Below are 53,552 nucleotides of genomic sequence, written 5' to 3' on the forward strand. Positions count from 1 at the left end.
CGGCGGCACGGAGCAACCCACCGCCTCTCAGCTCTTCTAATCGATCCAGGTTTGTTGTAGAAAGAGGACTTTTATACAAGGAAACTCTTTCTGGTGGACACCAGGAAGACTGGCATCCTCAGAGACAGTTGGTAGTTCCAACTAAATACCGGGCCAAGCTCTTGAGCTTAGCCCATGATCACCCTAGTGGCCATGCTGGGGTGAACAGGACCAAAGACCGTTTGGGGGGGTCATTCCACTGGGAGGGAATGGGCAAGGATGTTTCTACCTATGTCCAGTCTTGTGAGGTGTGCCAAAGAGTGGGAAAGCCCCAAGACCAGGTCAAAGCCCCTCTCCAGCCACTCCCCATCATTGAAGTTCCATTTCAGCAAGTAGCTGTGGATATTCTGGGTCCTTTTCCGAAAAAGACACCCAGAGGAAAGCAGTACATACTGACTTTCATGGATTTTGCCACCCGATGGCCGGAAGCAGTAGCTCTAAGCAACACCAGGGCTAACAGTGTGTGCCAGGCACTAGCAGACATTTTTGCCAGGGTAGGTTGGCCCTCCGACATCCTCACAGATGCAGGGACTAATTTCCTGGCAGGAACTATGAAAAACCTTTGGGAAGCTCATGGGGTAAATCACTTGGTTGCCACTCCTTACCACCATCAAACAAATGGCATGGTGGAGAAGTTTAATGGAACTTTGGGGGCCATGATACGTAAATTCGTAAATGAGCACTCCAATGATTGGGACCTAGTGTTGCAGCAGTTGCTCTTTGCCTACAGAGCTGTACCACACCCCAGTTTAGGGTTTTCCCCATTTGAACTTGTATATGGCCGTGAGGTTAAGGGGCCATTGCAGTTGGTGAAGCAGCAATGGGAGGGATTTACACCTTCACCAGGAACTAACATTCTGGACTTTGTAACCAACCTACAAAACACCCTCTGAACCTCTTTAGCCCTTGCTAAAGAAAACTTACAGGATGCTCAGAAAGAGCAAAAAGCCTGGTATGATAAACATGCCAGAGAGCGTTCCTTCAAAGTAGGGGACCAGGTCATGGTCTTAAAGGCGCTCCAGGCCCATAAAATGGAAGCATCGTGGGAAGGGCCGTTCACGGTCCAGGAGCGCCTGGGAGCTGTTAATTATCTCATAGCATTCCCCACCTCCAACCGAAAGCCTAAGGTGTACCATATTAATTCTCTAAAGCCCTTTTATTCCAGAGAATTAAAGGTTTGTCAGTTTACAGCCCAGGGAGGAGACGACGCTGAGTGGCCTGAAGGTGTCTACTACGAAGGGAAATGTGCTGGTGGTATGGAAGAGGTGAACCTCTCCATGACCCTTGGGCGTATGCAGCGACAGCAGATCCAGGAGCTGTGCACTAGCTACGCGCCAACGTTCTCAGCCACCCCAGGACTGACTGAACGGGCATATCACTCCATTGACACAGGTAATGCTCGCCCAATTAGAGTCCAACCTTACCGGGTGTCTCCTCAAGCTAGAACTGCTATAGAACGGGAGATCTGGGATATGTTACAGATGGGTGTAATCCGCCCCTCTGAAAGTGCATGGGCATCTCCAGTGGTTCTAGTTCCCAAACCAGATGGGGAAATACGTTTTTGCGTGGACTACCGTAAGCTAAATGCTGTAACTCGCCCAGACAACTATCCAATGCCACGCACAGATGAACTATTAGAGAAACTGGGACGGGCCCAGTTCATCTCTACCTTGGACTTAACCAAGGGGTACTGGCAGGTACCGCTAGATGAATCTGCCAAGGAAAGGTCAGCCTTCACCACACATCTCGGGCTGTATGAATTTAATGTACTCCCTTTCGGGCTGCGAAATGCACCCGCCACCTTCCAAAGACTTGTAGATGGTCTCCTAGCGGGATTAGGAGAATATGCAGTCGCCTACCTTGACGATGTGGCCATATTTTCGGATTCCTGGGCAGACCACCTGGAACATCTACAAAAAGTCCTTGAGCGCATAAGGGAGGCAGGACTAACTGTTAAGGCTAAGAAGTGTCAAATAGGCCTAAACAGAGTGACTTACCTTGGACACCAGGTGGGTCAAGGAACTATCAGCCCCCTACAGGCCAAAGTGGATGCTATCCAAAGGTGGCCTGTCCCAAAGTCAAAGAAACAGGTTCAATCCTTCTTAGGCTTGGCCGGTTATTACAGACGATTTGTACCGCACTACAGCCAAATCGCCGCCCCACTGACAGACCTAACCAAAAAGAAACAGCCAAATGCTGTTCAGTGGACCGAAAAGTGTCAGAAGGCCTTTAACAAGCTAAAAGCGACCCTCATGTCTGACCCTGTACTAAGGGCCCCAGACTTTGACAAACCGTTCCTAGTAACCACAGATGCGTCCGAGCGTGGTGTGGGAGCAGTTTTAATGCAGAAAGGACCTGATCAAGAATTCCACCCTGTAGTGTTCCTCAGCAAAAAACTGTCTGAGAGGGAAAGCAACTGGTCAATCACTGAAAAAGAATGTTACGCCATTGTCTACGCTCTGGAAAAGCTACGCCCATATGTTTGGGGACGGCGTTTCCACCTGCAAACCGACCATGCTGCACTGAAGTGGCTTCACACCGTCAAAGAAAATAACAAAAAACTTCTTCGGTGGAGTTTAGCTCTCCAAGATTTTGATTTCGACATCCAACACATCTCAGGAGCTTCTAACAAAGTGGCTGATGCACTCTCACGTGAAAGTTTCCCAGACTCAACTGGTTAAAATCGTCCTTGAGATGTGGAAAATATTGTTAGTCTTTATGTACTTGGTAGCATATTTAGAGATGCATGTGTCTTATTAACTCTGTTTTCCTAGAGCTCCAGGAAGAAATCCCAGCCAGTGTTTCACCCTAGCTGAGATTTGGGGGGCGTGTCATAAATAGAAAGGGAAGGGTAAACCCCTTTAAAATCCCTCCTGGCCAGAGGAAATCTCCTCTCACCTGTAAAGGGTTAAGAAGCTAAAGGTAACCTCGCTGGCACCTGACCAAAATGACCAATGAGGAGACAAGATACTTTCAAAAGCTGGAAGGAGGGAGAGAAACAAAGGGTTTGTGTGTCTGTCTACATTTTGTCTTTGCCGGGGATAGACCAGGAATGAAGCCTTAGAACTTTTAGTAAGTAATCTAGCTAGGTATGTGTTAGATTATGATTTCTTTAAATGGCTGAGAAAAGAATTGTGCTGAATAGAATAACTATTTCTGTCTGTGTATCTTTTTTGTAACTTAAGGTTTTTGCCTAGAGGGGTTCTCTATGTTTTGAATCTAATTACCCTGTAAGGTATTTACCATCCTGATTTTACAGGGGGGATTTCTTATTTCTAATGCTATTTTTATTAAAAGTCTTCTTGTAAGAAAACTGAATGCTTTTTCATTGTTCTCAGATCCAGGGGTTTGGGTCTGTGGTCACCTATGCAAATTGGTGAGGCTTTTTATCCAACATTTCCCAGGAAAGGGAGGGTGCAAGTGTTGGGAGGATTGTTCATTGTTCTTAAGATCCAAGGGTCTGGGTCTGTAGTCACCTAGGCAAATTGGTGAGGCTTTTTACCAAACCTTGTCCAGGAAGTAGGGTGCAAGGTTTTTGGGAAGTATTTTGGGGGGAAAGACGTGTCCAAACAGCTCTTCCCCAGTAACCAGTATTTGTTTGGTGGTGGTAGCGGCCAATCCAAGGACAAAAGGGTGGAATATTTTGTACCTTGGGGAAGTTTTGACCTAAGCTGATAAAGATAAGCTTAGGAGGTTTTTCATGCAGGTCCCCACATCTGTACCCTAGAGTTCAGAGTGGGGGAGGAACCTTGACAAAGTACATCAGTATTGAAATAGGTAGCTGTAAGTTTTCTTAGACAACTATAAGAGTAATAAGTATAATTCTTCTTTGAGTGATTGCACATGTGCATTCCACTCTTGGTGTGCACGCGTCCTATGCACAGTCTCTGGAATTTTTTTCTGTGTTACCTATCGGGGTGGCTTGTGCACCCTCCGTTGCCGCATGCTTTTGGCATTGGTATAAAGGGCCCCGCTGACCCCGAGTCCCTTCAGTTCCTTCTCACCACCCATGATGGTTGCACATATCTATTCCACGACCTGCCCTCCTATCCTTCTGCACCAGAGTTTCCGGAAAGAAAGAACTGACACCAATGGCACACGGCAGCAGAGGGTGCTTGAGCTGCCCCGACAATACCACACCAAGAGTGGAACGGATGTGTGCAACACGCCTTGAAGAACCACAGTTATGAAAGGTTAATAACCTTTTTTTTCAGTGGGTAGTTCATTATAAATACATTATTTGGTGAATGTTACCATTTCTTTCTTTTTAAGGAAACGGAAACAATACACATGATTTATGCACGTATCCAACACAGTGTGAATTTTTAAAGGAAAATATTCACAATCTGAAATTCCACATGATTGACAGAACCAGAATTTTTCATTGAAGGAATCAGGGCCTTTAATGCTTTGTTATCCAATCAGTACAGCAGTAGTAAAATAAGATTGTGTAATATTTTATTAATTTTCACTTAATTATTCCTTTATGTTGAGATAAAAGGAATTGCTCAATTTTTGTAACTTAAATATTTTATTCTAAATTTGACAATATACTAGGAATATTAAACACACACATAAATTCATATTGGTGTTCTTAATATTCCAATATATGTCTTTTTAAACTCAGCTATTTAAATCAAGAATTACACATGAAGTATGTTCTGTGGAAGAAATGCATTCAAACATACTTTTACAGCTGGCGATTTAGTACAAGTGCAAAGGATAGCAAGCCTGTGTTTTCACTGTTGTGTATAAGAAATAATAAAGGCATGGCTACTGATGGTTAAAGTATAAATGTAAAGAAGATGAGTGTAATTTAGAAATAAATGACAAAGGAAAATGTCACTCAGCTGTTTAAAACTGAACTAGTAAGGAATATACTATAGGGAAAAACCCAACACAGGCTGAATGTGGATAGGTCTTTTCCATGTAAAATCTCTGAATCCATGAAAGATTTAATTGATAGCTGTGTTGCATCGAAAAATTGCAAAATACTTTTGTTTTTTATTGTCAAAAGATTAAAATAATTGATGTTTGTAAAGCGTATTGAGATCCTCAAATGGAAGGCACTCTGGAAATGTATTATTTTATATTACCAAACATGTATCACACTGACCTGCATTATTTTTTAAACTATATTTCAGCCTTTTTATACTCCTTAAACCCTAGGTTTTATTTAAAAGCACATGTGACTTTCATATGAAGTAGACAGTAGTCTTGTCTGAAGCACAAGCTGTTTTGATGCTTTAAAGATGGAACTGCCTTGTCTGTAGAGGGAGTGAAGTCACAAATTTCTGAATCCCCAGCACCCATATAGCTGCATAGAAATCTACTCCTATATCTATTAAACAAAGGTTTACAGCCTTTCAAACTGTAATTGTAGGTATTATTTCCTGCATTTGTGCATGTTGGTGTACAATGATAATTATTGCCTTCAGTGACAAAACCACAGTGTGTAGCTATTATTCCAGAAGCAAATCCCTAAAGTCAGAAATGATCTTTTGAAATACAATAACCAGAGCTAATCCTTTAAAGAAATTTTCCCTCTAAAGTCTCCATCTTAGCATGCATATGGTACAGTATTATAATGTACTAAAAAAACTGATGTACCTAACACAAGTTCTGCTTATATGAAGGCAGGATCAAGCCAAGAACAGTATTAGTCAACAAAACCATATTAATTTAAAAGGGTGAGACAGAGTGATGGGAGGCCAAAAATCAGGTGATCAGTTTTCTGATCAAATGGTATGAATTGCCACTGAATAAACATTCAAAAGAATAACAGTTTACCTGTGGAAAACAAGTAAAAAAGCCGCTTGATGACTCAACCCTTTTCATTTGTAGAAGCCAAAGTATTTTCAAAAATGTAAGGAATTTGCACTTCCAATGTACTGAATAACCATAATAAATAGTAAAAATGATCCACCAATAAGAGGGGACAAGATCTGTGCAAAGCTCTCCAGGTGATGGTAAAAAAGATGCACTTAATCACAGCTTTGCAGATAAACAGGCTAACCCATTCCTTCCATATATATAAAATATTGCTTAAATCAGCCTTCGTAACAGATGATTGGAGGGTACCTAATGTAATACCAATTTTTAAAAAGGCTCCAGAGGCAAGCCTGGCAATTGCAGGCTGATAAGTCTAACTTCATTACCAGGAGAGTTGGTTGTAACGATAGTAAAGAATAGAATTATCTGACACACAGACGAACACGATTTGTTGAGAAAGAATCAACACAGTTTTTGTAAAGGGAAATCATGTCTCACCAATCTATTAGAATTCTTTGAGGGAGACAACAAGCATGTGGACAAGGATGATTCAATGGATTTAGTGTAGTTGGACTTTCAGAAAGCCTTTGTCAAGGTCCCTCACCAAAGGCTCTTAAGCAAACTAAGCTGTCATGGGACAATAGGGAAGGTCCTCTCATGAACCAGTAATTGGTTAAAAGATAAGAAATAAAGGGTAAGAATAAATGGTCAGTTTTCCCAATGAAGAGAGGTAAATAGCAGGGTCCCCCAAAGATCTGTACTGGGGCCTGTTCTGTTCAACATATTCATAAATGATCTGGTGAACAGTCAGGTGGCAAAATTTGAAGATGATACAAAATTATTCAAAATAGTTAAATCCAAATCTGATTGCAATGAGTTACAAAGGGATCTCACTAAGCTGGCTGACTGGTCAACAAAATGGCAGATGAAATTCAATGTTGGTAAGTGCAAACTAATGCACATTGGGGAAAAAAATCCCAACTATACATACAATATGATGGGGTCTAAATTAGCTGTTACCACTCAAGAAAGAGACGTTGGTGTCATTGTGGTTAGTTCTCTGAAAACATCTCCTCAATATGCAGCAGCAGTCAAAAAAATTAGGAACCATTAGGAAAGGCATTATCATAATACCACTATATAAATACATGGTACACCCATACTTTGAATACTCTATGCAGTTCTGGTCACCCCATCTCAAAAAAGATGTATTAGAATTGGAAAAAGTACAGAGAAGGACACCAAAATGATTAGCGTTATGCAATAGCTTCTATACAAAGAGAGATTATAAAAACTGGGACTGTTGATTTTAGAAAAAAGATGGCTAAGTGGGGATACGATAGAGATGTATAAAATCATTAAATATTTGGAGAAAGTGAATAGTGAAGTGTTATTTACCCCTTCATATAGCACAAGAACTAGGGGTCAGCCAATGAAAGCACAAGGGAGCAGATTTAAAACAAACAAAAGGAAATACTTCTTCACACCGTGTACATTCAACCAGTGGAAGTTATTGCCATGGGTGTTGTAAAGACCACAAGTATAACTGGGTTCAAAAAAGAATTAGCCATTCATGGATCTATCCTCCATGAAACTTATCTATTAGCCAATATGGTCAGAGATGCAACCCCATGCTCTGTGTGTCCTTTAACCTCAAACTGCCAGACACTGGGACTGGACAACATGGGATGGATCACTCGAAATTGCTCTGCTCTGTACATTCCCTCTGAAGCATCCAGTACTGGCTACTGTCAGAAGACAGAATACTGGGCTAGATGGACCATTGGTTTACTCCAGTATGACCATTCTTATGCTCTTCTATCAATGCTCTAATGGTTCTGTCGCATTCTACTTGCGTTTTTCATTCTGTGCCCATTACCAAGGTGTCTGATCACCTTTGGATGTCTTACATTTCCCTATCTTCAAAAAAAGGCCAGATTTCTCAGCTACTGCAACCCCTGCAACCTCAAAGACCTGAGCTTTTTGGTCAAATAGAAAGAAAGGATTTCCCCCTCCTTCAGGGGAAAAATGATGTGGGACAAAGAGGAGGGAGGCATCAGTTGATTTAGAACCTGGCGAAAGGGCTCAGGTAAACCATTGACTGTCTGCACTCTCACTCCCAGATCAGCAGCTCTCACCCATGGCATCAGAGTAGGCTGGGGTTTTGTGATCTGTTGTGGGCAATGCACTAATCATCCATTTGGAACTGAAGGGAATTTTTCCCTTTCTGCCAGATTGACCAGGGCGTGATGGGATTTTTCACTGTTTCCCCCAGCAGCTCCAGGATCCAATGGGGTAGATCACGAGGTTAGGACCAATTAAAACATTGATCAGAAGAATTACACACAGCAAAATAACACAAAACACATCCAACTTCAGTTTCAAGTTTCATTTTGTTTCATTATTGATTCTTAGATTTGTATTTGCCAAAAGTTACTTATCTCTCTCTGAGCTTTAACCTACCAAAGTTAAATACAGGCCATAGAAAAGACAAGGGAAGTGAACAACATGTTTTCAAGGAAAAAATAAAGATCATGTGAAGAACATGCCCACTGTTCATAAATAACTTATGGAAGCCAGCCTCTGATGTTCAACTTCTCAGTTGCATTTCTGCTTTTTCAAGCATAGAAGAAACAAGGAATAACTTCAAGGAAATGAAACTACATGTTTGCAAGTATCTATGTGATTATAGTTATTATATCTGATCCAAGAAACGTGAGTTTTTATTTAAAAACTGAAATTCTCAAAGAGACACTTCAGGTAATTACAAGCTAGAATGTAAATAGCTTCTACATGAGAAGTGGGTAGAGGGTTAAAAAAAACTCCGCACCAACATCTTTGTGCTCTGGAGCAAGGCCTAGTTATAACTTCAGCTTCCCAAATGAAAGGATTATGAACCTGATCCACTCCCCCTGGAAGTCAATGAAAAAACTCACATTGACTTCAGCTGGTTTTGTATCAGACTTTGTGGCGACCAATCCAGCAAAGTACTTAAGCACAAGCATAACTTTATGTACATAAGTTCTCCCATTGACTCTGACTTCGGATTCAACAAGAAGACTATTCATGTTCTTACACACAAGTTTTAGTGCTTCATTGGATTAGGGTCTCAGTTTGGCTAGCACTGACAGTAGTGGTAGTCAGTTTAAAGAAGGGTCTGTGAGGGCAGGCCTTGGCTGTGTCTCCCACTACATTGTCCAGCTGAGCTGGGACAGCATGGAGGAGAGTCCATGCTGCACCTTTTAAAAGAATGCAGCAAGAAATGTTTTAGCCAGCATCCCCAGTGGTATTTTGCCTTGATCACTGAATCTTTACACCCCTTTTAACATGGGCCCCAGTTTATATTCCACAGTCTTGTCCCAATGTATACGTTGTTGGAAAATTTCAGATTAATCTTGGTGGAATGTCTAGAACCTTCACAATTTTCTTTTGTGCTTCATATATTAATACATTTCCTTAATAAAATAATAGAGTATTTTTCTACAAGAGAAATGTTGATTACAACAAACTCATTTCACGTATGTAAGTAGAAGAGACAAGAGGAGTGGCTAATGAATACAGAAAATATTGTGTTTTATTGTGATATATCTTTGCCTGGTTTAACATAATAATCTGCCACTTCACCCAGCTTGACATACATATAGAAGAAATGCTATGCACTGTAGCCATGCTGCAAACCAAATTAATATGTTCACTCAGTTGATGACTGTCAGTGTTCTGTTATACTAAGAGCTCACTGCTGTTCCTAATGAAGCCAGTGGAAGTTTTGCCATTGACTATCGTTGGAGCAATATTCAACTCTAAAATGTTCTTTTGAGGTGGATTGGATGACTTGTTGGATTAATAAATTGATACAGAGCAATTTACCTCTAGGTCATTGTTTGAGTCTCTTCTAATTTAATGATTCCTTGGTTATACAGACTTCTGTTGTCAGCTACACTGCACATTGTGGCTGTATGGTTAGAACTCAAGACCTTCTGTCCACCCTTTAAGGCCTTAAAACGCGTGCAAAGCAAGAGTATTATTAGAGCTTATATTCAGTGTGTATCAGTGACTCAAGAATGGCATGATCACACAGAGAGCTCAGCAGATCTGAAATTCCATCCCTATGGAACACTAGCTGGTCTATTATGACATGTCAGTATTAAACAAAAGTCATAATCATCTGATGGCAATTGTGGCCTATGTGCAGTGGTGCTCGGACAGTTTGTATAGTGGGAGTGCAGAGAGCCGTTGAACCAAACTGTAAACCCAGTATATGATGAAAAACCACTTCAAGCCAGGGGGTGCAGCAGCACCCCTGGGATCCCTGGTTCCAGCGCCTATGCCTATGTGAGATGGGTTGATGATTTCAGATAGGTGGAATGGTATGGGGAAGCTTACATTACTATTAACTTTGCAGTGCCTGCTCCTAAGTGTCATTGACAGTCTATGGGACAGAGGGTCCTAAGGTCCAGATCTTCAAATGTAGGGGCCCAACGCTCAGTAAAGTTAATGGGAGTTAAGCATTTTTGAGGATCTGGGCATAGCTCACTTAAATTTTCAAAAATGCTTTGCTCTATACACATTTACAAATTTCTCACCTTTTAAAGTTTAATGGAGGCAACTAAACAGTTCTTTCAGATTCTATTTAAATAATCAAGGAGTTGGGGGGGAAAAACCTAATAATCTAATGTAATAATCAAAGGGTGAAATAACTCAGTGTGTTTGAGCGTAATTAAGCTTGTGAAGCTGTGAATTATTTCACTGATTCATACATGCTAAAACCTTTTACTTAGACTGATATTTATTAATAATAAGGGCTGGTGATGGTGCTTGTTAGCAATAGGTTTCAAGATGTGGCAACATGTCCCACAACTAGGATATGTGAAACATCACCCCTCAACACTTTTGTGGATAGTTACATTATATGAGTGGCTTCATAATAAACTAGTTGGGGTTGATCAATAGTCCAGGGAAACTAATTAAGCAACCTGGAGAACTGAAAAGCTGTTTATATCTGCTCTATATTTGAGAAATTATGTACATTAGCATCCACTTGTAAAAAGAGTTTAAAAAGTCTAGACTTTGGTTTAGTATTGTTTGAGCTGAAAGTGGAAAATCCTCAGATATTACATAAGGTTATGTGATTGTTTTATGTAGCAACTTTGGGAAATTTGCAGTAAAAACTAAGGTTTGTGGCTGAATGTAATTTTAAAAACTAATATGTAGTCATGAACCTGCACTAACAATGGACTAAATACATCCCTTGACCTGAGAACAGAACTCCCCTTGGCAGCAGTAAGGATCAAGAAGCATATGGCCTTTAAAAGTAGAAAGTTAAAAATGCAGTATTTCTACAATGAATTATATTTGTGACTATGAAAACTCTTACTCATAAAGTAAGAGTTTATTTGCTGGTTTTTTTCATTAATAAGACAGTGCTAAATCTGTTTCTGAATTATCTGAAATGTTTGCAGCTAATTTTAAAAGTTTGAAATGGAAATTGACATCAAGGTTCTGAGCATACCCAGGGATTTAGTTATTCTCCATTAACTTGAAGGTTTGGGCCCAGAACAGATAAGGCTAGTCTCATAAGTGTTGCACGATCCAGCCTTTATACTATGTTTATGTCACTCTCCTTTTATTAACAGCCATTTTCATAGCTTGAGAAAGAAAACATTAGGTGAAGGAAAAATTGTTTCATCTTTTGAACTTATGGAAAGATCACATGCAGATTGCTCTCAGTGAATGTTTCAACTTAAACAATGTTATTCAGGTTAAGTGATTTCAGGGCCTGATTTTGCAAGATGTTTTATGTTTTGCCAGATACGAAGAGCAGACTGCACACACTTGCTGATGAATATTTTATTTTATATTAAGGGGAATGAAGAATGAAAGTGAACTCTCCACGAGAAAGCACAGTGTGTGTCCATAATAGACCGTATGTGAACTTGGGGAGGGGGAAAAGAGGGCAGAGACAGCAAACTCCTAGAAATTTCTAGTGAAGTACTCAGTAATAAAATCATAACATTTACATAGGCATCCAGAGGTGGATGCATTTCAGTAGAGAATATGTGATCCCAATCTGTATAAAGGGTCAAATCCTCAGTGCTCAATGATGCTGGGCCAGATCTTCAGCTGGTATAAATCAGCCCCAAGTCAACAGAGTACTTCAGCTAAAAGGTAATAAGAGTAAGAGCAAGATATTGTTATACTCTTTTAATTGTCTCTCATTTCCTTGACAATGCTCTGGATTGTCACTGATTTCTGTTTAAAGAATTGCACAATATACTGAAGCGCTCAACTCTTATTAGAGACCTCAGTTTCGTGTGTTGTTTGGTACTTTGACTAATTTCAGTATTTTTAGTATTTGAAATAGACTACTTGGCAAAATTCCATTTGTGGTGGGATGAAAACCTCATGGTACCTATCAAGAGTGTGTGGAAGAGAGAGAAACATGGAGCTGAACTTTGCCTTACACTGTAGCTCAGGAGTCTCGATATCTGTAATGCTTTCATTCAGGCCGTACTTACTGAAAATGTAAAATCTCAGGGAGCCTAGAGAAAAGCTTTACTTTTAAGATACAGGTTAATATTGCTGCAGCCGGGTTTTTTCCTGGAACATGAAGCTGGTCTTAGTACAGCTTTTTTCAAAATCCCTTCTCTTTTTAAACACTTTTTTTCTGCATGCTGACTAGCAGAATCAGCCCCCTATTACCAGAAGCAGCGGAGGGGAAATTTAGGATGTGAGATGCCTCACCCTCCAGCCCTGTTGCCTAATGGAGGGATCAACAGCCTGTGAGTTGCTGAGTCAGCTTAGGAGCACCAAAAAATTCAGAGGCCCTTGCTGGTTAGACTACTTTGTGCCAAAGAATGACCCTGCTGTTTTAAGTAGTTAAATTGTATGAAATTCTTTGGATGTGGCTTCTCTGCTCACCTCAATCTTACCACCTCTATCTGACACAACACGGATATCATCATCTCACTGTTGTACACTGCACAGATTCAGGAATGGTGTTTTTTATTTATTTAGCAGGCAATGTTTATTTATTTAGTTAGTTAGCAGGCAATGTTATTAGGACAGTAGAGTATAATCTAATACTCCTACTCTTGTTTATTAATGAATGACACAGTAATTGATGAATTTACCATATGCTCAGAGGCAAGGATAAGTTTGGACTACTTGCTGACTAGAAAACTGCTGAGTCATGTACTTAGGCTCTTAATGAAAACCGTGTTTGACCTGGCAAAGTGCAAAAAAACTATTCACTCTAATTACTAATAGCTGGAAACTGAATGCTATTTAAAGACTGCTGAACTGTTGCTGATTAAAAAGGATTTCCTTCTCCCTCCTTCCCTCCTTCCCCGAACTTTACTACTTTCAAGATGGAAAGTGGACAATATGGAGAGCTGGCAGGGTTAGATTTATTCCCTTTTATGTGATCTTGTTGATTTTTAATGGTAAAAGTAAGAAAATACTCAGAATATTTTCAGTACTTGATTTAATGGCAAATCCTGCTTGCCTTTTCATATGTGCAGACCCAATGACTGCAGTACATGGCTCCATGTCTGTGGTAACTTTGGCCCAAACTCATCCCTGGTATAATGTCATTGTTCTCGATGCACACTGTGATATTTTTAAGTCCTGAAAAATATGGGTATTATTTGGGTGAGACGGATGGGAAAGCAGTCTCCTTAAGTCTTGACAATAGGTCTGCCTGATGCCATGCAGAAGGGGGAAAGATTTTAAAAAGTTGAGCTAACACATTCACAGCTAGAATTAAACAGTTTTCAATTTGGCAACATTCCCAACTATTCTGAGATCCAAAAGGCTGGAGAAGAGAGACCCAGAACTGTTACCTGAGATTCTTGGGTTACTCTTGGCACCTAATTACCTCCTGTATTCTTCTTCCACCCTCCACACCTTTGTGTTCTACTGAGGATGGAGACTGAAGTTCTGTATTTATCAGTAGAGCAGATGAAAGCTTGGCAAAGTCCATAAAAAGTAGACATGGCACAACATGTTCAGGTACAACGTGTTCCATTCTGTACACCCTCTCTGCTACATGCTCGTCTTATTTTCTAAACTAATTCTGCAGTCCCTCTGCCTGCAGAGCTCTCATTGACTTCCTCCCATTGCACAGAAGAGCTGAAATGTACATTAAAAACCTTCTCTCTGGGGATATACACCATTGCCTTGATCCTGCACATTGCAGCTCCATTACTGGTAGTGTTGTGTCCTAAAAAGAGACAGAAAAACACAGGGAGGAAAACCTGGGGGGGTGAGAATGGCTGATGCTGGGTCCCCTGCTTGACCAAGGAGGGAATATTACTTTGGACTCAACTACCTCCCTACCCGCTCAGCACTGGTCAAACACTACTGAGGGGATATGGTCATGCTGTCTTTAGGGATTAAGAAGCTTAGAGGGGAGTAGGTATGATGGGAAGGAGTTCCCTGGGGAAGCCTGTAAAGCTCCAGAGGCCTTTGAAAGGGTCAGTGAACCCTAACAGGCCTGAGAAAACCTGTAAAGCCAGAGAGACCTAGCAGAGCGGACAACAAGCCATCTAGATGACAAGAGATGATGATCTCTTTCTGGATCCAGAACCAGGGTCCTGAAGTGAGGACCTCACCAACTGTTTGTTGTAATTGCACTTTTCCTGAAATCTTATTAAAGGGGACATGCTATTTGGTCAGTTTGTGCTGACTTCTCCTTGGCTGGATCTGTTAAAGTGATATTATTGTGCCCAGTCAGGGAAAAGTAAGGTGGGGCTCACCTGAAATACCACACCTGGCCACAAATGGGTGGGCAGAGATGACCCACACCTTTACAACTTTCTTAAGCACTTTACATTACTTGGGGGTAGGAAGGGTACCTGCAGTGAGAACCATTTGTAGGTGTCCGGCATCACTGTTGTATGAATTTTACATATAGTTTCACATACAGTCAGTGTCACTTTTCTTCCAGGTAAAATCTATTTTTGAAAGTTAGATTCATCAAAGCACAAGTTGAAAAGTGTGGCCAGCCTGGCTCCTTCTGCCCCAGAGGATGGGGGTTCATTCTGTGAGAGAGCAGAGAGTAATACTAGTAAACTTTTTCACCAGTGAAGGGCAGCTTGAAATTATAATTAGAGTCTGATGTGGAATTTGCTTAAGCGATGTGCTGAATCAGCATATTCCCCAGCTGTATTGGCCTCTTACCCAGCCAGTGTTGTCCACTGTTTGGGTAGCACTTGCCTCCTGTAGGCCTTCAAGGTAGAGGAAGTTGCAGCTGCTTTGTACCACTCTAAATCCCTATCTCCATCCTTTTTCCATTGTGGAATTGCACTTACTAGAGTTCTGCACTTGGGTTTACCCCCAGCTCCTTGACCCCATTCAGGTGGACACTTTAGCACTTCTTCCCACAACCTGGCTTTTATATACTCCCCAGGTTCCGTATTTAGCTCTTTGTCCCAAAACTCCTTAGTGGATTTTTCCTCTTAGCCCTCTTCTTTCAGGTTATTCCCCCAACTTCTCCCATTACTGATTCCTGGATTCCCTGATCTTGCTGTCCAACCCCAGACAGACTCTTGGTTTTTCAGTGCCTCACTGCTGTATTAGGTGTCCTCAGACCACGAAGCCCAGATCCCATGATTCTGGCTTTTAATTCACCCCTAAGGAATGCCACTTGTACACTACCATAGTTCAGCTTGGCACTGCATCATTACACAAGTTTCTATGCTTTCCTCATTCTACTGTGAGCCCAGATGTGTCCTCCCATGTCATTTCTTCATACTCGTCCAGTGACAGAGGACACATCAGGATACAGTGGTGTTCGCTACAGATAAGACACAACGTGGCGTTCTGTTTACTTGAATAGATATTCCTTTAAAATTTTTGCCAAGACACAAGCACAGACTTCATAGATTGAGAAGTTAAAGGAAGCTATCCAAACAGTTACCATGCATGTAGCTTTTTAGTTGTCAGGTTATTTATTTAGCTGATTTACAGTGATGAGGGCAGGATAAGAACCTGAACAGAATATATATGTGCTGTAGCCTGAATATAAACTTTCATTTAGGGAGTATTTACTGTGACTGTAGCTACCAGGCAGTTTGCTTTTCAGCTTCATAATCTTAGCATCAGCTTTTTAAAAATGCACATTTTTTTATAAATGACAGACTTGCCAGCTGTGTTCATCTTCCTCATACCATTTTTGTGGTGATAAACAACAGGGCCGGCTCTACCTTGTTGGCCACCCCAAGCAGTGAAGCAAAAAAAAAAAAAAAAAAAAAAGCCAAAGAAGAAAAAATAAACCAAAGTGGTGCCGCCGAAGGGCCGCCGAGGGAGGAGTGCCACCCCAAGAATGGCCACAGTGCCGCCCCTTCTGATTTGACACCCCAGGCACCAGCTTCCTCAGCTGGTGCCTAGAACCAGCCCTGATAACCAAGCTTGTTGTAATAATCAGTTAGCTGGATCTTGTAAAATGAGAATTGCTGAGTCACTTCTAGCTACAGCCAATAATACATTGTAGCACTTCCTGACTTGCATAACAACTTTTTCCTCTTTTAACAATGTCCTTCAAACACTTAAGCAAAGCTGGTCATGTGCAAGTGTATTGTGGAAACCAAAGCCAGTTCTATAATACAGTGTAGCCAAATGAATTGTTCACATCTGTTTTATTTTTTAAAAGTACATGACATACAAACTTTTCTTTGTATTCTTGTGCATTCTTGGCAACATTTAAAAAAATTAAATATATACTCAGCCATTATTATAGCAGCCAGGATAACATAGGATTGTCCTTTTTTAAACTCTTTTACCAAGAGGATTAGAAATGTAAAAGCTGTTTAATGAATTTATGTCTCACACTGAAGACAAAAGACCAAAAAGGTCACCAAGAAATCTGTTTCTTTAGTGTATATAGCATCTACATCAATGATTTCTAAAAATAGTTGCTTTTCATGCTTTTCAAAGTTCATTGTATTAGAATTTTTATAATGAAAGGGATGCACACAGGGTCAATAATCGCCTCCACATTAAAGCCACATACACACAACTCCAGGAAACTGAAAGTTTCAGCTCATGCGGTTGACATGGGATCATTTTGTTGGGGTGGGTGGGTGGAGGAAATAGTTCACGTTTGCACCCGAAGGATTAGTCCACCAAACCCACTGATGTCATCCATAAAGGGCTAGTGAATTTCCATGGGGGAGCAATGCCTCCTCCCAACTCCCTGGGGCTATGGCAACAATGCTCCTTCTAGACACAAGCAGCTGCCCCCCCATTCCCACATATTGGAGAACACAATGGGAATCACCATAAAATAAAGCTGACAAAGGATTAAAATGGACAATGCATAAAAATCTCACACGGGATAGGAGATGTTTAGGAAACTTACAAATAAGGAGCACTTTTTGTCAGAGGTTGGAGTGGCTAATCCTTAATGGCATCATCCATCCTGACTACATAGAAGCTACCTTCATGAGTTTGGGGCTCTGTTGGCCTGGAGGATTCTGGTTGGGAGAAAGCTGGTATCTATTGCAATATCTTCCCTCAGACCTAGGGGATTTACAATTAGCATAATCTTCTACTGCTTCCCCCCTCTGTGGCTCTGAAACATAACCTCTGTGGTTGAATGGGGAAACATCAACTGGACATTAGACACCATGAGAGAAAGGGATGCAGAATCAGTGTAAAGTACAGCACACATATGTTTTTGTTGACCACCCAGATGTTGGCCTTTGTCTCTTCTGCCTACTCCTTCTTGTTCTATTTGTCCTCGCTGGAGTAGCCACTGCCTGACAGACACAGCCTGGACAATTAGGGACCCTTCCATTTGTTTCTACAATTAAACTCCATCTTCTTGTTTGGGCTGGCTGCTCTTTCTTGTAGATCCAAAGGGCAGACATCACTGGCCAAATTCTTCCACTGATTTCACAATACTTATATCCAGGATGACTGTAGCCCCACAAGCTCACAAAACATCACATCCAAGGAAAGAAATCCAGCACAAGAACAATATCCCTTTCTTTTCTTTTGGCTGGACCTGAGCCTGGTAACACTGAGTCGAAGGACAGAACTAAAGGTTATCAAATGTTTTATCTGGAGCTATTCTGTAGAAATATAGAGGACTTCAGGGTCCAGTGCTGTGAGGTTGGTGCTATTCACCAGTGTACTCTCACTAATACAAACATTTGAGGTTTTGGAAAAGAAAAAGGAAAAACCTTTACCACTGCATAAATAGACATATGATTCTATTGTCAGGCTCCTACCCCAAGCCCCATGGGCATGTGAATTTCAAGTCTGCCTTTGTTCTGCTTTCAAGTGTCAGTACTGTAGCTACGATCAGATATAAGACCGATACAGCATCACTTTGCCTTTGCCTTAACAAAAGGGATTTCTTGGAAAAACATGGGACTTGCACTTGTACTTACAGTAATATATAAACTGTAAAGCTAAATTCATATTTCATATTTGTCAGCTATGCCTTAATAAAATGGCCAGTTCTTCTTGTGAACAGACACTTTACCTCGCACAGTCATGTGTAAGCATTTTTTTCAACAAAGGGCAAGAGGAGGGTAAATGACAACTGTGGCATTCCCCAGGGTACAATCTGAGGGACAGCTGTGTCCCCTCAGTTCTCACCTGGGGTGCCTTTTACACTGCTTCACTGTGAGAGTAACCACGCCTCGGCCTGCTTACACACAGCCTCCAGCATGTAAATCACTCCCAGCTATATGCATGAGTGCTCTAGCCAGCCACTCATGAATTACATTGCAGGGTAATACTAGCAGACTCCCAGTCCCAGACTTTCCCCCCAGAAATGTCTGTCTTGTACTGCCCAGCGCCCTCCTGGACAACAAGATCTTATATGAAGTCTGTCATTTCATTAATAGAAAATGATATGCACAGATCTTATCTCAAATGGAGTTTTCCAAACACTTCAATCCAAACACACACTGGTTTAGATAAAACAATAAAACAAGTTTATTAAGAGAAAGATAGATTTTAAGTGATTACAAGTAATGAAGCATAAAAATCAGAATTGGTTACAAAGAAATAAAAGGTTAACCACAAACTAACACCTAACTTAACAAGCTAAGTGATTTCAAAGCAAAAGTTTCTCTCACCACACGCTCTGTAATCCTTTCAGCCAGCATCTCTTACCAGTCCAATGATGCTTTTTTTGTCCTTCAACTGTTGTCGGTGCCGTGAGTAGACATGAAGGAAAAGATGATTTGGGGCCTCTGTTCCTCATTTTGATCCTTTTCCTATTCTTTGAGAATCCTTTCCAGCTGGGGTTCAGGAGACAGAAAGTCTTGGGAGACGGGAACCTCCAGCTGATTTTTGCCAAGAAGTTTGCCAAGAAGTTGCCAAATTTCTCGCTCACATCCTTTTTCCTATCAAAGAATGGCTGCTTAACCAGATGATAGTCCATTTGATTTTGTTGATACTTGGCTGAGGCATGAGTTTGCCTTTTGTCTCATGAGTTTGCCTTTTGTCTAAGGAACTGGTTTGTGCCTGCTTTTTTTTTTTAAACTTTGAACATGTCTCAGTAATGTTATACAGTAAAATTTTATAACTTTGCATACAATGTTGCCACACATATTTTACCAGGACAATAATTATCAGCAAATTATGAGTTTTCAAAGGATCCCTCACAAGGCATACTTGTATAAAAAATCCATTATAGTTTTTCAAAAAGGGTGAGCTTAAGGATACAGACTGTCACAGCAACTCATCCTGGGTTTTTGTTCATGTAGTTAAGGGGATACTTTACGTTCTTTGGGGTAGGGGCTGTCTCTTATTATGTGTATAAATAGCACTTAACACAATATGGTTCTCATTTCAGTTGGGGCTTCCAGGTATTACTGGAAATAATTGATAATAAAAATGCTATAACTAGTCCAGCACAGAGTTCCATAAACTCTGTATGTACAAAATAACTGCTGTTTTTGCACAAGGTCATTTATAGCTTATAAATTATCATATTAATGCCTTGCACGGAGTGAAGAGAAAAGTTATGGTTTAAAAAAATAGCTTCATGACACAGATGCATTTGTTAGATATTTCAAATGGGCAAGAAAGCTTGTTGCAAAACTTCTAGAGGGTCTGTGTACAAAAGAACTACATATCTCTTCCCCTGAAAGGAGCCCTTAGGCATTACTGGGTACATGTCACCTCAGGACGGGATGCAGAGATAAAGTTTGTAGACACCTTAAATGACTGCTGCTTGGAGCAGCTGGTCCTGAAACCCACCAGAAGCGAGGCAATTCTTGATTTAGTCCTAAGTGGAGCACAGGATCTGGTCCAAGAGGTGAATATAGCTGGACTGCTTGGTAATAGTGACCATAATATAATTAAATTTCATATCCCTGTGGCAGGAAAAACACCACAGCAGCCCAACATTGTAGCATTTAATTTCAGAAAGGGGAACTACACAAAATGAGGAGGTTAGTTAAACAGAAATTAAAGGGTACAGTGCCAAATGTGAAATCCCTGCAAACTGTGTGGAAACTTTTTAAGACACCATGATAGAGGCTCAACTTAAGTGTATACCCCAAATTAAAAAACATAGTAAGAGAACCGAAAAGGAGCCACCGTGGCTAAACAACAAAGTAAAAGAAGCAGTAAGAGGCAAAAAGGCATCCTTTAAAAAGTGGAAGTTAAATCCTAGTGAGGAAAAAAGTAAGGAGCGTAAACACTGGCAAATGAAGTGTAAAAATACGATTAGGAAGGACAAAAAAGAATTTGAGGAACAGTTAGCCAAAGAGTCAAAAGTAATAGCGTTTTTTTAAGTACCTCTGAAGCAGGAAGCCTGCTAAACAACCAGTGGGGCCACTAGATGATCCAGGTGCTAAAGGAGCACTCAAGGACGATAAGGCCATTGCAGAGAAACTAAATGAATTCTTTGCATCGGTCTTCACGGCTGAGGATGTGAGGGAGATTCCCAAACCTGAGCTGAAGGGTTCATGTTTAGTTATTCTACCTGGAAACAGTCAGAGCACACTCTGGCTGTTTTGTAGAGGCAATGCACACATTACTTCTATCCAAGGACAAGAACTAGATATGAACCATGAAAAGTTGATTATAAGACGGTGATCGTGGGAAGCTTTCTTAGCCTGGGCTCAAGGTCTGAGAACCAGGATTGTAGTAGATAAAAGTTAGTAAGTAAGAATATTAATCAACGTCATGCATTCCTTTGTTGTATCTTTTTGCAGTAGAAGTATGTAATGCATAAGGGGGAGGAATATAATAAAAGGAGAAGGTTGAAAGCTGGGGGGGCAGCAGCCCATTTTCAGCTGACCAGCCTGCTTGCTTGGATAAAGCTGTGTTCTGTCTCATCATTAAACCGCCACACTGAGCCGTTCTTTTTAGGTGACAGATCTGAGGAACTGTCCCAGATTGAGGTATCATTAGAGGAGGTACTGACTTCAGTACTGGGCAAACTGGTTGAAACTATAATAAAGAACAATATTGTCAGACATGTTGATGAACATAATTTGTTGAGGAAGAGTCAACATGGTTTTAGTAAAGGGAAATCATGCCTCACCAATATACTAGAATTCTTTGAGGGGGTCAACAAGCATATGGACCAAGGGATCCAGTGGATATAGTGTACTTAGATTTTCAGAAAGCCTTTCACAAGGTCCTTCACCAAAGGCTCTTACGCAAAGTAAGCTTCCACAGGATAAGAGGGAAGGTGCTCTCATGGACTGGTAACTGGTTAAAAGATAGGAAACAAAGGGTAGGTATAAATGATCAGTTTTCAGAATGCAGAGAGGTAAATAGTGGTGTCCCCCAGGGGTCTGTTCTGGGACCAGTCCTGTTCAACATATTCATAAATGATCTGGAAAAAGGGGTAAACAGTGAGGTGGCAAAATTTTCAGATGTTACAAAATTACTAAAGATCGTTAAGACCCAGGCAGACTGTGAAGAGCTACAAAAGGATCTCTCAAAACTTGGTGACTGGGCAACAAAATTAAAAAACATAGTAAGAGGCAGAGGAAAATTAATGTTGATAAATACAAAGTAATGCACATTGGAAAGCATAATCCCAACTATACATATAAAATGATGGGGTCTAAATTAGCTGTTACCACTCAAGAAAGAGATTTTGGAGACATTGTGGATAGTTCTCTGAAAACATCCACTCAATGTGCAGCGGCAGTCAAAAAAGCGAACAGAACGCTGGGAATAATTAAGAAAGGGATAGATAATAGGACAGAAAATATCATGTTGCCTCTATATAAATTCTTGGTACGCCCACATCGTGAATAGTGTGTGCAGATGTGGTCGCCCCATCTCAAAAAAGATATATTGGAATTGGAAAAGGTTCAGAAAAGGGAAACAAAAATAATTAGGGGTATGGAACAGCTTCTTTATGGGGAGAGATTAATAAGACTGGGACTTTTCAGCTTGGAAAAGAGACGGCTAAAGGGAGATATGATTGAGGTCTATAAAATCATGACTGGAGTAGAGAAAGTAGATAAGGAAGTGTTGTTTACTACTGTTCATAACACAAGAACTAGGGGTCACCAAATGAAATTAATAGGCAGCAGGTTTAAAACAAATAAAAGGAAGTATTTCTTCACACAACGCACAGTCAACCTGTGGAACTCCTTGCTGGAGGATGTTGTGAAGGCCAAGACCGTAACAGGGTTCAAAAAAGAACTAGATAGATTCGTGGAAGATAGGTCCATCAATAGCTATTAGGCAGGATGGGAAGGAATGGTGTCCCTAGCCTCTGTATGCCAGAAGCTGGGAACGGGCGACAGGGGATGGATTACTTGATGATTACCTGTTCTGTTCATTCCCTCTGGGGTACCTGGCACTGGCCACTGTCAGAAGACAGGATACTGGGCTAGATGGACCTCTGACCCAGTAGGGCCATTCTTATGTTCTTATGTATGTCTAAGTTCGAGTCCTAGGCATATGCTACTCCAAGCATGATTTTTTTTAATGGGTTTCCACTCAGAGATCCTCCTGGTTGTCCTAATAACGAATATGGGATGTTTCCCATTCCTCACAGAACTAGCATTTGGTTCCATCCTCTCAACCCGCTGATGCCCAGATTTGTGGTGCATCCTAAGATTTCCACAGGGCTTCTGCCAAGCTCCGTTAATTTAGCTCCCTCCCCAAATCAACCTGAAATTAGGTGCCATGTGGACCATGTTGCTAGCTCCTCCAACGCTCTAGCAGTGGAGGTTTACATCTGGTAATGCAGAGTTACTGCTGACTTGACCCCTATTTTTTTTTGGTCACACTATATATTTTTTTTATATTAATATATAAAACAAAACATGCATACACAGTGAATTAAAAACAATTTTCTCAGTATGGATTTGCTCAGTTTTCTCCCTTTGAATCTTTAGTCAAAGTTATACCATAACAATGATTTCTGTATTTTAGTGTTTTGTTTTTTTCCCCACTTTACCCCTCAGTGGATAACTGGAGTGCAGGGCATTCTGTACTATAATCAGTAACTTTGACTGGCCTCACTACAGGAACAGCTGAACAAATATTTCTAACATTGGCAAATTGCCCCCTTCCTGCTTCTGCCTGCCTTTTTCAGTCACTGCTTATGTCTAGCATGGCCAGCTTCAGGAAATGAACTGCCAGTAATAAGAGGGTGACAATCTAAGTATTATTTTTGTATGTTAAAGGGACACTTATAATCTCCTTAAGACCAAAGATGTACCGTGCCTGAAGCATCTCTAGAGGATACCTTAAAATATTGTGTATGTAGACATATAACATACATAGTCTAAGGTCCTCTGCAATGATATTTATGGCACTTAAAAGCAAAGCATATTGTGAAATACTTTCTGAAGGTCAGTCAATAGATGTAGGACAATGATGTTTGTGTCTCTGCTAACAAAGGTATGCCCTCATGCTAAGCAATAATGAGGCAGATCCCATTTATTTAGAGAATGTTTGCAGGTTTCCCATGAAAAGTATACATAAGGACATTAGTCAGAAGATATCATTCTGATTCCTTGGGCTCAAGATAAAATCTCTGAAGTGGCTTGACCTACATTAAAGGTCCTACATATGAGGACCTTTATATCATGCATTATTTTCTAACCTCAGCTCACTTGCACAGTGAGGCAGTGGCTATTACCTGGTGTTTTAGAACAAGGGTCTGCTGCATCCCTGCTGTGGGAAATTCGGCCAAGGCACACTGCAAAGGGGAGGTGGCTTTGACTAAGGATATCAAGGCAAACCTCAACTCTTATAAAGTGTTTCCTGAAATCTTTAATGTCCATGCAGAACAGCCTGTAATAGCAAGTTTCACAGGCTGACTATAGACTGCCAGCTAAACTCAGGATCTTAAATGGAAACAAAAGCTACATTTATTGGAGCTATGAATAGGGCAAGCCATCTATTAGACAGAACCCTGGAAAATAATTGACTGGTGGTTACCAAGCATCAAAAGTCAATACCTGAATTGGCCCACAGGCTGTACAGTGGTTGTGGAGGATAAAATTGGGTTAAACAGACTATGGAAGTATGCTACACTTTGCAGTTTTAGCAATAGACTATAGGCTTTTTATAGATCTATTATATATACCAAATTTTCTTCAGACCCTGTGACACAGTATATGTTGGCTAGATGGTAGCAATATTCTATAATCCATCTTTCCCTCTTAGAAATAATAGACACTGGCTGTACTTGTATTACTAGCTGCATATACTGAAACATTTCATTTATGGTTCCATAGAACTCTCATAATTGGCTATTTGTTAATTCTATTGAGTACGTCTTTTTTCTTGTATGTTGCAGATAGACTGAGGGATGTTTGGTGCAGCATAGTGATCAATAAACCTCAGATAGCAATGTTTGTTACAATTTCACACTCATCCCCTCAACTGCTGTAGGATCAGAAATAGGCCCTTTAAGTATAAACATAGAGAAAGATACTTGCCTTGTAACCAAGTTAGAACTCTATGCTTGCATGTGTGACATCCACTTTACTGTGGATATCCACTTTATTACATGTATTTGGAATAGGACTGCTCTCTGCACTTTGTTGTGTACTTTTCTTCTGCCAAAATGCAATAAAGGAAAAGTTTAACTACAATGAAATGTTGACTCACACTAGGACAGGTTGAAGTATTTGTATAAAGCATTACAGAACAGCATGCACTTTGTCCTCACAGTTTGCATGGCTTTAAGTAAACATACTTGTTCAGTTTTCTGTCCTCCACACTTTAAACACTAAGTCTACCTAATTTAAGGTAGAAACAGAGGGTCCAATCATGCTACCATTTGAAGTCAATGTCAAAACTCCCATTGATTTAAAGGGAACAGGAACAGGAACAGATCCAGAATGATCCACCCATAGTGAAGTCAGGGGACAGATTACAGAGAAGTTGGTTGTGCTAGTTTGACTTTTCTCTACCAGAAATTTAGCCTCAAGTAAGCATAGGATAAAATAAACCTCACTTGCTTGCAGCTGTGAAGCACTGTTTCAGGGCTGTGCAGGATCTAGTCTTCCTGGCAGCTACCAGTCAATGATGTCCATCAATCTTTCAGTTTTAAAAGCATTGAAATTCACTAATTGTTTGAACCACCGGAGAGGAAAAAGCAACACTCAAGTTGCCTATTTCCATTACTCTGTTTGCCTTTAGGTAACTTGCTTGGTGTGACTGATAGCTGAAGATGAAGACAGCAGCAGGGTCTGTGAATGCTCCTTAGTACCTGGAGCACACTCTGCCCCCAGTGGGGGTGGAAGGGCTTCATGCTGGTCCAATAATGGCTAAGTGTTGGTCTCAAAGGAGTTCTCTCCAGTCTTCCACATGGTGGGAATTTAATGGTGAATACTGTGACTGGGGATGATTAGGGCTTAGAGGGGGGAGAATGCAGAAGGCACTGATGGGGATGTGGCCAAAATAATACTGAAACAAGTGCTTTTTGGAAACCAGGGAATTGCACTGTACATTCTATAGAACAAAATGCTGCAGTTACAGGATGTTAAGTGAGCTTGTACCCAGCAGCTTTATTTACTCTTAAATTTCTGAATAGTAATAGACATTTTCCTTGAACTATAGGCAAAGAGTAGTTGGAGAGGAAGGGAACAAGTTTGCTATGTCCTTTGCTTTTTACCACAGTTCAGTTTTAAAACTCACATTAGAATGATCCCATGTAGAAAACACTCATTTTTAAGTTTTGAAAAGAAAGTGTATCAAACAGTTCCCATGCTCAAAATGATCAACTATGGAATATGGCATTATTCTTGCAGAAGAGTTTATTGCTTAGGGGCTGCTTAGCTTTATCAGGATTAGTATACATTTTGATGCCACTTAGAGGATCTACAGCAATATGTATTGAATTCCAAGGGATTTTAGGGAACTTAGCAACTCTCAAGCTTAGGCCTCATCACCACCACTTAGGTGAAGAAAAAAATCCACATATAAATAATTTTACATTATATACATTATGTGTACTCTGCACAGGTGAAGCACAGCATATTTAGTATTCTAGTATTTTCTAAGAGATGAGATTATCTTCACCACCACCACCGAATTGAAGTAACTAAATGTAATTTGACTTTGTAATATAAATTTAATTCCTAAATAAGAGTCTGTTAGATTGTTCTTTATGGTATAGATGTTGATTTCTTCTATTCATATCTTAATTGTGCAACAACTCTACTTTATAGTATTCCAATTCTCATGTGGCATAATTGACTTATAGACCATAGCATGACATAACTTAGGAAGACCAGCCATTGGCTATTTTTCTAAAATATATGCTCTAGCTCAAATAAGAATTAATTCAGAAAAGCCCTATAACCTGTGTTATATCAGCAGTCAGACTTGAGCACAGTAGTCCTTTCTGGCCTTCTATTTTTTTAAAATGAATAGAACATTTAATAAAAGAAAAAGGCCTTGCATAAAACATTCATGCTCTGTCTTAAATTTGTGTAGTTTTAAGAATAAGTACTCCAAAGCAATACCACACACTAAACAAAAATATCTGAAGTCTGGAGATGTTTTTGGTCTCCATGCAGGGATGAATTTTTGGCCCCATTGAGGTAGAGAGTTTTGCCAATGACTTCAATGGGACCATGATGTCACTCCACCACACACACCATGGTACCTTTTGTTACCTGTTTTGCCCCATTTGTTTGCACTTCCTGATAGTATCTATCAAGCTTTAAATTGAGGAACAGGCCAAAGCATTCCGATTATAAAACAGTATAAAATGTGGCAGACTGATCCATCAAATATACCCACCTATATACAGAATAAAACCAAATAGAACTAAAGCTGCTCATCCAGATTTATTCACAAGTTTTATTAACGAGAAACTACTATAACCTACATAAAAGTGTAACATAGGAATAGTAATATTTGTTTTACTATGCACATTAAGAGGTTCCCCCCTCCCATCTAATTTGGGCATGTTTTAAATTAAAAGAAAAGATAACAGGCTTCTTCCTAAAGTGCCTACTCAGCATAACTCCCATAAGACAGACTACTTCAGGGCCCACGGTGCTTCAAAGCACAAATGGCACACATACATGTACTGTTTAAGTACATGTGTTTCCTGATATGTTTAGGCTAGGTCCAAAGCATTCTAGTCTTATGAAATAAATGGAGTAAGAAGGGTTATTCTTTAGGATTATCTCTTGGCACCCAGCTGCACCCATTGCTTGTATACCCTAAACTCTCATTCAAATCAGTGGGCATTTGGTGTGTGCAAAATACAAAATATCAGGCTACCTAATGATACAAAGTAAAGTTAAGTTCTTATGTAGGAGTAGCATTTTATGCCACAAATAGTCCCATTGACTTTAATGAGCCCACTAGTAGAGTGAGTAATCTTTATTCACATTCAATATTAGAATGTGGCCTCAACTGAGATTACAGATAATCAGAAATAAAGTAACACATTTAGTAATTCAGAGATCTAAGTTTTATTGTTTAGTCCACTGCCCCAAGTGGACATTAGTCTTTAGTATAACTCCATTGTCTTCAATGTCTAACATTATAGGTATCCATTCTATAAAACATGATTAGACAGTCCACACAAACAAAACCTGATTTAATGTCTTTCCTGACAAAGTTCTGTTGATGGCAAAACTCAAATTTCCTTCAGGAGTTATGCCCCAGGATTGAGCCACTAATTTTGTTTAAAAAAATGTGTTTATACATGTGACATTATTACAGTGCAAAACCAGATTCTTTGTTGGAAAGTAGAAACAATTATAAATCTAATGAAAGAGTTCCTGAGTGCCATTTGGTAAAGAATCAATGATTAACGTTGATCCTTTAGAGGAAAAAGAGGGACTGTTACAAGCACTTACTGAATTTTCATTTAAAGTTTAGATTTGATATAGGATCCTCATGCATTCGCTTCAGATTTTTTCACAAAATATTGGTCAGAAACAAATACTAAATTTTTTTACATTCTATTTAAAATAGAAATACAAGTTATCACAGTTGAGGAAAGTGACCCAGATTCAGCCATGGTGTAAACACCAATAGTTTCAATGGAGCTGTGCCTGCTTGCACCAAGGTTGAAGTTGGCTAACACAAGGCTGTTTGAAAGACAGTACAAAAAAGTCAAAGTGAAAAAAATAATATTTTTTTGCAAACATTTTACAAAGACTTCCTAACATTGTTTAAAAGTCCTACCATAGGAAACTCAGAATACTAAAGCAACATTACTGCAGTTTCCACAAAAGTGCATAAATGGTTAATGTAAAAAGCTCTGCCCATACCTCCACATTGAAAAATGACCTTCTCCTTTAAAAAAAGGGTCACTGTCCACTGTTCTTCCCAAAATTGCTTTAAAAGGGTCAAACGGTCACAGGCTTGTTTTTGTTTTACAGATGTTTAAAAAATACATGTTTCTAGTAATTTAAAAAGTGTACAATGTTTTACAAGAGAATTTTAAAAAAGATGCACCAATGTTTATAAAATATTTTAAGTTTTCCTTTACATTTAGTTTAGCCTGGATTAGTAATAATTTTCTAATACACCAGGCTGATGTTGGGGTTTCTAAAGCAATGGCATTAGATTAAAATGAAACTGAAGCTGCTCATATTCTGATAATTTTCAGAAAGGTGACCAGTAGATTTAGCCCTTAGCCTATCTCTTTGTATATCCAAACTCATGATCCTTTACACGATCTGCTCTGTCAAACCTTCTTTAGCACATCTGGTGTGCTTTAATAGAAAAGCTTTGCTTTACAATGCTACATTACATTTATAGCTTCGGCTTACTTGGTTATACTGTACTTAATTTTATGAAGTGCTACATACATGTAATACAATATTTTGTACTTATTTATTCATGAACTAGAATAGTATAAGATAAAACTGCAAAGGTGTTTCTCTAAAGTTCATCAAAAACACAAAGGCACAGATATTTTGGGCAAATGTCAGATTTTAGACAATCAGAACTTAAATACACAGTACACACAACTTGTTTAACATTTCACATGTTAACAGCATAACATTTCAGACAGTTTAGAAAAAGAATCCAGTTCTCTTAACTGGAGCAGCATACAGGCAGAAACCACAACATTTATGTAAAGGGGAAAAACCCAATAAAATATAAAACATAAGATAGTTCATGTTTATTAGCTTGAGTAAAACTATATTACTCAATGGGCAAATCACCTGAACTCAGAGCAGTTAAGACTACACATGTACATCAGCTAAAGAGTATGTATTTATGCCAGTGAGGCCATAGTCTTCATCATGGTTAAAAGGGAAGAAATTCAAAATTGAAATGATAAAATATTGTTGCATTCCTATAATACATATTTTGGAGATTCAGTTTAAACCCTAAATTTAGCATTTGAGTAATTTCCTTTTAACCCAAACTTGAAACATATGGATGAATCTGGCCAAGTTTCTTAGCTGGTTTGGAGGGCTCCCTTGAAATGAGTGTGTTACTTGAAGTGAGTATGAAGTGACTGTGTTAGACTGTAGAGAAACACTTTACTTTGCCCTTTATGGCTACTTTGAAGCATCTAACTGCATACTTGTCTTATAATTAAAGAGGGGGTGGCAATAGTTTGAGACCCCCTAAACAGTGGATGAATTACCAGGTGGTGAATCATTAGAGACTGCTTTGGATTTAAGACCACAGCAAGCAAAGAGCTGATTCCCCAAGGTTTTTTGAGCAAATCGGAAGTACATTATGTGACCCATTGCAACAAAGGACACAGAAATAAGCACCAGTAAGCCGAAAGCTTCAGGGTTGGGGGCCAGGATGACCATGATGAAATGCAGCAGATCAAGAAGGTAATTCATGGAGTTCTGGACACCATTTATAATGCCTCTTTCAGACTCTATCACGTTTTCTTGGAGCAACTGTGTGACAGTCAAATCAAAGGACCAGAGGCCTATTGGGAAAAACCAAAGAGGAAAAACCTTAATTATCTATATGGAAAGGTTAGATTTCCAAAGGAATTTCATTCTACAGTTATTTTTTACCAACCCAATCTTCATTATGAGGAGCATTGATTTGAAGTCAAACATCTGGGTCAAGCTGTGCTCTCATCTGACTTGAACAGATTTCCCACCAGTGTAACTAAGGGCAGAATTTGGCCCTTTGCTGCTATTTCTTATGGAGAGAGAACTGGTGCAACACTGAACCAAGTATGCCTGTCAAACAATGCTTTGTACAACAATCCTTATAAAGGAGAGAATGGAAATACTCTAGGATTGTGAAAAAGTCTGGATTATCTGACACTCATACTAAAACTAAGTAAGGTAAATATTGTAACAAACAAATTCCTTTAACTAGTTTAAATTCTCCATGTGCAAAAGAAAATGTACAGATACAGTAAAATTAATTTTTTTCCAATGTAAAATTAAAGAAATTTAGAGCACATCATGTAGAGTATAACTAAAGTCTACTTATTGTTTAAAGAATTTTTCATTCCAGTTGTCATCTCCATTTAAGGTTTGTGACTAATAAATAATAGTTCTGTCCTGTGGAGAGATTACTGTGTTGCGGGGGTGGGGGAGTGCATGTTTTCAACTGTAAACACTGCAGGAAAGTTTGATTTCAAGGAGAAACTCATTGTAGTAGCTCCTGTGCCCGATTAATCTGTTTTAGTTAGGATTTAAAATTTTCTTTGCAAGTAACCCTAAATGCATGCAAGCCAAGTACTTCTTCCTCCCAAAACAAAATTATAGAGAAGCCATAAGAGTAAGAGCAGAACTACAAAATGATAGTTATACATTGTTTCATTCATGCAATTAAATCGTTATGCTCTTTGATTCTGTTGAGGTGTTAATACTAGGCTATCTAGCAAATCCTCAAAGCTTTAATTAAATATTGTCAAATATATAGCAATTTTAATTAAACATCTGCAAATACTTAACTCCATCTCATGAGAGAGAGTATACTACGTATGTTTACACACGGTACTGAGTAAAGAAAAATTATGAATTAAAGAAGGCATTGTGCAATATTATACACAAGAAACTAGGGCTACAGTAACTATAGGCCAGACTACTGCAAGATCAAATACCACAAGTTTTAGACTTGTTATGAGTAAGAGTAATGTAGTCAATTGTGGGTTCTTCATTAAAATCTGAGTTTAACAAAAAGGATCTACAACTAATAGAATTAAAAATAATCACAGATTAGAGATTTTAATAGACAGGCATTACTTACCAACTCTAGCAGTAATAACTCCTGCAAACAGAAGACTAACAGAGATTAAAGGCACAGAGTCAGAACTCATCTCTAGGTTACTGTTAACAGAGCTAGATCCGTTTAACCAGTTGTGCGTTCCAGTTGTAAAGGATATTTCAGACATATCAGTTGGACGTGCAGTAGGCAATGGTTGTCCTTCCAATAACCTGGTACGGATGTCAGCAAATGGGGAAACAGTCAAATCCAAAGGACTTCCAGGCATGAACACAGAAATCACACATGAGACCAAGCAGGCAAACTGGGCTATTCCAGAGATGAAGCCTGTGCGAACTAGGCCACATTTGCGACGGAGCCAGGTAAAGGCTACTGTTCCCATGATTCCAGTTATGGCCGAGGCCCCCATCAGAAGGCTTAGCACAGAACCACTCAAACCCTGAGTGTATGCATAACCTGTAGTAATGCAATCAAAGCCCAGAACAGTCATATAGAGGAATGCAAGACCCAGACCTGCAAGAAACACAGGTTGGTTGTAGTATGCAACCCATCCATCACGAAATGTGATGAAAGGTTCAGCAATCCAGGCACTACAGCTGATTTCCTTCTCCTGCTGGGGCTCAAAGACTGTTACATCTTTCTCAATTAACTGGACTCCTTCAGTGGGCTTCAATTCGCTATCTGTAAAACAGAAACATAACTATTAAGTGCTTTCCTGCAAAAGAACTATGGAGTATAACTCATTATGCTGTATGTATTTAATAAAGGTGCTTCCTTTCTAGGGAGGTTTGTCATTTTAAATATATTCTGGTTAATTAGGTTACAAAAACAGCTTTGTTAAAATTATTATATTTCACATTCTACCCATGCCCTTAAATCCAGAAAGTAATAGGGGAACCAAAAATAAAACTAATTTTCATTGATTTAAAAAGCAGCTTGTTGTGTTACATTGGTGAAGAGACAGTTCTTCTCACACTAGGTTTCTTGTGAGATGTGAACACTAAGCAATGGCTTGTGCAAAATAATTTGCTTAATGACAACACTAGGCACTTATATAGAGCTTTTAGTGTTCAAAGCACTGTACAAACATTAATTAAAAACGTTCTCAACGCCCCAAGGGGTAGTAAGCAAATATTCCCCATCTTATTGGTGGGTAAAATCAACAGAGAAATAAAGTGACTTGCTGAAGGCCACTTAGGGAGTCTGTGTGAGAGCTGGGATTCTAATACAGTCATTCTTGATTTCCAGTCCTAGACACCCCCCAACACACACACCATGCCAGGTTCTCATTTTTTTGCAAACCTAGAGCCAGGAGAGAGTTGGCAAAGACTGAAAAGGCCTTTCAGCTAGAGTGGAAGCCATAGCTGAAATTCAGTGTGTGTTCTGGAGTTTATTTGAACATGAAGCTTTGCACAAATCCCTGCAAACTGGAAGGCCTGTGTGAGGCATATTTACAGCCCTAACAAGTCTAATTTTAAACCAAAGTCAAATTAATAGTGGTAATGAGACAGGTTTTCTAAACATTGCCAGTTGCTAATTTTGTCTTTAGTCTTAAGGAGCTTGAAGAAGCCCCATTCAGACCTCCAAGGAGCTGTACTCACCTTTTAACCTCTTCACTTCACCCCATCAACCTGTGTTATCACCTCTCCTATGCCAAGAGATTGGTGACAATGGCTCTTTCTGGAGCACATCACCACTGCTCCAGCATTAACCCTAGGGTTAACTGCAGGGCATTCTCCCCCATAGAGGCTAAATGTGTTCTCAGGAAGAAAAGGACTCAGCGAATGTTACTAACTAGGATCTCCTAAACTGTAATGCATAGTACTAGAAGTAGACTGCTAAGATGGCCTCATCCTTCACATCTTTTTACTCTAACAGGCTATTATAAGTCATCCTAGAATTTACAAAGAATGTATTTAGTCTTACAATGGCCCCCCCCATCCATCCCCCAGGAACTACTCTCGTCCCTCCTGAAGAGCCCTAATCAAACCCTAAATATTTGAAAGGGCAGTCCTCATTTAGTGGTACCTCATGTTTAGAGTATCTTTTTCCAGCAACCGCAACAAATTCAATATCGTTGGTGGGGATGTTTGGAAGCTCTGTTTCCTAGGTGCGTTGAGTGGTATTTCCCTGCTAGACATCTCCCTTTTTCAAAGGGAAAAATATTCTTTAGACTTCATATTCCAACATGTGCCACATTTTGGATACATTCTATAAGTGAAACGGGCTAGTTTCTGGAAGGATTCTAACTTGTGAGGTTAAGAGACCAAACCAAAAATGTCCATTCTTTGGCTGCTGTTTATGGGGTATTCCAGCCATCTGCAACCTCAAATATTGTTACTCAAAACTAAGTTCATTGGTAACACCACCCAACACTAAAACAAGTTGCTCTAACAGTAAAGAGTAAAATCCTGAAAAGTATTGTTAAGCAAAAGAACCAAAATGGTCTATAGGAGAATAAAATGGAAAATGAATGGTTTCCAGTTTTGGTATGATTGATGTAGTGTATATAATAAATTTAAGATATCATCGATACCTTTCTGTACATTCAGTTGTTTCAGCTCTGACTCCTCAATTTTTGAAGTAGCTTTGAGAGCCAGAGCAGGGGTTTTCTGGTAGACTTTCCAGAGCAGCAGATATTCCAGACACATAGACAACAGGTTCCAGCCAGAAATGAAGCCACAGCCAATCACTGGTGAGCCAAAGGTCATTATTTGGCCAACTGCCATTGGGGCCAAGATATTGGTCAGCTGATCAATTCTTCGTACTGTAGCATTCATATCTATAATAAATAATTTGATAAGGAAAATATTAATGAAAACTTACAGAAGATGTATATGTAATATAATAGATTAAAATGAATACATGAGCCAAATCCCAGTCCCTATAAAAACCAATAGCAAACCTTCTCTTGACTTCACTGGGACCAGGATTTAGCCCTTATGTATAATACTTCTGTGTCTGATGAAAATTAGTTTAATTGTATTGAGCTAATCAAACTCAGCACCCATTGTGGTCAGAGTGAGATGTTCATGATTGAGCATACTTGGATTAAAGTAAGAGATGAAAAATTATCAAATGTCTTCAGAATAATACTCAGATGATTCCCCTTTCATCAAAGATCACTCTGCACTCCTGGCCTGAATCTGAAGCAACTCTTGAAATTAGTGGGAACACCAAATACAGAATGGATCATGACCTATGAAAAAAATATTTCTGTAATGGATGACAGACATTTCTTAAACTATCTGTACAATACTGAAACATTTATTTATTGGCTTCCTCAGTTCACCTCTAATTACAAATGAACATATGATGGGATGTTAGATGGGGTGGGATCTGAGTTACTACAGAGAATTCTTTCCTGGGTATCTGGCTGGTGACTCTTGCCCACATGCTCAGGGTTCAGCGATTGCCATATTTGGGGTTGGGAAGGAATTTTCCTCCAGGGCAGATTGGAAGGGGCCCTCGGGGTTTTTCGCCTTCCTCTGCGGCACAGGGCATGGGTCACTTGCTGGAGGATTCTCTGCACCTTGAAGTCTTTAAACCACGATTTGAGGACTTCAATAGCTCAGACATAGGTGAGAGGTTTATTGCAGGAGTGGGTGGGTGAGATTCTGTGGCCTGCATTATGCAGGTCAAACTAGATGATCATAATTGTCCCTTTTGACCTTAATATCTATGAGAACAGACCTTTGATATAACTAAATTGCCTTACTGGGGCACACAGTGGTCATCAATCATTCTGCAATTTCAGAGAGCAAAGTTCTCTCTCCCCCTTCTGTTCCAGTCACGCACAGTTAGGTGCGGTCCCCTTGGGTTTTGACATTAATATATAGCTCATAGTTCCATTCTAATAATGGGAAGAGTCCTCCCTCTTCCTTCCCCCGACCCCATAAACTTTTGCCTTACTTTTCCCAGCAAGTTGCTGTGCATATAGCAGTGACTAACCTTTATTTGCAATGAACTGGTGCCATTAGGAATAACTTTATAACTAAAAGCTCTGGAAGAGGCTTCCATCTTTAACTAAAAAGGGAGGTAGTAGAATCCCCATAACTGGAGGCTTTTAAGAACAGGTTGGACAAACTTGTCAGGGATGGTCTAGATTGAACTTGGTCCTGCCTCAGTGAAGGGGGCTAGACTTGATGACCTCTTGAGGTCCCTTTCGGCCCTACATTTCTGGCTGTTGTGGCCGACAGAAGTCACTGCATGCTCAGCTCTCCCCACCCCCCTCAACAGGCCATACATGTAGGTGCTTAAATACAGATATAGGAGTCTAATTTTATGAGACCTATTTTGGAAAAATCTTGGCCTAAGCTTTCTGTAAAAAGATGAACCAAGGGTAAATCAATATACTGGTATTTTCCCGAGTCTGCAGAGAGCCTGAAATTGCTAATTCCTTTCAAGGAATTAACTCCGAAATCTAAAGATAAATTAAGTGTCAGTATTAATAGCCAATTCAGTACTGATCAAAGCACACAAGACAGAGTTATGAAGACCTGCATGATCTACTGAGAGAGAACCTTTGAGGTTTAAGGTCGGGCTTGACAAAGCCCTCGCTGGGATGATTTAGTGGGGGATTGGTCCTGCTTTGAGCAGGGGGTTGGACTAGATGACCTCTTGAGGTCCCTTCCAACCCTGATATTCTATGATTCTAGGAGATTGGGAGAATAGCATTATTCCCCCACCATAGTTAGAAGGGAAGCCATATGGGAATCAAGGTAGATGGAGAGAACCATCCAGGATAAGTGAGGAGAGAACACAGTAGCTTTTATCTGCCTGTTCTGCTAAATTACATAGCAGTGTGCCTTCTTTGTGAAAAAGAGTATAAAGAGAAATAGGTTCTTTTGGCCTTTGGTCATTCTGCATATTTCACAATCAAAGTAAGTATTTTACAGATATTCCTCACAATATAATCCTCATTTTGTTTTAGATACTGTTATAACTAATAAAAAACCCACACCACCACCACACCAGACACAAAAACCTCCTTGGGAGAAGTCTATGAAATGGAACAGGTTTTCTGTGTGAGGAATCTATTTCCCAGGCAATCATACAGAACAGAAATGGTCATATGATGCTGCATTAATCTGTCAGAATTGAGGAAGGACAAAAAAAGGCAATACTGTCTCTATTACATTACACCTATTACATGATAGCTCTCCCCCGGGGTGACTTGCACCTCGTTTGAAGCAGAGATGGGATGTGATTTGCTAAATACAAACAAGAAAGATTAATGAGAACCATTAACATTAAGGCTCTGCAAGGGAACTTCCATCAACAACTGGTGTGCGTTTGAAGAAAATTAAGACACTACTGCTCTACAGAAGGTAATTGCTAAGAAACTACTGCAAGGTCAAAATAGGGGATTAAGAGGGAGTTTGTAATTTGATAAATAAAAATTAAAAAAAAAAATCAGAAAAGGTTACAAGTTGTGCACTTTACCTAATAAGAGGGTTAATCTCTCTAATGTTCTCAGAATATGGGATTCCCTTGATGATAATAAACGTTGATAAATCTTAATCAAATCCTGTCAGTCAATGTATTTACTATTGAGTATTAAACACAGGTGATTTGATGAAATTCTATATTTGGTTTGCAGAAATAAAACTGATCTCCCTTGATAGTGTTAGAGTTGGATTAAAACAAGAAGATAGTTTTATGGCTAGGTAACTACGCTGTGATCAGAGTTTTACAACAGTCATTACTAATCTCTGTAGATATAGTGAGGAATATGGTAGGGGGAAAGCTGCCCTTTTAAACTGTTGTTCTATGTTCCAGGAGCTGAGAGAGAAGAATGTGCTGACTTCAGGGTAAAACTGCAGTCTGTTAAAAATCAAGCCCACATGTTAAGACACTTTTAGATAGTGGAAATAATGTATTTCACCTGCCAATTTGCTTCTATCTTCACCTGCAACCACAACAATCCAGTCTCTCTGAATTGTGATTGCTGTGGCAGTGCTGGCCAAATTTGCAATATTTGCTATTGTGATAACCAGGATATAGCACATGGTCTGGAGGAAAAAAAGGAAAGAAAAGAAGTGTTAAACATGAGTAAAATGATGGACCAAGTTAAATGACTAAAAATACAGACTTTCTTGGACAACCAAAATTATAGTTCTGTATTTTAAACCGTTTCATATAAATGTTACTTTTCAGACAGTACAATGATAATATGAAGATTTAAAAATGATTATTTTATTTATTAACAAAGAGGTATGTTCCCCTGTGCCCTTTTGCAACAAAGCTAAAAACAGTAAGTAGGATTTAATGGCCTGATCCTGCATCATTGAAGCCAATGACAGAGCCTCCATTGATGTCCATGAGTACAGGAAGAGACTCAGTGGGGCAGATCCTCAGTTGTAAGAGCTCAATTGGTGTCAAATTAATAAGTTACTTTCCTTTACTAGTGACACTAAAGAAGTCTTAAATTTGAGTACTTACAAGAAGCCATCCAGAGTATAAGGTCAAAAGTTGGGTCTTAAACAAGAAGACAATCATCAGGATGATACCACACAGGATGACAGATGCATTCTGTACAACCAAGGAAGTCTGAGCCACTGTTTCAGGTTAAAAAAAATATAAATATAATCTGTGGATATTCCCCATCTTCATGTTTGGAATTAAATAATTTTTTTTCTATACAAGCTATATTCTTCAAGTCCTTCCCCCGCCCCATTTTCTCTTTTAAAAATTAAAGTTTATTTATAAGGTAAACTGTTTTTATAGTGTGAAGAGATCTCATTTTCACTTTGAATCAACCACCATTTTACAGTCTATACACAGAATCAAATTCATTCTTAGTGTAGTTCCACTGACCTAACAGTATAATACAATATGAGAAAAATAGGCATTTTCCTCCATTCAGCAAGACTTCCAAACACTGTTTTTAAAAAAAGTGAGTGCTATTGTGTAAATGCTTTAAAATTAATTTTCATTTTACAGAACAGGGTTTTCAATTAATGTAACTACATAAGAGGTGACTGAAGAGAACATACAAGAGCAACAGATTACAAAGGCAGTTCTAATATACAGTGTGGAATATTTCTAGACAGAAGGAAGTCAGCAAGGAAGTGTTAAATTATGTTGTCAGATTACTGGATTCCAGGAAACTGATTCTGCAATCCTTATTTAGGCAAAATTCACATGGATTTCACCCTCTCTCTCTAGCTACAATTAAGAGTTTTGCATGAATAAGGAATAGATCAGAGCCTAAAATTGGTGTTCTCTTATCTTTGAGGTTATCCATACAGAATTATTTAGTCCATTATTATTCTGAATAGTTTCATATTTATAGATGGTTAGTAAATTAAGCCTGGTTTTCATATTTAACCAGCGGATCTTTTTAGCATGCCATTATGCGGACAGCTGCTTTAGATGGCTTCCTCTTCCAACTCTAATTTGAGTCACCCCATAATAACTAATAGCCTCCACTAAGGTTGCTAACCTTTAAGCCTTGAGTTCTTGTCCACCCAATCTCCGATAATGGCTCCCAAAAGGAGAACTGATCCTGCCACAACCAGTCCATAGACAGCAGTCAAGAGGAGGCTGTTTCCATAAAGTTCAACCAGAAAGACAGATACTGCAAAGTGCCACATCCGATCTCCCTTAAATAAGAAAAAAGTTGGTATCAGTATTTGCATTTTGCTAGATGGTAGCAGATTTCCATGTTTTAATAGCTCCACAAAGAATACCTACGTGAACACTGCATTTAAGAACTTTGTTACTCCCTCCCTGTCCATCCCTCCTGCTCCCAATATAAGCCCTATCTGCCATTCTGTGCATGGTGCACCCTTCAACGTTAGTGGGAGCTGAGGTCCAAATCAATACTATTATTGGCCCCAATTAATGTTGGTTATCCCCAATACATCATAGTACCAAAGGCTTTCTATGGTAGTATTAGGAGCCAAAATTCTGTCCTCAGTTACAACCAAGAAGCCAGAGAAAGACTAATTTTTATGAAGATTCTTCATCTCAGATGCCTCCAACAGCTACAAACGTATTTGTTTAAGCTTACCATCATCAGTGCTCTTTTAGAAAATGTAACTTTGTCCATGTGAAACTAAAGTTTCAAAGGGTGGAACTAAGCAACTGTCATCTATTCTAGCTGTGAAAGTTTAAAATGACACTGCCAGCTTTAATCAGCACTTCTGTCTGAATACATTTCACCTACAAAATACCTTCTAAGACAGAGGTGGGCAAACTACTGCCTGCGGGCTACATCCGGCCCACAGGACCCTCCTGCCCAGCCCCGGAGCTCCTAGCCCAGGAGGCTGTCCCCCGCCCCCACAGCCTCACCTCGCCGCGCTGCTGGCGCAATGCTCAGGGTGGCGAGCTCCTGGGGCAGCACAGTTGCAGAGCCTGGCCTGACCAGGTGCTCTGAGCTGCGCTGTGCGTAGCTGGCTCCAGCCACCAGTGTTCCAGGCAGTGCAGTAAGGGGGCAGGGAGTAGGTCCCATGGGGGCTGTCAGGGGCAAGGGGGGAAAATCAGGAAGGAAAAAAGAAGGGTTGGATGGGGTGACAGGAGGCAGTCAGGGGACAGGGAGAAGGGGTGGTTGGATGTGGTGGTGGGGGGCAGTCAGGGGGCGGGGTTCCAGGGGCATGGCCTCAGGAGGCAAGAAGCTGGGGGGGGGGGGGGGGGGGAAGAAGAGAAATCTGGTGCGGGGGCTGGGCCATGCCTGGGGAGGCACAGCCTCCCCTAACCGGCCCTCCATACAATTTCTGGAGCCCGATGTGGCCCTCAGGCCGAAAAGTTTGCCTGCCCCTGTTGTAACTGCTAACTGAAAGAGAGCAGAGAAGCTGATTTCCTAGGTAGTCAGTTTTACCATTTCTGTTGTATTGTTTCCACTGTGGAGAGTCAGATTCCTTTGGCATTTGTACAGAGCTTCTACTTAGGAAAACATGACTGGAAAACCACAAATTAGTAGGGAGACAGGGGGCAGGTGTTGAATATGAAACCAGATTTTAATTTTTTTTTTGAAATTGACTAGATTTCAAATTAAGCATCCTTAAGTTTCCAACAGAAGAGTGGTATTTAGAAATAATTTATCCTTCCTGTATTGTAGTACCACCAAGATGATGCAGAACTTATGATAGCAACTGCAATAGTTTAAAAACAGCTTAGTGTAAAGGCAGCCATTCTTAATTTTATTTTAAAAAAGTTTCCATTATTATGATTCACTAACAATGCTGTGCAATACACATATCCACAGCTGGTCACTGAATATCTGTTTATTTATTTAGGCCACATAATTTAGGTCATTAGCCCAATTTACTTTAGAAATATATTGCAACAAATGCACTGCAGAAATTGTTGTGTACTATGGCAGACAGTTTGGTTAAGGAGAGTCCCTAATGTTAATCTATTATAGAATATATATTCTTCAGTTATCTGCCTCTTGAAAGGCTCAGTAATCATTTTGTGCGCGGTACAAAGGACTTTGAAATGTAGAGTGTTCCAAGTTTGTTGCAACAAAAAAATTTTTTTGTTGCAAGACCAGAAACTGAGTAATCTGTAACAAGTTGAACAAGATGACAATAAAGGAAAAGGCCTCCAAAGTGTCACTCCGTTTGGGACCAAATTCATTGTTGCTGAAAGTCCAGGGGAGTAGCAGTGGTATACCCCAGTGATGAATTCGGCTTTTGGGATTCATTAGAATACATGCACTGAGGCTCTTCTGGAGATGAGTTGCTCCAAACGCGCTCAAATTTAAAAGCTATCATTTATGCAAGTGCCTGTGATAGCTGTCAGAAGCAGGGCCACACAAATTACTGGGGCTCAAGACAAAATCTGGAACTTAGGCCCCTGTGGAGGGAGGGTTGGAGAGCAAGTCTACCCCACATTCACATTGTAGCCGTAGATGTCCTGGGGACCTGGGCCCACTCACTCCTGGCATTGCAACCTTTTGCCCAGAATCACACCACTCAAGTTTGGTCTGGCCACCCACACCGTAATGGGGACGCAGCTGGGACAAACATAAGCAGTGCTGTGACTATATGCACCAGGTCACAACACCGTTCACTCAAATTCCACAGGCTTGGGACCATGCAGACCCCCAACAATTGACTTGACTTCTCCATGTGTAAGGACAAAAAAATTTCCCTCTAACATGCTATACTTACATTCCTTATTTGGGAGAGGGGTGTAAAAGTATGCATAATTTAATTTTCATAAATGGAACTTAAGTGTCTTTCTGAATCAAGAGACTTCAGTACGATTCAAGCTACTTATTCAACTTTAACTTACAAATGTATGTAGGTGGTCACTGAACCCTAAATTCTGGCTAACCTATTTGATTGTTCATTCAGGTAGAAAGTTAATTCAGGAGAAAGCACTACTTTCATAATAGTGCAGGCCTGATATACTTCTATTCCTGCATCAAAGTTTTAGTTGTTGAAATTGATTAAATAAAAAAGGAGCTTTATGGAACCCTTGCCTGCATACACCTTTTTAAATATTGGAATATGATGCACTGTGACAGCTATTACTCTCAAGGTAAAATCCTGGCCTCACTGAAGTCAATGGCAAACTCCAATTGGATTTAAATGCACTCAAGATTTCTCCCTCAGTATCTGCAGGCCAAGATCTTGCTACTGGAGACTAAGAACCCAAATACATATTAAGTGTAGCCTTCTCTTGGTTCCCTATGCCTGTACTACATTGTATGAACATGGACAGTACTCTTTAGCTTTTATTAATGCAAAAAAATTTAAAAAGCAGTTTTGTCTTGTTTAGACTGATACTGCTCAAAGCTACTGCTACAGAATCAGTTTAGGAGTTCATTAACTGAAAATTTCATCCATTGTGTTCACCCACAGTACTTTCATACTATTCCACATCGCCTCAACTTCTCCAAAGCTAGCCGTTTTCAACAGGGGAAGCACACTGGTTTTTGATTTGGGGTTGTATTTTTAAAATAAACTTTAAAAAAAGTCAGAGCATCAATTAATGGCACAGAACAACAGTGAATTAAAAAGTAAGCAGCACAAACAGAAAGTAACCACCCAGTTATGCATTTATAATGGAAACCATTGCAAGTCCGGGAGTGCTGCAGCACACCCCACACCTCTAGTTCCAGGACCTATGCCTTAATGAAAAGGCAGAACTACATAACACGCTTAATCCTGCTATTCTTGAGATCTTTCTAGTCATTCATAACATGGATATTAAACCATATTTCTGTATGAATGACAGCTATTATCCTAACCATTCCTCTTAACAGCAGTTCAATAATTTTAGCACTGTATTATAATAGTACTGTATATAGTTGATAGAATAAGGTTTAAGGCCCAGATCCCCAGAGGTATTTAGGCTCCTAACTTCCACTGATTTCAAGATCTCTGTGGAACTAGGCCTAAGGCACCAGCTCAGTAGAGCACGTAGCTTGTCCTTGGCTTCTGCCGTACTTCAGCAAAGCACTTAAATGCGTGCTTAACTGGGGCTTAATAGTCTTATTCAGGGCCTCCTTCAGGTCTCTGACCGAATGTAGAGATAAGAGGCAAGTATGTTTAATCAGTTACAGTTTCTTCCTGTATTTAAGAACAGGTGCTTAACATGGAAGTTGATTAGGTTCCCAACTAGAGTAAGAGGTTTATCTATATAAAATTATGTATTTTGAATACAGATCACTGTGATATTTCAGAATGAAAACTATACAAAAGCCATTTCAGAGGTCTGGGTTGATGTGTTTCCATCTTGAGGGGCAGAGAAAAAAAAACAAAAAAAAACCAAAAATAACTTTCCCCTTCCCCCCTCTCTCTATTATTGAGAGTCTTATTTTAGGCTCCAAAGAGGAATTATTGTGGGTTAAAGAACTTTCTAGACAAGTGCAGAACTGAGCCTTAAAAGTTAGACTAAACTTCTGTTGCTGAAATAGGAGTTTTCCTGATTAAGGACAGCGGATTCAGATCCTCAATTGGGTTTTTGAAATCAATAAAGGTGTATTAGTGTTTAATATTTCTAAAGACTGACATTTTTGTTAAACATTTTTCACTCAACTGTTTGCTGTAGTCCAGATTATTATCCTAAATTCTGATTCAGTCACCCTTATTCATGTTGAATGATACCTTACCTTAATCTGCAGTATCCCCATTGATGGATTTCAGTGGGACCATTCACATAATAAGGTGCCACTCAATGTTAGTGGAAATAGCAGAATCAGGCTCAATGTGCTGCTAGTTAAGATATGTTCAGTCAACAAAAACGCACACTACTTCTCATAGCAGCAGCACCAACGAAGTTGTTGGACTAAAATAATTCATTGCTATATTGCACCTGTTTAAACCAAAGGTTTATTCTCTCTCCATGCCTTCTTAGGGGGAACACAACTGCGATCGTTTACATTAATGAAAGTGAGGCATACAACCTTGTAGTCCTAGAACAGTGTGTTCAGTGCTGTACAAAGTACATACCAAGCCAGTCCCTGCCTCAGAGATTTAACAAATTAGGACAGACATAGAAAGACAAGAATGAGTTACTTTAAAAAAAAAGTGCTTTTACTCATCTTAATTAATACTTGTCATTCACTTGCAAGATACTGGATTAAAATGATATTAAACAATGTAGCATTTCTCAGGCTAGATTTTGCCACTTCATAGGGTTTTAATGAACTGGGAGATCATTTCATCCAAATCAATTTCTAGATCTACTGTGTTCACTTTGAAGCACTGTAAATTGCTAAATGAAGGTTGGTTTAGATACAGGTGAAAGTGTTTCAGTAAATAGGCACTGTTGCCAGTAAGGATGTTACTGTTTCAGAAAAAGAGGTTTGTTAATAAGCACGGACGACAAGGAAATCCATTGTACAACATTCAGTAATTTACATTGCTGGACAGGTATACAAACCCTTCAAATTATGAAAATCAAGGACAAAGCAGTACAAAATATACTTTGATTGTTAGGGCTCAATTTTATTGTTGTTATCCTCTTTGTTATCTATCAAATACTTTGAGTAGTATTTACTGTTTAACAAGCCTTACTGGTTTCAATGAAATTCCTCAAGGAGTAAGGTATTACTCAGTGTGCGTGAGGGTAGTGAATCAGGCCCTTATACAATTGTGAGCACTGCAATTTATTAGAATATTAGCAAATATACTGTACAATATCATGTGAAGATTATGAAGACTTAGTGAGAGCTCACCACAGCACTTTTGCAATTAACTCTTTGCCAAAGACGACCTTCCTACATGAATTATAGCATGCAGTGCAGATCAGTCAGAAGCAGATTAAGGAGGTTCCACTGAGTGATGTAACTAAATATTTTTTTTGACTTACCCAAGTGGACAGTGAATGTCCAAGATAAAGAAGAAACTTTGCAGATGTAAAATAACTGACACAGGATCCTAAAAATAAAGTGAGAGATAAATGCTAAAGAGGATTCAGATGCATTTGCCTATTTGGCATCTTCCCTGGTTGCTACTAAGTTTTATTCATTTTAAAGTCAGCAATCTCTACACTGCAAAAGTCTTATTGCAAAAATAAGCTAAGAGGTTTGCTATACTTTTTAATTCCACACACTGGAATAGCTACAGCATAGCAATTGTGCAAGAGAAAAAGCCATTATACTAAATGAAGAAACACTGAATATTTCGACAGGTCTTACTAGCTAAATATACACAAAGTCTGGAGCATATTTACATTGTGCCACCTGATTGCACCCCATCCAACATGCAATACCAGTGTTTCTCAATGACCAGTCTGCGGACCAACACAAATCCCTGAGATCTCTCTGACAGAGTTTAGGAAAAAGAACAGGAGTACTTGTGGCAACTTAGAGACTAACAAATTTACTGAGCATAAGCTTTCACCGGCTACAGCCCACTTCATTGGATGCATGGAATGGAAAATACAGTATGATTTTATATACATAGAGAACATGAAACAATGGGTGTTACCATACGTTGCAAATAGTTCTAGTTTAAGTTTATCAGGGGACATTTGAGTCTCAAGACTGAGGTCTTCAACTCCAGTCTGGATCACTCCGATATTGGACTGTAACCTATGGAACTAATTCTGGAAGAACTATTTGCAACGTATGGTAACACCCATTGTTTCATGTTCCCTGTGCATATAAAATCGTCCTACTGTATTTTCCACTCCATGCATCTGATGAAGTGAGCTGTAGCCCACAAAAGCTTATGCTCAAATAAATTTGTTGGTCTCTAAGGTGCCACAAGTACTCCTGTCCTTTTTGCGGATACAGACTAACACGGCTGCTACTCTGAAACCTGTCATTATGCAAGGCACAGAGTTTAGGAAGGCAGCAAGCCGGTCCCTGGTATCAAAAAGGTTGAGAAACACTGCACTACACCACCTATGTGTGCACCCTTTCCACACTGCACTCTATACACAGCACACATACATGTTAGGCTGTAGTTCAACCTCAAGTCACTAGACTTGATGTAAGAATTACAGAATGTAATTCTATGGCCTGTGTTACAGAATCACAGAAAAGTAGGGCAGGAGCTCACACTACACCAGGGGTTCTCAAACTTCGTTGCACCACAACCCCCTTTGGACAATAAAAATTACTATGCAACCCGGGGGGGGGGGGGCAGGGGCAGGGAGGGAGGGACTGAAACCTGAGCCTGCCCAAGCCCCCAGTGGGTAGGGGGCCAAAGCCAAAGCCCAAGGGCTTCAGCCTCAGGCAGGGGGCCTGTAACCTGAGTCCCAATGCCCAGGTCTGAAGCCACTGGGCTCTGGTCACAGGCCCCAACAAGTCTAAGCCAGCCCTGGCAACCCCATTAAAATGGGGTCCCGACTCACTTTGGGGTCCCAACCCACAGTTTGAGAACCGCTGCACTACATGAGCAATAGGAACCTTTCTGGCCTTAAAATCTCTGTATTACCCACTGCAGCTGAGCCACACAATGCCATGCCCCCTTCCCCTGTAACCCCCGCATGTGAGCGGCATGGGGTGAAGTGCCACCCCTGCACCCACTCGCACTCCTTCCCAAGCAGCGCACCCCACAAATGTGCTGCGCCCCTTCTCTAGCAGCCGCCTTCGGGCCAGCAGCCGCACCGCGCAGCCTGGTCCTCCCCACAGGATACTGACCACAGCAGCCTCCGCCGCCTGTCTGCTCCGCTGCCCGAGCCATGTCAGCTTGCGCCCCGACTCCCGCTCGCTCTTCCGCGCTGCCAGTCCCGTACCCCAGCGGCGGGCACAGCGGGGGAGACGCACGGGGAGAGGAGGGGGCACGGCTTCTCTGAATGTTTGTTTTCCCCAACTTAGCTATCACTGTAGCTGAAGTCGGGGAGCGATAGCCTTATGCGCAGCGGCTGGAGGGGCTGCGCTCCACCGACGAGGGTCTCCGGCCAGGCGCCCAGCTCCCCCGGCTGCTGCTACGACAGCCCAGGGGCTCGCCGCCCTTTATAGCCTGGCTGGGCCGAAGGCGGGGACTGAGATCCCAGGAGCGGCCTATCAGCGTCCCGCTGCTCCGCTCTGGGAATGTGCTATATGTGGCGCACGGAGCACACGCCCACGAACTGAGCATGATCAGTAACAGCTGCTGAAGCCACTGCCCGTAGCAACGGAAGATTCTGCTGTTACTTTTTTAGAGGGGTTAAATTGGCGGAGGGGGCAGGCCAGGGTCTGAGCAAGGGGCGAAAAAAAGCCTCACCAAGCCCCGCCCTGCCTATGGCCTGGGGCGGAGGGATAAAGGAGCGACGCGGCGGGGACGGGAGTTGAGCCGGTTGTGGAGGGGAGTTGAGCTGGCTGAGGGGGGCGCGCAGGATGGTGGTGGAGGAGGAGGGGATGGAGGGAGGGGCAGACCAGGTGTGGGGAGCGGGCGGCGCGCACCGTTGGCTCCTGGATCTGTGTCCCCGCCCGAGGGGCAAAACTTCACGTCTTAAAACGTTGTAACCCTGCTTCGCCGTGGCAGAGTAAGTCAAACCCCATCCTGAGCATGAAGCGTGTTAATGAAGTAGGTGGCACCAGTGTCTCAGACCAGGTCAGGCTGAACGCTTTGTCCCTGTCCCTCGCCTCGACTCCTGAAGGGTGTAAGCAGGCGGTACTTTAACAACCTGTTTCAAATATTGATTGCTGGATTCCCCCGCTGGAAAACCCACTGGCGTTTGAGGTTAGGAAGCCTTCGCTGTAACTCACATTTATTAAGAGGGGACTCTAATATTAAGTAATAAGGGAAAGGAAGAGAAAAAGGAAAACGTTCTGCTAGTACACTGGTGTGTGTGTATATCATCTATCTATATCTATAGATAGATAGATATAGATATGTCATCTTATGATCCACTAGGACAAGAAGAAAATAGAAACATATTAAGTCAGATCTCATGAGTCCAGTATTGCCAACCCCAAACAATCATGAGATTGGTTTACAAAAATCATTGATTTAAAAAAAATAAATGTTGGGTTCTTCCTATTTTCCTTTTGGGTTTTAAGCCTTTAGGGTTCTCAAGCTTTTCTGAACCATGAGGTCTAGAAATTTACTTTAAAAATCAAGCTGAGATTCTTGCCTAATCAAATGACTCAACAAATTGAGTCTTCAGAGAAAACACCAAATGTAAGACCCATGCTAAAATCACAAGGGTTGGCAGTAGTGTGAGTCCTAGCTTTCAAAGTGCATATATAGTCAAAGCTCCTTTTGGAGTATGAAGCAAGGGACCAACAAAAAATTGGTTGCTTAACAAAGTTGCCATAATTGCCTAATAAATAGTACATTCACAGGGCAGTGGTTTTCAAACTGTTTTTCTGGGGACCCAGTTGAAGAAAGTTGTTGATGCCCGTGACCCAACGGAGCTGAGGATGAGGGGTTTGGGCTGTGGGAGGGACTCAGAGCTGGGGCAGAGGATTGGGGTACAGGGGTGATGGCTATGGGGTGGTGCTGGGAATTAGGGTTTCAGAGTGTGGGAGGGGGCTTTTGGCTGTGGCAGGGGATTGGGGTGCAGGAGGGGGTCAGGGCTCTGGGCTGGGGGTGCAGGCTTTGGGGTGGGGCCAGGGGATGTGGGGTTTGGCGTGCAGGAGGGGCTCCGGGTTTGGGGGGGCTCAAGGCTGTGGCAGAGGGGTGGGGTGTAAGAGGGGGTCAGGGCTCTGCGCTGGGGGTGCAGGCTCTGGGGTGGGGCCAGGGATGAGGGGTTTGGGGTGCAGGAAGCGGTTCCGGGTTTGCAGGGGCTCAGGGCTGCAGCAGGGAATTGGGGTGCGGATTTACCTCTGGTGGCTCCTGGTCAGCGGCACAGCTGGGGTGCAGAGGCAGGCTTCCCACTTGTCCTTGCACTGCGGCCCGTGCTGCGCCTGAAGCGGCCAGCAGCAGGTTCAGCTCCTAGGTGGAGGTGCGCAAGCAGCTCTGCACGGCTCTCGCCCGCAGGCACCGCCCCCCTCCCCAGCTCCCATTGGCCGGGAACTGGCCAATGGGAGTGCAGAGTCCTATGGCCCCCCTGCCTAGAAGCCGGACCCGCTGCTGGCCACTTCTGGGGTGCAGCTCAGTGTCGGAGCAGGTAGGCACTAGCCTGCCTTTGCTGAGCAGTACCACTGACAGGACTTTTAACGTCCCAGTCAGCCATGCTGACCAGAGCAACCCAGTGTCTTACATTCCACAACCCAACCCCAACTTTGAAAAATGCTGGTTTAGGGTGATCTTTTAAGATCTGAGCTAGCCCAGTAAAGGTGGTCTCTACTACAGGTTTCACTGTACTTCTTTCCGCACCATATGGGCAACTTGCAGCATTCACTGTGAGCAGAAATTACAGAAACAAATAATTCTGTAGAATTTTTAAATGGTAGATATTTAAATGAACATTTCCAATATACAGTTTTTCTAGCTAGGATGTCATGCAGATGTTTTAAGGAATATCAAATCTTGTGCTTCACAGTTCACAATGATTGCTCCTGATGGCGCCATGTGGGAGATTTATCTTCCCATTGTAGAGCAGCAGTTCTCAAACTATGGTTTGGGACCCCAAAGTGGGTCACGACCCCATTTTATTGGGGTCGCCAGAGCTGTGTTAGACTTGCTGGGGCCCAGGGCCGAAGCCCAAGCACCACTAGGCTGTGGGCTCAAGCTTTGTCTTCAGCCCTGGGTAGCAGAGCTCAGGCTTGGGCTTGAGCCCTAGGTGGCGGGGCTCAGGCCCCTCCTGGCGCTGACGCTCTTTGGCTTCGGCTTTCCCCTGCCCAGGGCAGCAGGGCTGGTGGAGGGGCTCAGGCTTTGGCTTTGTCCCCCCCTCCCGGCCCCTCCCCCCCCGCCCCACCTGAGCTGCAGGGCTCAGCGGGTTCGGGCAGGTTCAGGCTTTGGTCTGCCATCCTGGGGATGTGTAGTAATTTTTGTCATCAGAATGGGGTGGTGGTGCAATGAAGTTTGAGAACCCCTGTGCATTGCAAAATTGGCCTGGTGAATTTATGGGAGAGGATTTTCTTCCCCAGAAATAGTACGTATGTAGGTCATTGCTGGAGGCAGGATACCAACCTCTATGGTCCAGTAATCCATTCTGGTATGGTCACTCCTGTGATCCTGTTCAAATTATTTCTCTATTAAAGAGGTGGTTATGTTTTTTATCAATGAATCACAGTTTATTCTTTGTATAAAAAGAACCCTACCCTTGGAAAAAGTAATACACCTGTACATAAAAAAGGAGGACTACAATTACTATTTTTATGGGGAGATTGTATATCCTGAAATTAGTTTAGTGGTTTTTCCATAGTGTATATTAACTAGAAAATGCACCAGTTCTTTCTCTCAGGTTGGGATCAAAGGGAGAGGAAGTTTTGGGAATGGCCATATTACAAAGCCTAAGTGCCTTCATTGTACTGTACTTCATCAGCAGGTAAAATTTCTGTGTATAGCACTTGACCTTTTTCCTAGTAGCAAACAGTTACTATTATGACATATTAAATAAATATCATATTTTATATAAAAATTAACCAATATTTAGTTGATTATTAGACCTATTTACTAAAGGCTTGATTCTGCTTCCTTTACTCACAAAGAATAGTACTTTACTCTTTGAGTAGTCCCATTGATTTCATGGGGAGTACCTGTGGAGTATGACATTACTCAAAGGATATTAAACCTTATGCTTCAGTGTTTAAACCAATCTCTAGCTATAAGACGCCAGGTAAGACCTGTGTGAAAGGCAGGTTATCCCACATGTGGTTTCTAACATTCCCTCCTCTGCAGCATCTAGTTCTGACCACTGTCCGAGAGAGGATACTGGCCTCAAAGGAGAGTGGTTCTGATCCAGTATGTCAATTTCAAAGTTTCTGTGTTTGAGAGGCAGAACTGGGCCGGAAATAGTTTTCTATTAAATTGCTATGATCCTTCAAATACATTTGATGCCAACGAACCATGTCAGGAAAACACTACTAAACCAGAGTTTTGGTCATGCTTTTTCTTTTCTGAGCTTCCCATGATGAAAGCTGGATGAATTAAAATACAAAAACACAAATACAATAAAAATACAACATACAATATAAAGAATACAAATAACAACTGGAATGACTCCATACACATTACAAATGGTACATTATATTGTAAGATTGAAAACAATGTCCTCATTGTTTCTTCTGCACCTTTACTACACAAATGACCCCTCTGCCCAATTTTGTGGTGGTTAGAGTATGAAATGTGGATTCCAAAAGACTAGTTTCTGTTCCTGGTTTTGCCACTGATTTTAGGGTCTTTGCCAAGACACTTATTAACCACTCTGTGTCTGTTTCCTCATCTGTAAAATGGGATAACAATATTTTCTTTAGAGGATTGTTGTGAGTCCTAATAAATTAGTTTAAGTGCTTTAAGATCTTTGTATAAAAGGTACTATATAAATTCAAATAATTAATATTAAGGTATCCAATACAGCCAATGAATAATTTTAAACTGAATTGCGCTGCTAAGACATCATGAATATTTCTAAGGATGGAGTCTCATTCTGGGACATTAGTTCATTGGAATCTTTACATCACAATATTTACAAGTTTTAACTGGATCTTTGGAAGAGCTTAATGGCTGGAAGTTGTATGAGAGGAGATCCCTGTTTGACTTGACTTAGACCAGGCTGTGCAATCTTGCAGTAATAACTTACACAATTTTGGGGATGCCACAGCAGTAGAGGCAGCTTAAAGGTATAGCTTTGAATTTGAGCCTGGGACCCTGAAACCTGCACCTTCATTGAGAAAGAGGGAGATTTTGAAGGCCCTCTTGGATCCAAGGACCCATCTTTTGACTGTGTCTGGGTGCTTAAAGTTAGGCTTCTAAACCTGTATTTAGACTCCTAAATAATAGTAGCTGGGATTTTCAAAGCTATTAAAGAGACTTCAATAGAATTTGTGGACACCCTCCATAGTGAAGGCAAACAGTGGCTGCAGGAGCCCTGGATCATGTGTATGTGTTTACCTGGGGCCCAGAGCCAGTGCAGAGATATGGGGCATCCTTGCAGATGGCCGTGGCCTCCCACAGATCACCTGGGATATGTATATTTATGGACAAACTCCACCCTCCCAAGATAATAATCCAGATACTTCCTCCCCTTTACTCCATCATGTGTGTTTTCACATAGGAAGGGTTGATCAAGGCCTTTCTTTTTAATTAAACCAAAACCAATACCATCATGTAGATATTTCTTCACATAAAAAAAAATCCTTTGGAGTCTCTGCTTAATATCCACATGTAGACTATGCAGGGGAAAAATTAAAATGCTGTCCTTTGTTTTGCAAGCTCTCTTAATTCTACAAAGCTATCTCTGAACAGGCACAGGAATAAATACAAATACACTGTAGATACATTATAATCTTCCTAGACAAATTGTTTATTGGATCAACAGTTCTAAAAGCTCTCAGGCTTTATTTAACAAACAGATAAAGTTGTTTTCTTTAGTTAAAGTAGTTTTCAGTTATAGCCTAAGTGAAGAAATACAACTGTTGAAGTGGTTTTGGATTTTTAAATTACAGATTAATAACTAAAACGATTTGCAGTTCACACAAGATAGAAAGAACTTCTTTAATGAGACAGACGAGAAAGAGCAGATGATATAAAACAGGAAAAATGTGGCATATCCAAACTGTCTCTGACTAACAGAGACAGTTGTAACAATAACATTGCAAAGGTGCAACAGCAGGAAGTGTTTTAATTATTAGTATGTGTGTAATTGTGACATAAACTGGATTAAAGGGATATTGAAATATATTTCCAGAAAAAATAGTGACATAAAAAGTATTTGGGGATAGTATGTGCCTTTAAGCCATTGCCCACATCAGTGGCAGTATCTAGAGGCACTGAGGCTGTAGCAGAGATGCTGCAACCAGAGCCCTATCTATGCTAGGAAATTTTACAAAATAATTCCCACCAGTTCTACCACTGATTCAGAAGTGCTGGTGTCAGCATGAGACTTCACATAGAATAAGATCGTCTATCCAGATTACTTAAAGATTTTAGTAAGTTTAATTAACGTGATGGTAAAAAGCACCAGAGGCTGCTGGAACCCTTTCTGTATTAGGGCTCCCATTCTAATGTGAGTTTTTCTGTGAAATACACGAGTGTAGACAGAGCTTAGTAGTGCTGGGGAGCAATCAAACTCCTTACTGTGCTGACCCATGTGCGGAGGCAGTAGTGCTATGGCTCTGTCCTTTTCAAACTTTATGGATTTTAGCTATCAGCACTAAGTCTCTTAGTCCACTGACATCTGGAGCACGAGGACCAAGAATATGCCTAGCCCCTGTACAGGGGAACAAAGGGTGGAAAAGTTCCTCATGCTCACTAAGCCTCCTGCCCAATGTGCTTATTGAGGGCTAGGCACATTCTTCTTATAAACTGTTGCTCTCTAGAACATAATCTGCACACCTCTCTGTTCTTACCTCTTTTCATGTCTCACGTCCCTCCATCTACCTTCTTCATATCCTTCTCCCCATCTTACCAATGGGTTTTATTCCATTCAGCCCTTATCCCTGGAGCCCCATCTCTGACTGAGGTCACTATGTCTCTATCTTTTCCTCCTTGAAACACACTTCTGCCAAACACCTTAGGACCCTCCTCAAAGAAGTGTTAACAATAGAGGTAACAGAGGTTGAGTGAAAAACAAAGAAACAAAACTCTGAACAAAAAATCATGGAACTAGCAAGATGCATGATAAATTCACAGCTCACTCACTCTCTCTTGCATCCATTTCCCCCCAAACTTTGCTTATGTGTCATCAAGACTCTGACCCTGCAGCTGACG

The 53,552-nt window shown here is 40.7% G+C and overlaps 1 protein-coding gene across 1 annotated transcript; it reads right to left on the reverse strand.

Moving 5' to 3' along the window:
• Positions 1–27,028: 27,028 nt before the first annotated feature.
• SLC40A1 (solute carrier family 40 member 1) lies at positions 27,029–46,765 on the reverse strand. Its single transcript, XM_074967765.1, has 8 exons — positions 46,451–46,765; positions 44,671–44,738; positions 38,846–39,005; positions 37,843–37,958; positions 37,286–37,412; positions 33,935–34,180; positions 31,423–32,079; positions 27,029–30,139 (listed from the first exon to the last, which is right to left on the reverse strand). Exons 1-8 carry the CDS (start codon positions 46,491–46,493, stop codon positions 29,820–29,822), a joined length of 1,737 nt encoding a protein of 578 aa, XP_074823866.1. The 5' UTR covers positions 46,494–46,765; the 3' UTR covers positions 27,029–29,819.
• Positions 46,766–53,552: the final 6,787 nt, after the last annotated feature.

Source organism: Natator depressus, chromosome 11 (genome assembly GCF_965152275.1).
Source record: "Natator depressus isolate rNatDep1 chromosome 11, rNatDep2.hap1, whole genome shotgun sequence".
Lineage (NCBI taxonomy): Eukaryota > Metazoa > Chordata > Testudines > Cheloniidae > Natator > Natator depressus.

What these genes read in the sequence shown, in the direction of transcription:
- SLC40A1 (XM_074967765.1), bottom strand. Translation starts at nt 46,493, where the DNA reads ATGGCTCGGGCAGCGGAGCAGACAGGCGGCGGAGGCTGCTGTG. An exon ending in CAAGAACTCAAGGCTTAAAG is followed by an intron (nt 37,959 to 38,845) that starts GTTAGCAACCTT and finishes AACCTGAAACAG; the next exon opens with TGGCTCAGACTTCCTTGGTT. An exon ending in ACAACTGAATGTACAGAAAG is followed by an intron (nt 32,080 to 33,934) that starts GTATCGATGATA and finishes TCTGTTTTACAG; the next exon opens with ATAGCGAATTGAAGCCCACT.